Raw genomic sequence first — 72089 nt, 5'->3', positions numbered from 1 at the left:
GCCTGTACATCATTCATGTATTTTTTATTTTGTCATTCCATCAATTTCACTCTGGTTATTTATATTTTGGAAATACAATTTGAGGTCCACTCTTATTTGTGTGCGATTTTGTCTGACTATAGGCCACTTTGACTTTGTATGTGTGACTGTGAATGTAAGTTTTAACTTCTTTTGATGTGCATTATAGTGTAGCCTACTTAGACTATTTACTTTTAACTAATATAATCCACAATGACGGCACTATATTTTCAAATGTGTTAGTAGCCTTAGGCTAAATTGTGTGTGTGTGTGTGTGTGTGTGTGTGTGTGTGTGTGTGTGTGTGTGTGTGTGTGTGTGTGTGTGTGTGTGTGTGTGCGCGCGCGCGTGTATGTTTATTCGGTTATATATGTTTATTCTGTTTAGTTTTATATTCTATAATATACCACTCACTCAATACACAAGTGACAAGGAATATTTTCCAACTTTTACGTGGCTGTTTCACCTTTATCTAACCCAGTGGCGTAGCCAGAAAGCTGGCAGCAGCTGGGCATGGGGATTTGTGGGTGGGCACTCATCAGCGCGCGTGCATGAGTGCCATGCGCGCGCGCGATTTTTTTCGGTTATTATCGGTTAAAATCTTACTTTTTTGCGCAATTTGCGGGTCTTTTGCGGGTTTATTATGTTATCAATCACTTCCACCCGCCTCCATTATAAATCTCGGAACTTTTAAAGGAGTACAATTCTAAAGCTATGCAACATTTCAAAGATTCCTTTTCAGGCAAACATGTCCATATTAGGATGAACATTTTAAAGTTTGAATGGGGTTTCCATTCTATATATGACATTTTGAATCATTACAGTCAGTTCACCTTCTTTTGGGTCTTGAGTCGAACCAATTACTCCCGCGGAGACATCAAATTTCTCTTTTGGGCCTTGAGTCCCAAGACTCAAGGCCCAAAAGAGAAATTTGATGTCTCCGCGGGAGACATCAAATTAATTTGCCTTCATTTTCATGAAAATATTGACAGGTCGCAAATAATGCCCCGTTGTCCGCCTCCTCCGCGCGTCCGCAGTCCGCCTCCACTCACAGAGCACAGGCACAGTTCAATTTTTTTTTCTTCTTTTTTTTTTTGGGTGGGCACAACAGCCAGGTGGGTGGGCCCAGGCCTACCTATGCCCACCCGTGGCTACGCCCCTGATCTAACCTTTTAATGAAGAACATGCAAGTGAACAGAATTAGGATGAATTACAGTGGTGCAGTGATTGAGATACAGGGCTTATAACCAGAAGGTTGCTGGTTCAAATCCAACAAGGACATTTTTTGAACTTTTACCTGACTCCTGCACCTTTATCTAATCTTTTATTGAAAAACATGCAAGTGGACAAAGTCAGTAAGAATTGCTGTGGTGCAGTGGTTAAGATACAGGGCTCACAACCGGAAGGTTCCCAGTTCAAATCCAACTTTGACATTTTTCCAACTTTTACCTGACTCTTGCACCTTCAAATCCCACACATGCTGATTTGCCATTTCCAGGATTTGATTTCCAGGATTTGAGTCTTGAGTCCCAAGACTCAAGACCCAAAAGAGTCTTGAGTGGAACCAATTACTCCCGCGGAGACATCAAATTTCTCTTTTGGGCCTTGAGTCCCAAGACTCAAGGCCCAAAAGAGAAATTTGATGTCTCCGCGGGAGTAATTGGTTCGACTCAAGACCCAAAAGAAGGTGAACTGACTGTAATGATTCAAAATGTCATATATAGAATGGAAACCCCATTCAAACTTTAAAATGTTCATCCTAATATGGACATGTTTGCCTGAAAAGGAATCTTTGAAATGTTGCATAGCTTTAGAATTGTACTCCTTTAAAAGTTCCGAGATTTATAATGGAGGCGGGTGGAAGGTTTTGGGACCTCAAAAAAAACACTTTCACCTAGAAACTCCATTCACAGTTCAAAAATTCCACCTTTTACCAAGTCCAGAGCTCGATGAATGTTAGGGACGAAAAAAATAGTCACTACATACTCCTAACAGGTTTTTGGGGGGACAATTTACCGAAACTTTCGTTTCGGTAAAAAGAAAATTTACTAAGTCCAGAGCTCGATGAATGTTAGGGACGGAAAAAAAAGTTACTACAAAGTACTACCAATCAACTCTAAATTGCCTGAAACGTACTCCTAACAGGTTTTTGGGGGGACGATTTACCGAAACTTTCGTTTCGGTAAAAAGAAAATCGTTTCGGTAAAAAGAAAATTTACTAAGTCCAGAGCTCGATGAATGTTAGGGACGGAAAAAAAGTCACTACAAAGTACTACCAATCAACTCTAAATTGCCTGAAACGTACTCCTAACAGGTTTTTGGGGGGACGATTTACCGAAACTTTCGTTTCGGTAAAAAGAAAATCGTTTCGGTAAAAAGAAAATTTACTAAGTCCAGAGCTCGATGAATGTTAGGGACGGAAAAAAAAGTCACTACAAAGTACTACCATTAAACTCTAAATTGCCTGAAACGTACTCCTAACAGGTTTTTGGGGGGACAATTTACTGAAACGTTCGTTTCGGTAAAAAGAAAATCGTTTCGGTAAAAAGAAAATTTACTAAGTCCAGAGCTCGATGAATGTTAGGGACGAAAAAAAAAGTCACTACAAAGTACTACCATTCAACTCTAAATTGCCTGAAACATACTCCTAACAGGTTTTTGGGGGGACAATTTACCAAGAAAATCGTTTCGGTAAAAAGAAAATTTACTAAGTCCAGAGCTCGATGAATGTTAGGGACGGAAAAAAAGTCACTACAAAGTACTACCAATCAACTCTAAATTGCCTGAAACGTACTCCTAACAGGTTTTTGGGGGGACGATTTACCGAAACGTTCGTTTTGGTAAAAAGAAAATCGTTTCGGTAAAAAGAAAATTGACTAAGTCCAGAGCTCGATGAATGTTAGGGACGGAAAAAAAAGGCACTACAAAGTACTACCATTTAACTCTAAATTGCCTGAAATGTATTCCTAACAGGTCCTGTATGAGAGATATTTAACTTTAAGCGCCCCATGCATTGTCAATGCGGCAATGGATATTTAAAGGCAAGCTTACAACTACATACTTACACCTAGTAGCCTCATTCATACTTTAAAATGTTCATCTTACTGTGGACATGTTTGCCTGAAAAGGAATCTTTGAAATGTTGCATAGTTTTAGAATTGTACTCCTTTAAAAGTTCAGAGATTTATAATGGAGGTGGATGGAAGGTTTTGGGACCTCAAAAAAACAGTTTAACCTAGAAACTCCATTCACAGTTCAAAAATTCCACCTTACTGTGGACATGCATGCTTGAGTTTTTTTTTAATAAATCATTTGTAGTTTTGGAGATATTTAACTTTAAGCGCCCCATGCATTGTCGATGCGGCAATGGATATTTAAAGGCAGGCTTACAACTGCATACTTGCGCCTAGTAGCCTCATTCATACTTTAAAATGTTCATCTTACTGTGGACATGTTTGCCTGAAAAGGAATCTTTGAAATGTTGCATAGTTTTAGAATTGTACTCCTTTAAAAGTTCAGAGATTTATAATGGAGGCGGATGGAAGGTTTCGGGACCTCAAAAAAACAGTTTCACCTAGAAACTCCATTCACAGTTCAAAAATTCCACCTTACTGTGGACATGCATGCTTGAGTTTTTTTTTTATAAATCATTTGTAGTTTTGGAGATATTTAACTTTAAGCGTCCCATGCATTGTCGATGCGGCAATGGATATTTAAAGGCAGGCTTACAACTACATACTTGCGCCTAGTAGCCTCATTCATACTTTAAAATGTTCATCTTACTGTGGACATGTTTGCCTGAAAAGGAATCTTTGAAATGTTGCATAGTTTTAGAATTGTACTCCTTTAAAAGTTCAGAGATTTATAATGGAGGTGGATGGAAGGTTTTGGGACCTCAAAAAAACACTTTCACCTAGAAACTCCATTCACAGTTCAAAAATTCCACCTTACTGTGGACATGCATGCTTGAGTTTTTTTTTAATAAATCATTTGTAGTTTTGGAGATATTTAACTTTAAGCGCCCCATGCATTGTCGATGCGGCAATGGATATTTAAAGGCAGGCTTACAACTACATACTTGCGCCTAGTAGCCTCATTCATACTTTAAAATGTTCATCTTACTGTGGACATGTTTGCCTGAAAAGGAATCTTTGAAATGTTGCATAGTTTTAGAATTGTACTCCTTTAAAAGTTCAGAGATTTATAATGGAGGCGGATGGAAGGTTTTGGGACCTCAAAAAAACAGTTTCACCTAGAAACTCCATTCACAGTTCAAAAATTCCACCTTACTGTGGACATGCATGCTTGAGTTTTTTTTTTATAAATCATTTGTAGTTTTGGAGATATTTAACTTTAAGCGCCCCATGCATTGTCGATGCGGCAATGGATATTTAAAGGCAGGCTTACAACTACATACTTGCGCCTAGTAGCCTCATTCATACTTTAAAATGTTCATCTTACTGTGGACATGTTTGCCTGAAAAGGAATCTTTGAAATGTTGCATAGTTTTAGAATTGTACTCCTTTAAAAGTTCAGAGATTTATAATGGAGGCGGATGGAAGGTTTTGGGACCTCAAAAAAACACTTTCACCTAGAAACTCCATTCACAGTTCAAAAAGTCCACCTTACTGTGGACATGCATGCTTGAGTTTTTTTTTTTTTTTTATCATTTGTAGTTTTGGAGATATTTAACTTTAAGCGCCCCATGCATTGTCAATGCGGCAATGGATATTTAAAGGCAAGCTTACAACTACATACTTACGCCTAGTAGCCTCATTCATACTTTAAAATGTTCATCTTACTGTGGACATGTTTGCCTGAAAAGGAATCTTCGAAAGGTTGCATAGTTTTAGAATTGTACTCCTTTAAAAGTTCAGAGATTTATAATGGAGGGGGATGGAAGGTTTTGGGACCTCAAAAAAACAGTTTAACCTAGAAACTCCATTCACAGTTCAAAAATTCCACCTTACTGTGGACATGCATGCTTGAGTTTTTTTTTTTTTTAATCATTTGTAGTTTTGGAGATATTTAACTTTAAGCGCCCCATGCATTGTCGATGCGGCAATGGATATTTAAAGGCAGGCTTACAACTACATACTTACGCCTAGTAGCCTCATTCATACTTTACAAGTAAGACGCGCGAACGCTGGAAGAGAACGCAGCTCGAAAATATTGTGTATTTACGAACTGTGTGTGTGTGTGTGTGTGTGTGTGTGTGTGTGTGTGTGTGTGTGTGTGTGTGTGTGTGTGTGTGTGTGTGTGTGAGAGTGTTTTGACTGTAGCTGCACTCTGGCGCACTCTGTCGGTTGCACACAGGCAGTGCAGGCAGTGCACACATACTGCACACACACAGACAGAGCCACAAGCCGAGCAGAGTTTCATAGTAGGCTCCACTTGGGCGGAGGCGCCTCCATCCGCGTTCGCAAAAATGTTCATCTTACTGTGGACATGTTTGCCTGAAAAGGAATCTTTGAAATGTTGCATAGTTTTAGAATTGTACTCCTTTAAAGGTTCAGAGATTTATGATGGAGGCGGATGGAAGTTTTTGGGACCTCAAAAAAACACTTTCACCTAGAAACTCCATTCACAGTTCAAAAATTCCCCCTTACTGTGGACATGCATCCTTGAGATGTTTTACTTCGAAATGATTTGTAGTTTTTGAAATATTTAACTTTAAGCGCCTAATGCATTGTCAATGGCAATGGATATTTATAGGGTAAAGGGTACAAAATTTGCCAGGCTAAGTCAACAGAACAGTGAAGGACCTCTGTGGTGCAGTGGTTCAGATACAGGACTTGTAACCAGAAGGTTCCTGGTTCAAATCCAACTGGCATACTTTTTTTTTTCTTTCCCAAGACTCAAGACGCAAAAGAGTCTTGAGTCGAACCAATTACTCCCGCGGAGACATCAAATTTCTCTTTTGGGCCAAGACTCAAGGCCCAAAAGAGAAATTTGATGTCTCCGCGGGAGTAATTGGTTCGACTCAAGACCCAAAAGAAGGTGAACTGACTGTAAAGATTCAAAATGTCATATATAGAATAGAAACCCCATTCAAACTTTAAAATGTTTATCCTAATATGGACATGTTTGCCTGAAAAGGAATCTTTAAAATGTTGCATAGCTTTAGAATTGTACTCCTTTACAAGTTCAGAGATTTATAATGGAGGCGGATGGAAGGTTTTGGGACCTAAAAAAAACTCTTTCACCTAGAAACTCCATTCACAGTTAAAAAAATCCACCTTACTGTGGACATGCATGCTTGAGATTTTTTTTTTTTAATCATTTGTAGTTTTGGAGATATTTAACTTTAAGCGTCCCATGCATTGTCGATGCGGCAATGGATATTTAAAGGCAGGCTTACAACCACATACTTACGCCTAGTAGCCTCATTCATACTTTAAAATGTTCATCTTACTGTGGACATGTTTGCCTGAAAAGGAATCTTTGAAATGTTGCATAGTTTTAGAATTGTACTCCTTTAAAAGTTCAGAGATTTATAATGGAGGCGGATGGAAGGTTTTGGGACCTAAAAAAAACAGTTTCACCTAGAAACTCCATTCACAGTTCAAAAATTCCACCTTACTGTGGACATGCATGCTTGAGTTTTTTTTTTTTTTAATCATTTGTAGTTTTGGAGATATTTAACTTTAAGCGCCCCATGCATTGTCGATGCGGCAATGGATATTTAAAGGCAGGCTTACAACTACATACTTACGCCTAGTAGCCTCATTCATACTTTAAAATGTTCATCTTACTGTGGACATGTTTGCCTGAAAAGGAATCTTTGAAATGTTTTATAGTTTTAGAATTGTACTCCTTTAAAAGTTCAGAGATTTATAATGGAGGCGGATGGAAGGTTTTGGGACCTCTAAAAAACACTTTCACCTAGAAACTCCATTTACAGTTCAATAATTCCCCCTTACTGTGGACATGCATCCTTGAGATGTTTTACTTTGAAATGATTTGTAGTTTTTGAAATATTTAACTTTAAGCGCCTAATGCATTGGCAATGGCAATGGATATTTATAGGGAAAAGGGTACAAACTTTCCCAGGCTACGTCAACAGAACAGGTAAGGATCTCTGTGGTGCAGTGGTTCAGATACAGGACTTGTAAACAGAAGGTTCCGGTTCTAATCCAACTGGTGCACTTTTTTTTTTCTTTCCCAAGACTCAAGACCCAAAAGAGTCTTGAGTCGAACCAATTACTCTTTGGAGACATCAAATTTCTCTTTTGGGCCATGAGTCCCAAGACTCAAGGCCCAAAAGAGAAATTTGATGTCTCCAAGGGAGTAATTGGTTCGACTCAAGACCCAAAAGAAGGTGAACTGACTGTAAAGATTCAAAATGTCATATATAGAATAGAAACCCCATTCAAACTTTAAAATGTTCATCCTAATATGGACATGTTTGCCTGAAAAGGAATCTTTGAAATGTTGCATAGCTTTAGAATTGTACTCCTTTAAAAGTTCAGAGATTTATAATGGAGGCGGATGGAAGGTTTTGGGACCTCAAAAAAACACTTTCACCTAGAAACTCCATTCACAGTTCAAAAATTCCATCTTACTGTGGACATGGGTCAGGGGATCTTAGAATAATCTCACATTCTATTCCAATTCACTTTTTAAACAATTATTTTACTGATTTTCCTTTCAGACCCCAAATTAGATATTGCTCAATTTTTCAAATATTCACTTCCAATTTGAAGCTCAGATTATACTAAAATCCCCCGGGCCCTGTGAAGGTATCTTAGTATAATCTGAGATTCAATTCGAATTCACTTCTCAAGTCTATCTTACTGATTTTCGTTTCAGAACCTAAATAAAACATTGCTTGTTTCTGTCTGCTTCTGTGATGTATGTCCTGTAATGTACTTTGTGTAATGTATTGTGTATGTCCTGCCTGTATCTTGAACGGTGACGTCATGGACACAAAGCAAATTTTGGTGAAAGCTGACAATAAAGTTGTATCGTATCGTATCGTATCGTATTGCTTCATTTTTTCAATTTTCTATCCCACCAAAAAATCAAGAAAATGCTCCATTTTTCTGATATTCTGCTTAGTATTTTGGCTTCTTTTGATTTGGGACTGACACTGAGAAAAGCTCAAAATAGTTTTTTTTCCAAATCTTTCGTCCCAGAATAAAAATCAAAGAATGTCTTTGCCATTTTTCCAATTTTCTAGCCTACCCAAAAAAATCAGTAAAATGTTTTGTTTCGGTAAAATTTATTTTACCGAAACGAAAGTTAAATCCAAAAAAATCACTAAGTGTGGAGGCCAAAATCGTACCCCCAAAAACCTGTTAGGAGTACGTTTCAGGCAAGTTAGAGTTGATTGGTAATTTTCGTTTCGGTAAAATTTATTTTACCGAAACGAAAGTTAAATCCGAAAAAATCACTGTGTGGAGGCCAAAATCGTCCCCCCAAAAACCTGTTAGGAGTACGTTTCAGGCAATTTAGAGTTGATTGGTAAATTTATTTTACCGAAACGAAAGTTAAATCCGAAAAAATCACTAAGAGTGGAGGCCAAAATCGTCCCCCCAAAAACCGTTAGGAGTACGTTTCAGGCAATTTAGAGCTGATTGGTAATTAAACGAAAGTTAAATCCGAAAAAATCACTTAGTGTGCAGGCCAAAATCGTCCCCCCAAAAACCTGTTAGGAGTACGTTTTAGGCAATTTAGAGTTGATTGGTAGTACTTTGTAGTGACTTTTTTTGGTCCCTAACAGTCATCGAGCTCTGGACTTAGTAAATTTATTTTTTCACCATTGTGTCACTACCGAAACGAAAGTTTGTCACTACCGAAACGAAAGTTAAAGTTAAATAAAATCACTAAGTGTGGAGGCCAAAATCGTCCCCCCAAAAACCTGTTAGGAGTACGTTTCAGACAATTTAGAGTTGATTGGTAATTTTCGTTTCGGTAAAATACATTTTAAACTTTCGTTTTTCGTTTTTTAAATTTAACTTTAACGTTTCGGTAGTGACAAACTTTCGTTTCGGTAGTGACACAATGGTGAAAAAATAAATGTATTTGTCTTGTTTGTTGTTCAAGTCAAACCACCAGGAAGGCTGTATTTCTTGGCCAACAGTTAGCTCAATGGGTTGAGACGCAGTATTCATGATCCAGAGGCCATGAGTTCAAATCCCACTGGTGTCTTTACTGTGATGCTTCCCTTTAAAGACTAACTTCTAGAAAAACAAGTTAAAACCACCAGGAAACCTGTAACTCTCAGCTAACAGCTTAGCTCAACTGGTAGAGCGTCTGTCCAATAACATGATTTGACTTGAGTGGGTTCGATTCCCACTCGAGTCAAGTGTCCCCGGTAACGGATAAATTGACTGATATCCTTAGTGATGCTTCCCTTTGCAGACTAACTTCTAGAAAAAAAGTTAAAACCATCAGGAAACCTGTAGCTCTCAGCCAACAGCTTAGCTCAACTGGTAGAGCATCTGTCCAATAACATGACATGACTTGACTTGACTTGAGTGGGTTCGATTCCCACTCGAGTCAAGTGTCCCCGGTAACTTGGGGCAACGGATAAATTGACTGATATCCTTAGTGATGCTTCCCTTTGCAGACTAACTTCTAGAAAAACAAGTTAAAACCAACAGGAAACCTGTAACTCTCAGCCAACAGCATAGCTCAACTGGTAGAGCGTCTGTCCAATAACATGACTTGACTTGAGTGGGTTTGATTCCCACTCGAGTCAAGTGTCCCCGCTAACTTGGGGCCACGGATAAATTGACTGATATCCTTAGTGATGCTTTCTTTGCAGACTAACTTCTAGAAAAACAAGTTAAAACCACCAGGAAACCTGTAACTCTCAGCCAACAGCATGGGAATCGAAGTGGGAAGTGAGTGGGAATCGAACCCACTCAAGTCAAGTCAAGTCAAGTCAAGTTATTGGACAGACGCTCTACCAGTTGAGCTAAGCTGTTGGCTGAGAGTTACAGGTTTCCTGATGGTTTTAACTTTTTTTTTCTAGAAGTTAGTCTGCAAAAGGAAGCATCACTAAGGATATCAGTCAATTTATCCGTTGCCCCAAGTTACCGGGGACACTTGACTCGAGTGGGAATCGAACCCACTCAAGTCAAGTCAAGTCATGTTATTGGACAGACGCTCTACCAGTTGAGCTATGCTGTTGGCTGAGAGTTACAGGTTTCCTGGTGGTTTTAACTTTTTTTTCTAGAAGTTAGTCTGCAAAGGGAAGCATCACTAAGGATATCAGTCAATTTATCCGTTGCCCCAAGTTACCGGGGACACTTGACTCGAGTGGGAATAGAACCCACTCAAGTCAAGTCATGTTATTGGACAGACGCTCTACCAGTTGAGCTAAGCTGTTGGCTGAGAGTTACAGGTTTCCTGGTGGTTTTAACTTGTTTTTCTATAAGTTAGTCTGCAAAGGGAAGCATCACAGTAAAGACACCAGTGGGATTTGAACTCATGGCCTCTGGATCATGAATACTGCGTCTCAACCCATTGAGCTAACTGTTGGCCAAGAAATACAGCCTTCCTGGTGCTTTGACTTGAACAACAAACAAGACAAATACATTTATTTTTTCACCATTGTGTCACTACCGAAACGAAGGTTTGTCACTACCGAAACGAAAGTTAAATCCGAAAAAATCACTAAGTGTGGAGGCCAAAATCGTCCCCCCAAAAACCTGTTAGGAGTACGTTTCAGGCAATTTAGAGTTGATTGGTAATTTTCGTTTCGGTAAAATAAATGTACTAAGTCCAGAGCTCGATGACTGTTAGGGACCAAAAAAAGTCACAACAAAGTACTACCAATCAACTCTAAATTGCCTGAAACGTACTCCTAACAGGTTTTTGGGGGGACGATTTTGGCCTCCACACTCAGTGATTTTTTCGGATTTAACTTTCGTTTCGGTAAAATAAATTTTACCGAAACGAAAATCACCAATCAACTCTAAATTGCCTGAAACGTACTCCTAACAGGTTTTTGGGGGGACGATTTTGGCCTCCACACTTAGTGATTTTTTCGGATTTAACTTTCGTTTTGGTAAAATACATTTTACCGAAACGAAACATTTTCCTGATTTTTTTGGGTAGGCTAGAAAATTGGAAAAATGGCAAAGACATTCTTTGATTTTTATTCTGGGATGAAAGATTTGAAAACTATTTTGAGCTTTTCTCAGTGTCAGTCCCAAATCAAAAGAAGCCAAAATACTAAGCAGAATATCAGAAAAATGGAGCATTTTCCTGATTTTTTGGTGAAGTGAATTGGAATAGAATGTGAGATTATACTAAGATCCCCTGACCGACATGCATGCTTGAGATCTTTTTTTTTTTTCATCATTTGCAGTTTTGGAGATATTTAACTTTAAGCGACCCATGCATTGTCGATGCGGCAATGGATATTTAAAGGCAGGCTTACAACCACATACTTACGCCTAGTAGCCTCATTCATACTTTAAAATGATCATCCTACTGTGGACATGTTTGCCTGAAAAGGAATCTTTGAAATGTTGCATAGTTTTAGAATTGTACTCCTTTAAAAGTTCAGAGATTTATAATGGAGGCGGATGGAAGGTTTTGGGACCTAAAAAAAACACTTTCACCTAGAAACTCCATTCACAGTTCAAAAATTCCACCTTACTGTGGACATGCATGCTTGAGATCTTTTTTTTTATTTTTTATCATTTGTAGTTTTGGAGATATTTAACTTTAAGCGCCCCATGCATTGTCGATGCGGCAATGGATATTTAAAGGCAGGCTTACAACCATATGGCCGATATTCCGGCCATATTCTACATCCTACTAGTTTTTGACAATAGAATAATCCTTACACAATATAGATTGCATGCACGCACTAAAGAGGGAAATAAGTACAGAGCCAACTCAGGACATGCTGCATCAGTGGACACTAGACTAATTTATTTATGTCATATAGATCATATTTAATAACAAAGTAGAATCCATAATCAGAATCCCAATCAGGTACAGATAAGCACATACATCCCTCAGAGAGAAAACACAACAATTACTGCAATCTGTAGCAGTTTTTCGGCTGCTTAAGCTTGGATAAACTTTCACCTGAACAAACTGCTCTCAGCTTCTGTGGTGAGTGTCTCATTCACAGAAAAATCTCAATTTCTAATTAAACACAAGTCTACAAATGGAATGGTCCATGTTTCCATTTGTACAAACTTGAGAGTTGAATTAACACTAGGGGATTGTACTGTTACCAGTGATTCCTACAATGTTTGCCTTTTTGCTGGCAATCATTTAGTGGTAATCTAATTCCTCCAAAATGTAGTTTTTACATCCATATGATTGTTAACAACATTAGTAACACTATTTGTATAATACAATCAAGCGAGTGCATAGAAAGTTAAAGCGAGAAGCCTGGATCCCAAATAATTACATGAATCTCCTTTAGGTTCATAAAAGCCCATTGTTAAATATCAATTCAGAGTATACATATAAATATACAGTATTTATAGGTAGTAACATGTCTTTTCTCTATCTTGGTGCCTCTGTCTTCCCATCAACAAATTAGTTCTGAATTATACAAGCATGACAGTATTTTTATTATACAGTGACACTCATATTCTAAACAAGCCATCAGATAAATGTATGTGCTCAGTATTGGCAAAAATTAAGAACTAAACAGGGACCCCTCACCAAAAAGTATGTCCTCAAATTCTGTTCACTATTTAAAACAAAAGAAAAGGTAACTAGTAGCAGAGTGGCAGTGAAGTGTAAAAAGTGACACAACCATCATAAAGATTTTTCCTACATCTGAGCTTTGACTCAATTATGTTTGAATGAAATGGATCACAAAAAAAACATTCTGGAGACCGAGACAGAATGATCATCCTCTAAACAGCGTCTAGCACACAGGGTTGACGGGCACGCCTCTCTTGGGTACATAAGGCGTTGTCCTGGTTACCATCTTGATGCAGTCTATGATTGGACAGACGCTGAAGCAGAGCGTACAGCCAGTGCAGCTGTCAGTCACAAAAGGCATGTGGGTCTCTGGATCAAATCTTATAGCCTTGAGAGTGAGAGAGAGACATTTGAGTAACATTAGATGCCTGAGAAGTATCTCTGTTTTCAGAGAGAAACACATATGGAGACAGTAGTTGAAAAAGAGACAGCAAAAGTGAGGCAGAAAGACCATTTTGTTCTCTGGATAACAATAAGAAAACATAGCATAGAGGGACCCATATAGAGAATTGATCCATTAGAATGTGGAAACATTGATCAAGAACATTGATCCACGCTTAAAGGGATAGTTCACCCAAAAAATACTTACTTTTTTTCTATCGATTAGTTTTTTGTTTTTGTCGCATTCCTAAGCCAATAATTTGACGACCAGCGGACTGGTAAGCAGCGGTTCCCATAGGAGACACAAAGGAGACTCTTTGTGTCTCCTACCGGAACCGTTGCGGGTCAAAAACAAAATAATATCCATGGATTCAAGTCTCCATGGGGTGACTAATCGATAGAAAAAGTCATTTTGGGGGTGAACTATCCCTTTAACTATCCCTTTAACTAAGGTCATTTTAAAAAAATCAAAAGCTACTGAAAGGGATACAGTATTAGTGCACTAAAAAGCGAAATTGATGGGTTTTCTTTGTTAGATATTTTAACAAAAATAATCTTATTCAGCCAAAGTCATGTTCTTGTAAAGTTTTAAGGTACACCAAAGCCTTCCCTTAGGGCCGGATGTACACACAGGCATTCTAGACATATGCCTAGTAGGAACCGCTTGCCATAAGGGGCCGTAGACAGAGGGTGAAAAACCAGGAACTGCCTACAATACATATTATTTCATACCGTGTTTTGAAATGAGTGGGACTCGCCGTAGTCGTAGAACTAACTTAGATCAATTAGTTCTGTTTCTTAGCCTGTTTGCTTTTCGTGGAAGAGAGAGACAGAGCTGCAAGATGCAAATACAGCTATTGCCATTCTAATTTAGCTGTCCACAATCCTCAGATGGCTACAAAGTAGAAAGCCATGACTACATGTTATTATACTTTTAGGTATGGACACAGAGGCAGACAGACAGAAGTACCTGGTATCCAGAGTCATTACAGGTCATGTAACATTTCCCACAGTTGATGCACATGTCCTCATCTATCAGAGCCAGGACCTGCAAACACAGAGATGGTTACATTAATGTATTCATGGGATTGTATCTTAAAGCTGCAATATTCTTTGATGACTGGTTGATGCCTGGTTTCCCATGCAGGAGATCCGGGTTGAAATCTCGGGTGTTACAGTTGCAATTATCTCTCTCCATCGGAATAGGACATAAAACTTACGGTATCTATCTATCTATTGTAGCTTTACAGACCTATTGTGTTTGCATTGTAATGCAATATCTAATGGTATCTTAGATGTACTTAGGTACAATATTTATTTGATATACTGTATATCAATATATTTTATCTTTGACCTTGATCATTTGGGATTGGCTTGGTACTGAAAATAACCCATATCATTCCACTCCCACATTCTACTCATGTGGTAGATAGCGTCAGCTGGTAAGATTGGAGATAATAGGACAGTGACTGTAAATATTAAAATTCTTTCAGCAGTACGTAGGATTCAAACCCATGATCTTGCCATCATAGGACAGCCTCTCTCTCCTTGCGGCTTCCCTGCCCCAAGAACAATAACGAAAATTATGAATAAAACACATTTGTACCTGCTCTTGGTTGTCGAGTTCCTGGTACGCACCAATGTGACGTAGTGCTCTGGCTATCACATCCTATCAAGCACACACACGCAAGTGCACACACACACACAAACACACACACACACACACACACACACACACACACACACACACACACACACACACACACACACACACACACACACACACACACACACACACACACACACACACACACACACACACACACACACAATTATAGATACACCACGTTAAAGCATTGAGTTAGCAAGATCTGTGTTTGTGTCCATGTATTAGTGGGTATACAGTATGTGTAATGTATGTGTGTCTGTGTCCATGTATTAGTGTGTACATGTGTTTAGCATGCTCATAACTGCAGTTATGGCTGTTTAAACCCCAGCCAATAGGAACACAGTCACAGAGGGGGCAGAGCAATGGTGTGGTCCCACTCCCTGGTGTGATATTGTGATGGACGAGTGTTGGTGCCAAGTTCGGTGCGGATCGGAGCAACAGTGCGCCTTCCTGGTCCGCATGTTACGTTTGTGATGCCCAACCACCCACCCGCCTGCCCACCCTCTAGGCAATTGTAATATAGGATACAGTATGAGTATATGCTTGTGTGTGTGTGAGGCACACCTTGACTGCAGGCACAGGTTTCTTAGGCAGGTTGACACGGGCCACGTTGGTTTCAGTGACTTCATTGTCATTGCTGTCTCTCAGTCGTTTCTTGTACTCAGCGATCGCTTCCGTCTTCTCATGCAGATACTGACCGAAGCTAGGCAGGCTCTATGCACATGCACGCACGCACGCACGCGCACACACACACACACACACACACACACACACACACACACACACACACACACACACACACACACACACACACACACACACACACACACACACACACACACACACACACACACACACACACACACACACACACACACACATACACACTTAAAACCATTATTAAAGTATTTTACCTTTCAAACTGAAGTTATCACAAATGTTAACTTCAGACAGTTATATTATGTTGTAGTTAAATGCTTTGTTATTATTATTATCATCATCATCATCATCATCATCATCATCATCATCATCAGTAGTAGTAGTAGTAGTAGTAGTAGTAGTAGTAGTAGTAGTAGTAGTAGTATAGATGTAGAATAATAAATGGTACAGCTAGTATTATCATTGGTGGCAGTAGTAGTTATATCAGTAGTAGTAGTAGTAGTAGTAGGCCTAGCAGGAGTATAGACTTACCTTTCCCACCAGCTCTTCCACTCTGGGGACTGGTTTGCCTTTCTGGTGTTTCAGTGTAGGAGGGGACTGTCCATCCCAGTCTCTCAACTCCTCCAGACTCTTTAAATACAACAAGGTCTTCAGACCTGGACACACACATGATTATAATTACATTATTACCCATTTCTATCCACAGCAATACTCCCCTGTGTGTTTTAAACATGGTTCCTCAATCCGTCAGGAAGAAATGTAGGTTGATAGATAGGTAGGTAAATACATAGGCAGGGAAGTAGGTAGTTATGTAGTTGGGTAAGTAAGAAAGGAAGGTAGGTACAGTAAGAAGCGGAAAGAAGTAGGTGGGTAGTGATTGATTATTTGGTAGGTAGGAAGTTGGGGGAACAATCCCACTCTGAGAAAACCTTCAAGTTGTGGTTAAACAGGCTCGTTTAGGGGAAACATACAGTATATGTATAGAGTAGTTTAATAATAATTTAGTACTGTTCCCTTGAGGGCCTTACACTAGTGTACCCCAACAGTTATCAGACATGTCAACATACTGTACAGGATGCTAGGGGTAAAAGCATTAATCAATTGACAGAAATATGAATCAAATATCATATATATCATATAGAGTATTAACACAGATATAAGTGAGCTTGTTCATTAAAGAGACATGACCAGGGTAATAAAGACATGCATCCTGTAGTTATTGATACCACAGGCTGATACTACTCACCCGTACAGTAGTCCTCAATCACTGTGAAGTCCTGGTTCTGAACTGCACTACACACCTGGATGGACGGATAGATAGACAGACAGACAGACAGACAGACAGACAGACAGACAGGAAGAATAGGTGAGTTTGTCAGTCAATGCTGTCGCTGAGTAGAGTAATGACAAACACAAAAGATTTTAATATCCAAGTAATCCAACTGCTTGTGTGTGAAATGAATATAAATAATTCAAACATAATCCCAGCCTTTTCATTCCAGTGGCTTGTGTTTGTGTGGTGAGGAGCAATGTACAGTACGTGTACACATACACCCCAGACTTAATCTGTATAAAGGACTAGTGGAAGGCGTAGTAACAGTAGCAGTGGTAAGAAAGATGTATAAATATACCTGTAGTACTGAGGACCTAGTGTGGCAGAATTAGCAGTATAGTATTACTAGAATAGCAGTAGTAATAGTACATGTAGTACGGAGGCAGTAGTACTGGGGTTACAGTGTGGTAGTATCAGCATAGCAGTACTAGTAGTAGTACTTGTTAGTACCTGTAGTACTGAGGCTCCAGCATGAAGGAACTGCAGTCCGGAATCTGCTGAGTCGATGCCTCCAGTGGCCAGAATTGGAAAACCAGGCAGCGCTCTGCCAATAGCTGACACTGCTCTCAGAGCTATAGGTCTGATAGCATTACCTGGATGAATGAATGAATGAATGAATACTCTGTTCTCAAAGCTATGGGTCTGATAGCATGACCTGGATGAGTGAACAAATTAATCAACTTAACAGTTTCCAACCCAAGCTTGTGTCAATCGTGCGGCCAAGTGTGTGTGTGTGTGTGTGTGTGTGTGTGTGTGTGTGTGTGTGTGTGTGTGTGTGTGTGTGTGTGTGTGTGTGTGTATGTGTGTGTGTGTGTGTGTGTGTGTGTGTGTGCACTGACCAGACACTCCTCCATACGTGGTGCGTTTTCCCTTTCCAATGCCAGGCCAAGGGGACCCATCCGCCTTCAATCCCATCATGCCAGAGACAGTGTTGGTGGCTGTGACTCCATCTGCACCACCTACAAAGCGAGACAACAAAAATTAAATATATGTGGAAAGATGATGGGAGAGATGGTGTATAGTCATTGATGACGGTCTACCTTCATGGGCGGCTTTGGCGATGTCAACAATGTTGGTGACATTGGGTGTCAGTTTGGCAAAAAATGGGATGGTAGTGGCTGCACGTACCCAGCGACAAATGTTACGCACCAACTCTGTGTCCTAAATGTACACACACACACACACACACACACACACACACACACACACACACACACACACACACACACACACACACACACACACACACACACACACCAAGTACATAATACATAAAGTAAGAAACGATAACAAGAAACGATGACTTTAGACGCTTGCCTCCATCTCCAGGAGAGACAAGACCTTCAAATGGAAAGGTCCATTTAGGCTAATTCTTACATTGTCTGGAGTGAAATGAACACTGAGTTTGTGTGTGTTGAGACTGGAAGGAACTGGAGACAGAGACAAGCACATCTACCCCTCCTCTCCACCCTCTGGAGTTGACTCTCACATTGCTGGACCTCAATGCCTTCAGAAGTGTGTGTGTGTGTGTGTGTGTGTGTGTGTGTGTGTGTGTGTGTGTGTGTGTGTGTGTGTGTGTGTGTGTGTGTGTGTGTGTGTGTGTGTGTGTGTGTGTGTGTGTGTGTGTGTGTGTGTGTATGTGTGTGTACCTGTCCACAGGCCAGTCCCATTCCCTTCTCTCCCATCCCATGAGGACAAGACAGATTGAGCTCCAAAGCATCTGCGCCTGATGCCTGCACACACACACACACACACACACACACACACACACACACACACACACACACACACACACACACACACACACACACACACACACACACACACACACACACACACACACACAAATAGTAGCCATCATTACATTTTCATGTTAAGCTCATTTTAGGGAAGGTGCTACCCAAAAATAAACCTATTGTTAGGCCTACTCAGGGAAAATAAATATTCTAATTTCTGCGTCCCGCCTGATTAATCATTTGACTGATCAATGCTTGTTCTGAAGCTGTAATTAATTGTTAGGATTACAACAACATATTCTCACCTCAGCCATCTTTGCCAGAACAGTCCAATCAGATTTGTTGTAACTACACATTATACTTGAAATCACCACCTGACAGAGACAGACAGACAGACAGGAGATAGAGAGAGAAGTAGAAGCATTGATATTCACTTTATGTCACCCCACAAATGATACATATTGCTGAGTTAACTCAGCTGACAGAGCCCAAACAAAAGCAAAAACAGAACAGAACAGGTGAAGAAGTTACCTTTTCAGGGAAGTCTCTCTTGAGTTCAGTTACACCCTGACACCAATAGGCTGCTGTCTTCTCACTGATGAGCTCAATGTTGAGGAAGGAGCCCTGCCCGGGCCCAAAAATATGACCCGATGTTGTACCACGCACGATACGAGGAGACACGTTGGTCACCAGGTCCTGGAAGACAGGCAAGACAGAAAGGCAGAGAGACACATCAGGGTCAGAGAGACATAAAGAGGCAAAGGAGGACTTTACTAAACATGAATGCTACACAAATAATACTACCAAAGCACACCATCGAAACCATCAAATAAAACTGGAAGAATAATACATTAAAATAATTCTACAGTGAATCCCACCGCTCGCAATTCCGGCCTCCCATTATTCCGACGCCCCTAATAAACACCCGACAAACGTTAGGTTAGTGTGAGGTTTGGGGTGTGTGTGTGGTGTAGAGGTGAATATTCATGTTTTTATGAGGGTCTACCTTGTCCAGTCCAAATGTCTTGGTCAGAGCAAAGCCCCACCCTTGTTCAAACGCCCTCCTGATCATAGCGGTGCTGGTGGTGGGGGGTGCCGAGGCCAGGCCAAAAGGGTTGGGAAACTTTATCCCACACACGTCCACACTGATGTCCACAGCGTCTATGGCACTGTAGAACAGAGGCAGCCTGGGGACAGAGTCTACGGTATGCCCGTACAGAGACTGGAGAGGAGAGGAGTACAGTATGGATTTGTATGCAGTACGTATTTGTGGATACTTGTTTTACACTATACAGTATATGTGGCTATAAACATACATATTTAACTGCATATATTTGTGAATACAAAATATTTACCTATACAGTATAGAGGATATGCGCATGCTTAAAGTGAATGGCACATCGAGTGGCAAATCGAGTGGCAAAGAAACATGCAAAATTAGTTTAACATTGTTTAATGTTGTTTAATGCAATCAGATATGACTTTTCTGTTTGGTTGCATGGGCTGTCAAGGCCAGAAAGTATTTTTTTGACACTCAGTAGGCATTCCTGCATAACTTCCGCGTTTGATGATGATGTCACACGCATATCCTCTATATGTTAAAATACCATATTTGCTTAATCCATTAAGACCGGTAAGATCTGTCGTTGTAAGATTTCTTTAGCTATTCCAAAAATAGCATTCTTATTTTTTTATTGTGGACAATTTCTGAAAATCTTTGAATATATACTGTATATATGTTTTAAAGTGAACATTTTTAACTCCGATCTGTGCTTCTGGGAGTCTCTGGAACAAAATATTTTGAGATGAGGGTCCGCGGCCAAATACATTTTGGGGGTCCTTGACATGGAAAAGTTGGAGCACCACTGATATAGCAACATACTGTTGATATATCAAAAAATGTTTTTTGATATGTATTTGGCTGCAGACCCCCCATCTCAAATGTTTTTGTTCCAGGGACCCCCCAGAAGCAAAGATTTGAGTTACAAATGTTCGCTTTAAAAATACAATACATATTCAAAGATTTGCACAAATTTGGTAGATTTTTCAAAAATAGCAGATCTTACAAGCTCATGAGCTTGTGTATCTGCTATTTTTGAATAGCCAAAGAAATCTAAAATGACACAGATGCGTTCCCGGATTAAATCGTTAAATATGAAATATTTACCTGAATATATTTGTGAACGTGCCAGGAGGCCTGTTTGCCGTCATTAACTGACTCTACACTGGTGTTGGCCAGACCAGCAATGTCTCCTCCTGCAAACACCCAGGGTTCACTGCTCTGCATGGTGTCTGGGTCCAACTCCGGGGTTCCCCAGCGATTCAGCTTTATGGGAGCCATGGCTTCAGCCACTAGGGATTTATACACAGGTAAAATATAGGTTCATTTAGAGTAGGATATAGTGAATCTAGAATCTAGTTTCATAGTTACAATTTACAACATAACGTTGCTGTCGGGCAGGAACCTCTTATCTCCATATTCTAACTTTTTGTGTTTTAGTATCAAAAGTAGCGGATCTACAAGCTTCGAACACATTCAAGGTGATGTGTTCTATTACGCATTGAATCACTTCTCAAGTTCAAGCTTCTCCTCCCAACAATCTTTTGAAGGTCCAGATTGCGTGTCTGGCCTGTGACCCGTTGGTATCTTTTGCCCAGCAGAGCACCCAGCATTAAACAATGAACTGCCACTTCTGGGGGCATAATGAGCTGGGCATTATCTCCATATCTAGAGAGTTAGTGTGATTGCTCAATGTGTTTGATGTCCACAGGCTGCAGAGTCTATAAATTAGACCCTATTAGGCCTACCTTTTTTTAAATATTAATAAATACCCCCCTGTACAGGACCTACACTATACTGATGTTGACATAGGATTCACACCCAGATGTAGCACCATGCCAATATGGTGCAACAGGCATTCATTCTACTATATTATGTCTAGTTAGGGCTGCCAACCGTCCCGTATTAGACGGGACGCCCCGTATTTGAGCCAAAAGGGGCGTGTCCCGTACGGAACTTTGTTTGTCCCGGACTCCGGTGTAAAGGGAAAAATAAAAAATATATTTCTGTTTGCGCACACTGCAGTGTGTCTGGCTGCGTGTTTGTGTGCTGTATGCGAAGGGCGCTAGGACCACTCAGTTGACAGGGCAGGCACAGTGCTCGCACGCGTGTGTGTGAGATTTTCTTCGGTGGGCGCGCCATCATTGTTTGTGTGGCATGTCAGCCTGTTCCCAACCCTAACCCTAACCCTAAAACCGAAATAAAGTAACAAAAAAAGTAACTTCATCCGCGGGAAACCCGAAAAAAATCAAGGGACACATGCACGCGCGCTGTGTGCATGTGTCCCGTTTCTCCAGTTCTGGATGTTGGCAACCCTATGTCTAGTATTACAGCCAGGGTATGCCCAGCAGGTGGAGCCAGCCCCACAGCTGTTTCTCTAGATCATTTATGTAATGTCCTTGTTAATACCCTGAGGGGACAGTGTCACAGTAACAACTGTTGTTACGGTGTAGAAGTCAGAAGATATATTAGGACTGAGAGGGGATTTGTTCTTTTCAAATGCCAATAACCTGTTTGGCATTAGAATGTTGTCATAGTGCTAAGAAACAGTTTAGGAAAAGTAAACGCTGTCATTGGCAAATAGTCGCTGTCTGTCTATTTCTTCATAAATGTATGCCCTTTTTTAGTGACACTAGTGACAATAGCCAACATGTTGCAAAATGTTGTGAGCTTAGCTTGTAGATCTGATATTTGCACAATTGTTGAGATGAAGACATTTTAATTCATAGGGATGCCAGATTGAAAGTGCTTAAGTCTGTCTGTGCGTTTTACAAGCATTTAACCAATGAAAAGTATTAACAAGAGCTTGTGACTAAATAATAACTACATTGGATCCGTTGGAACATTTCCTGAAAAGTAACTGTTTTGGACTTACAAAGTTTCTGCCTGACAGCAACAAAGTAGAGTTATTTTGAATTTAAATTCAAACTCAAACACCCAAATCCCCAAAGCTGATTTTACCAGTACTAAATTGATGGGGTTAGCTACCTTGCGAGTCACTGAGCATGGAGCCGAAGGCGCTGATGATGTAATCAGCCTTCAGCTTGACAATCTGGTCCTCGTCCTCGATCCAATCTCCATCCTCCGTCTGCTCCGTGCGGCAGAACTGGAGCCCAGAGACCTGGCCGTTCTTCATGGTGACCTCGCGTGGAGACAGGAAGGGCAAGAACTCACACTTCTCCTCCTTGGCCAGCTCCATCTGGGAGAGGAGCAGAGAGGAGAGGAGAGGAGAGGAGAGGAGAGCGGCAAGGATTAGAAAATATGAAAAAAGAGGAATGATAAGAGGATCCATTCATCCATCCACCCATCCATCCTTCCCTCGTCCCTTCCTACCTCCTCGGGTACAGCTCTGATGTTGGTGAATCCCTTTCGGAAGCAGACAAATACTCTCTTGGCTCCACATCGAAGGGCGGAGGTGGCACAGTCAAACGCTGTGTCTCCAGCACCTAACACGATGACCACTCCACGAAGCTCTGGCAGGGACGCACGACAGCTACACATCCCTACACACACACACACACACACACACACACACACACACACACACACACACACACACACACACACACAATGGTTATTTTCTTGTATACATTCGGTTTAGCTTTTGTTAACACATCGGGTGCCGATCACGGTCTGAACCGTGTTTTCACATAGTAGCGCTCTGGTGCCGTTCACGGTCTGAACCGTGTTTTCAGTCTTTTTTTTTCTTTTTCGTTTTTCTCCACACGGGCGGGGCTAGAGCAGCTCTGGGAGTACCCATTGTGATTCTGAGAAGGAAGGGCCAGATAGATCACCGTAAACAAAAACATGGCTTCCATCCGCTTCCTGTCTATTTCCTTCTTTAAAACGCCTATATCTCCGAATCTGTTTCAGGTGTGGAAAACCGGTCATGCGCGGTGCGCGATCCGTCCCCGTTGTAACTTGCGAGTGAAATGTTATCGATCCAGGATGTAGCCAGGGTCATCGCTCAACATGAACGGATGCTTTTTTTTACGTGGATTTGCTCGTCGCGGAGTCTAAAGCTTTAAACAGCAAAGCGCAGTCAATGGGGAGAATGCTGGCACCCACGGTAAGTTGTTATGAAAAAATGCTGGCACCCGATGTGTTAATAGTGTATTGCTCAATGACACGTGTGTGTGTGTGTGTGTGTGTGTGTGTGTGTGTGTGTGTGTGTGTGTGTGTGTGTGTGTGTGTGTGTGTGTGTGTGTGTGTGTGTGTGTGTTACCTGTTTTGCTGGCTGCAGCCACCATGGGCAGAAAGTCTTTGGAGGTGAAGAAGCCTTGCTCCATGGTGAGACCTTGAAAGATCCTTGCTCTGTTGGCCTGAGGGAGACCTACAACACAAATGAATCCAGCATGTAACAATTTGATTTATGTTATATGATGACAGAACTAAACAACAGCCCTTTCGGCACACAATATCTCATTACAGGCCGCTTATTTGTCCTTGGCTGCTTATGGTACTACGGATAGAAATATTTAGTTGACAATGAGGTACTGACCAATTCCAATGAAGACAGCTTTGTATCCTTCCTCTTTCAGCGATGTCAGAGTCATCCCGTTAACGCCAAGCCCCTTCTCACACACCACCTGGATACAAACATAATTTGCTTCTAATGCTGTCTGGCTGTGAGCGGGTTGTGTGCGTGCGTGGGTGTATGCGTGGGTGTATGTGTGCGTGCGTGCGTGCGTGTGTGCGTGTGTGTGTTACCTTGACGCCCAGGTCTTTCATGAGGTCAATTTCAAACTGGACGACCTCGTAGGGCAAACGGAACTGAGGGATCTCAGCCGTGCTGCAAGGAAACCAAAGAACGCACAGTTACAAATAGCACCTGCAGTGATGACTGCAGATCCTCTCAATATCCCCTCACAAATAAATAATATCTCTTGAGCTACAGTACTGGGCAGCAGCAATGTTCATCCGTGGTCCCCATTTGCCATTAACTATTCTCTCTCTCTTTATTCACCTTTTCATCTTAATAAAGATAATAAGACTAAGAAAAATGTTTTTGTAATTAGATGTTGAACAGAGTGAGCAGGAATGCTTAAGACACTGGCCTCTGGTTTGAGGTCAGAAAACTGGCATACTTGGCCGATAACTACACAGTGCAGCGAGTTCCAAAATATCTCTTCAAAGCCTAGAGTCTAGATTCCTAAGTATAGTATTGTAGCCTTCATCGCTGTGAATGTGCATTCTTGATGTGCGTGTGTCAGTAGTATTCCACTGACAATGTACAAGTTTGACTAATGACAGTTTAATCACCTTTATTTGGAGAACTATGTAGACTTGACTAAGTTCATTAAATAAAATGCCATAAATGCCAGTGTTCTTGTGGTGTTCTTGTAGTGGGTCATCCCTTTTCATTAGGCCCACCTTTTTAGTCCATTACCAACTTGGGTCTTATACATTGAACTATCAATAAGCCCCAGAATGTCCAGTCTGTTAATGTCACTACTCTGAAAGTAGCGAGACGCCTTAACTGGATCAGTTGACAGCATTGTTTTTCCCAGAAACATCTAACCCCTGTACAGACACATGACAGACACATGACAGACATTACCTCAAGCCACCAGTGTACTTCTGCTTCTCAAAGACGGTGATGTTATCATATCCAAGGCGGGCCAGGAAGGAACCGCAGCTGATTGACGCAGGGCCACAGCCAATCAGCGCAATGGGGGAATGGTAAGACTCTGGCATCTCATTGGCCGGTGGGAGGTTAGGGTTCCTGATTTGAGGGATACCCATTTTACCGAAGATCTGAGAAACACACCCATACATACACAGGCAAAACACAAAAGGATGGAGTAGAGTTGAGCGATATTGACTGCTTCTGTGTCATAAATGTAGGCTTGGTAGAGTTAGGATTTTCTACACAAACAGTGTTTGGACCAATGCAAAGCAAGTTTATTTGTATAGCACATTTCAAACACAAATAATATGTATATATGTATTTTTTTTAAATGTATATATATATTTTTTTATGTATTGTATACAATACATAAAAATGCTTTACATAAGGCATAAAAAGACTTAAAGAAGTTTAACTACAGGCAGATAGACAATGTACCTCTGTGGCAAACTGCTGTAGCCCCCCTATATTGATGGGTCCTTCCTCTGAGGCGAAGAGGTTGCAGCCTCCCACACACAGCTCTGAAGTCGGACAGACCATTCCACATGTTAGACCCAGGGGGTTGTCAGAGAAGATGGCCTTCGCTGAACCATAGTAGTTCTGATTAACACACACACACACACACACACACACACACACACACACACACACACACACACACACACACACACACACACACACACACACACACACACACACACACACACACACACAGTTGCATTACAGAGTAGCATATAATCTCTGCATCGCACTTTTAATATGATGTCATGAGTAATATAATGTAGCACTCTGCACGCATGTATGCAAACGTTCATACAGTACCTTATTGGAGATGCTTGTGATAAAGGACTTGACGTCCAGGTTGGTGGGACAGCTCTTCTGACAGGGGGCATCTGCACATTTTAGACACCTAGACACACACACACACACACACACACACACACACACACACACACACACACACACACACACACACACACACACACACACACACACACACACACACAGATGTATTGTCATTTCATCTTTTCATTTAAGACAAAAAATGCATCACAAACATATTACAATATACTACACAACAATGGAAGTGAGCTAAATCACAATTTAAATCACAATAACTGAATGAAAAGAAAAATGAAAAGACAACTAGACTAGAGTCTAGTTGAGACAACATACATGACAAAACTCAACGTGATCAACAGGAATGCAATTCACTCAGTGTGTGTGTGTGTGTGTGTGTGTGTGTGTGTGTGTGTGTGTGTGTGTGTGTGTGTGTGTGTGTGTGTGTGTGTGTGTGTGTGTGTGTGTGTGTGTGTGTGTGTGTGTATGTGACTGACTGTCTTTGTCTGTCTGTCTGTGTAGCCAACAGGCAAAGGCACGTGGAATATAGTTTCCGCTCAGGATAAGGGACAAGGGAAGGTTGTTAACCCCAGTTCTGTACAAATCCTTGTTTGCAGAAGGGGAGTTTGTGGAGTTTGCGTCACGGAAGAGCAATATCACTGCAAAACAATCAAGGACCAAGCCTAAAGCGACCTTATTGGCTCAAACAATGACTCTCTATATAATCTATACCTCTGTGGGGATGTTGAGGTATGAGGTGGGGAACCATCTCCTAACAAAGCAGAAAGGAGAAACCAAGAAATGCACAAGGACGCTTGTTAGCAGCATTAGCACAAAAAGGAAGATATAAACCTGACCATGGTACTCAAATATTGAACCACCATGGTACTCAAATATTGTGTAAAAGTACATTTGAACAGGCCTGGGCCGCGGCGTGGCGGTCCAGGCACCCTAAGCTGCAATGCAGGTCGTCGGGCCGATCCCGACGACCTTTTCTGCATGTCACTCCCCATCTCTCTCCCTATTTCCTATCAGTCTACTGTCCTATCATTAAAGGCATAAAAGGGACTGGTGTAGCGCTGGTGTAGGGCTGGTGTAGCGCCCAGGATCACTTAGGAAATTGGCACCGGGTGAAAAAAGATGGGTTACAAAAATCGCGGGATAAAAACAAAAAAATAAATAAAAAAGGGCATAAAAGCCCCCCCAGTGAACAGATGTTAAAAAAAATGCCTTCACCCATTGACCTCAAACACACCAAAACCATAGACTCTGTTTTAAACCATGGAGTCACCTGCATTTATATCCAGTGAGAATTAATTCAGCTTCATATAGCTTTTTTTGTCTCCCTCCAAAATGTATTGATTATACTTGCAACTCTGAAATATTGGTGTACGTGTACGTGTACGTGTACGTGTACGTGTACGTGTACGCATGTGTGTCTGTGTGTATTAAAAAGAAGTGTCTTGAAGTTTGGATGGACTTGTCTCACCTTATTGAGGAAACCAATGCCAGTATGTAGTGGGCATTTTGCCGTGCACTGAAGTCATCAGCGTAGTACACATGCAGTGATGATATGCAAGAATACCCAGCAAGTAGTTGGATCATAAAATACCCATAATGCATCGTGCATTCTCTCTCACCTCAGTGCCTCACGAAGCGCTCCCCGTTCACTCAGCGTCGTGTGTTTGATGTCATCAAAGTTGTTCTCCAACTTCACACAGGCCTAAAGGAGAGAGAGGACAAGCATTCAGGAGAACATGAAATCAAAACAGAGAGAAGTAAATGAGATTGAGAGAGAGAGACCAGTCAAAGATTGTACCCAGTAAAGATTTAGTGCTACGTTCATTTGCCTTTGAGTTACAAATGGGTAAATACACTGAGGATGTGTTTCACGAGTGAGTGAGTGAGTGAGTGAGTGAGTGAGTGAGTGAGTGAGTGAGTGAGTGAGTGTGTGTATGTGAGTGTGTTATGTCTCACATCAGCGCACTTCTCAATATTCCTCTTCCAGTGTTTCTTTTCTCTCTTCTTGGTTGTCGTGGAGAAGGTCTGGGCATGAGTCTTCACCCGGGGATTCAGAGACAGAATGCTCTGTGACAACACATAAGAACAACAATCAAAATCAAATAATGACCTCTGCAACAGAGAACACAGTCTTGTATAAAGTTTGACCCAAATTGACGATACACATTTTTATGTTAAATTAACACAAAGGAGGATTATTCACATTAAGAGCAATTCCAACCAACCCTAAGCTGTTCTTCTAATTTATAACTGTTGGAGAGATTAGTGTTGTTATGAATCTCAAGATAAAATAAATTGTAATAATACAGTCTATGTTATGGGCATGACACTGATGTACCTCTACCTCTATTACAGTCTGTTTGAATATTTGAGATAGAATTAAGAAAGTGAAATTTCAGTTGTTGTTTTTTTATGAAAGACTACTGGTTTAAAGTCCCTGTACCAGTTGAAAATTCCAGGGTTATGGGCATGTGAATGAGCTTTGATTTCTCAAGAAGTGCACATGAGCACGGCAAACATAACCTCAGTTACTCCTGTGGGGCTAATCAGTGACTGTGGTCGCTCTAGGCAGCTCACACGTGTGTCTGCAATGTCAGATATAACGAGTTTTAAAAAAACATGTGTCATCCTCAAAACGTTAACCTTATGAAATTACAAAGAAATACAAATTGCTAGTGATTGAGTAACTTGTACCTATCTCTTGCCTTATCTCTCGATAACACTTTCACACACATACAGTACACACGCACGCAGGCACGCAGGCACGCACACACACTCACAAACACAGCGCGCGCACACACACACACACACACACACGGTTCTGCTGGCAAAAGGTGAAAGAACACTCCAGGAATGTTATTGGTTAAAGTGGAGAGGATAAGATAATGATTTAGCTGACAGGTCATTGAGCCAGGGTTATATGATTTATTTACAAAGTATTACTAGAATCCTTTTTCCCCTTCTTCCCTTACTCCCCTATTGACTCCCGCCGGTACCAGAGATTTTTGTTATTACTATTACGTATATATTTTAGTTTTTCATGCTTATCACCCAAATGCAAATGGAAATATAGTTGTAAAAGAGATCCATGCATTGTTAGACTTTTGCACTAGGTGGGGTTGGAGTTTTGACATGGAAGCATATTCCACTGTAAGATGTTTTATATGAATTAGTGTAGGAGCTAATGTAAGGGTATATGTTGATCAAGGTTGGGTTCAATTCAATTTCAACTCAATCCAACCCAGAAGGCTTGCAGGACACGTTCATTGCATTTTGCATTGACTATGACAAATGTAATTTAACCTTTTAGCTTTTTAGTTGCAAAACTCTGTGTATTTCATCAAACGTCAAAATGTAAATATAATATAAAGCAAGACATCCTGTGTATAGGCAGCAGAAATGCAAGTTGTAATGGCAGAGCTTCTTTCATGATCTTTTATACTGAAAAATATAGATTTCTGATGCGAGTACAAGACTTTTCAATTACACGCATTTAATCTAGAGCAACTATAGTAAGTAAGACAGTAAGAGACACCCTAAAGTGGTCAACCAACAACATGTCAAGTATAGTGCCAAGAAAACTATTAAAGTGCTATGTCAACGACAAATAACAATATGGTGTTTCAAGATGTTTTGGATTCACACACACACACACACACACACACACACACACACACACACAAGCACACCTGTCACATAAAATAGTGTGTAAACAGCTAAACCAACCTATGTCATATAACATGTTTTGGTTATTTGATCTACAAATACGGACTGACAGTACAGGACATTGTCCATCGCGCTCCCTCAAAATACAGTAGACTTGACAACAAGGACTTCATTTGGTCTGAACTTCTACCCCAGTTTCACAACCAAACCAAAACGTGGGCTGTCAGAGGGTCATGGGTGATGAATAACAACCGGCTGTTATTTGATGCAGTTTATAGTTGAGATTTTTATAGTTATAGTTTATAGATAATAAAGTTTAGAGCTGCTAATGTGGTGTTAATTGTGTGTATCCAGCACTTGTTTTTGTCATAAAACTATGGTGTGTTAATGAGATTAAAAAAAAGATACAATAAATGATTGAGCCGCTACTCCTTCGCTTGGAAAGGAGCCAGCTTAGGTGGTTCGGGCATCTAGTACGGATGCCTCCCGAGCATCTCCCTTGGGAGGTCCTCGCTGCATGTCCCACTGGGAAGAGACCCCGGGGGCAGACCAAGGACCAGATGGGGGGATTACATCTCTATACTGGCCTGGGAAGGCTAATGTTGCTCAGGAGAGGGAAGGCTGGAGCTCTCTGCTGGAACTGTTGCCGAATCCGACTCCGGATAAGCGGTTGAAGATGGATGGATGGACAATACATTTTTTTTTAAATTCAACAAAACACGAAACACACGAAACAAACAAAACTTTGGTATTTATCAAATACAGTCCACAAGCATCTTGTTAACAAGAGCATTAATATTTTCCCCACACCTGGGCATCAAAGGATAAACAAATTGCATATGCCTTTCAAAAGTATGTACTGGAAATACAGTGACTACTAACACTATGTAATCACTTACATTACATGTACCTGCTAACAGCCATGAAGCTGGGTGAAGCTGAAACTGCCATGGGATTAACAAAGATCCCCCCCCCCGCCCCTCCCCTCCACAAATGATGGGATATCATGTTATATAACGACACTATTTTTACTGATGACATATCCACCTTTACCTTAGCTGGACTACAGCTCTAAAAAAAAAGTCAGTCCAATAAAATAAATAATGTTGCTTAAACCATCGACCAGGAGTCATCAAGTAAGTTTGGCCTTGGGCCTGATGTGCCTGTCATTCACTCTCAACTCTCAACCCCTCCCACTCACTCAGATCAGCTAACGCAGGGAAGCTGTGCTTAGCTGTCAGAACCTTCCCTAAAACAACGCTCCACACGTCCCTGACTCTTCTCCCTTCTGGATCCCAAACAGTGGAATGAACTCCCTATTGCAGTTAGAACTGCAGACTCACTCCCAATCTTTCGCCTTAGTAAGAAAACACCTCTTCAGACTGAATCTTAGACTGTAGCACTTGCCGTACCACTTGCCCTAGCCTTGACGACCTTGCAGTCTTATGCAAAGGCTAAAATGTAACTTAGATAGCATGTTATGTAGACAGATGCCAGGTCATTTGTAGACCTGGCATCCTATAGTGTATAGTTTCAATGTACAGATTATAGATTTTTTTGATATTATACTGTTTAAACTGGTGATAGGTTCTTAGTTTACCTATGATCCTAGATTACAATTTCTATGCCTTTGATGTATTACCTCGTGTTTTCCTTGCTTACTGTAAATCGCTCTGGATTAAGAGCGTCTGCTAAATGCCTAAATTGTAAATTATAAATTTGGGACAAAAGTATAATAATCATTCTTCAGGGTAGATTAACTATTTGGACTTAATTGGATTTTATTTTGTGGTATACTAGTCTAGGCTAAAATGCGGTCTGTCAGATTATTATTTACAAAATAATTTGCCATGCCAGATATTATCACAGGGCCAATTAATGGAAGCACTTTGATTAATTTGGCCACCTCACTTTTCACCTGTTGCAATCTTTAATACTGTGCCAATGGCACATAAGTGAAACTTTTAACACAGATTATTTTTTTTTTTACTACATTTTGCTGTTAGGAATGTGTTGGTAGCACCTTTATATTGGTCAAAATGTCGAAATCCCCCTTTAGACATCGCCTAGAGCAGTGGCTAATATTTCCACTTCAATGGAGCAACATAACATGAATAGCAATTAGCTGGTAGAATAGAGAAGTGGCACAGGGGCACTAGTCTAGAGCAGGGGTTTTCAACAGGTGGTCTGTGGACCACTGGTAGTCCGTGAAATGATTGCATGTGGTCCCTGACCACGCATTTAGCAATGTAGGGTTTTTTTCATTTTCTTTCCACTAGTTGAGAAACAGTGAATTGAATGACCTGGTGAGTGGCCATTTACTGGGAAGTTCAAGAAATTCCACAGAAAAAGGGAGTTAGAATCTCAAGAAGGGGAAGTGCACCGAATTGTCAGGTTGAGTCGTCATTATCAGGCAGATCTGTGTCTGCCCACCCATACATAAGATACAAATCAGTATATCAGCTAACATGAGTTTAATAGAAGGCTGGATAAAGTAAGAGAACACCATAAGGAATATATCAGTAGTTCTCAACCTTTTTTTAAAGCTCTGGACCACTCGTATATATCTCAGTTAAATAATGACTGTTCAGGGCTTGATATACTTTGTTGTGCGTAGTGTGCGTGTGCGTAGTATCATGTAACAAATGAATTCAAACCCTTAACTAATAATTTAATTTCAAGCTTTTTCTCCCACAGCATGCCTATTAATTGAAATATTTTCTTACATTTGATGGACTTATGAAACATTATTTAAACATATTTTAATTAATTTAACAAAGGTATTTTATTCATGTATTTACATTAAAACCTAAAACCCTGAGGAAGACCATTGTCAAAACGTTGGTTGCCTGTACCTTTTAAATACATTTTATCTAGTTGTGCAGCCTCCTCCTTCTCAACATGTATTTACACTTTAAAACATTTCCCCATGGACCACCTGCAGGCCTAATTATGCCATGAACCGCTAGTAGTCTTTTGGTCCTTTTGGTTGAGAAACAGTGAAATGCACAAACATGGGATGCATAACAAGTGTAACCAAAGCACGAATCTTAGCCCATATCCACACCCAACATAACAGTGGTCCGCAGGTTGATCTTAGTCAGGGTGGTGGTCCCTCATTCACAGTTGAAACCCCCTGGTCTAGATAGCTAGATGTATATCCATGAATCAGTTCATGTTATCATCCAGGAGCTGTCCCTGGTGCTGGAAACACTCACTGGCTGCTCTCCAAAAATGTAAATAATGTTTTGACCCTTGATTGACCTTCATCAATCCACAAAGTGGGTAATGGATGATGGAAAAGGACTGAGCCCCAATTCAGCACAAAACAGTCCATTTTAAATTTGGTAATCTGTAATCTGGTAAACTGTGCTGTAGCCTACATATACAACTCACATCAAGCAAATAGTAAATGTTATGCCAAATCGTATTATGTTTCCATGGTAGCAAAATGTCAGAGTAGCAGCTTAAAGCGATGTTGAACATTGGTGGAAACGTGGGTTGTAGCCATAGTTATAATAAATCGGTTTTAGACTATAGCTACCTCGTCAAATGAATATAGTCTAGCCTACGTGACGTCAACATATTATTTATTATCTTTATCTATTGCATGGGTCTGTGCTGTGATCAAGGAATCGGGTTGACTTACAGTTAACTTACTTTCGTAGATCTATCATAGATGTATTTTATTGAATCTGACTTTTACTTTCGTATCTATCATGTACTTCATCGAGTCTGCCTTTTACTTTCGTATCTATCATAGATCATGTATTTAATCGAGTCTGACTTTTACTTTCGTACAGTATCTATCATAGATCATGTATTTAATCGAGTCTGACTTTTACTTTCGTATCTATCATAGAAAATAGATCATGTATTTTATCGAGTCTGACTTTTAGCCTACTTTCGTATCTATCATAGATCATGTATTTTATGGAGTCTGACTTTTACTTTCGTATCGATCATAGAAAATAGATCATGTATTTTATCGAGTCTGACTTTTACTCCAAGGCTAAAGGCACTGATGAGCAGATGCATGCCACATTTTTGTATAGCCATCTTTAATTAAGTGTTATTGCTGTGCACACTTTATTAAACTACAGCCTATATAGGCATCGATCAGTATTATTTGAAAAAATTACCTCGATGTCAGGAAGGTCTTTACTCAGCATGGTGGTGGTCGTTTCTGACTGGAGTAAAGAGTTGTGAAAAGTTCCAAAGGACAGTCAGCCTTAGTGGCGCAGATAAGATTGTGGATTAGAGGTCCGAATCACTGTCCGGGACTCCTCTGTTCCAGGAAGGGCAAAGGACCAGTCCTTATTAAGCCTCTCCGACGTTTAGTAACTGTTCTCGCACGATGCAAGACCCCAGGAAAAAAGTTCACATGCATGCAGAAGCGGTCAGATCAGACCGAGCTGATAAGAGCGTTAACGGGTCGAAGTTCTCTTGGTGGCGTGGGGCGAGCACAGGCACATTCCACGTGTGGTGGAAGAAAACAAGCAGTGGTGTAAAGTAACTAAGTACATTTACTCAAGTACAACTTTGAGGTATTGTTTTACTTTACTGAAGTATTTCTAATTTTCTGTACTACTTCTACTCTACTACATCTCAGTGGAAAATATTGTAGGCTACTTTTACTCCACTACAATTATATGAAAACTTTGGTTACTAGTTACTTTGTAGATTTTGATAATTACAAAACACACTAACCTGCCCTATATATATTTCGGCCATTTGTAAAATAGCAGATGTACACGCTCACTGAGCTTGTACATCGGCTATTTTCAAAAATATTTTCTATACATTTTGAACTTGTGAAATGGGACATTCTGCACAATGAGTAGGCCTACTTTAACTTTTGGTACTTTAAGTACATTTTGATGCCAATACTTTTGTACTTTTACTCAAGTACATTTTGAATTCCGGACTTGCAACAGTATTTCTACTTTTACTTAAGTAAAGAATGTTAGTACTTTTACCACCACTGGTGGTAGACTCTTGTAAACAGGTCACGGGTGACCTAATCATGGGATATAGAGTGCAAACAAATTCAGGGGCGTATAGCTATAGGGTTTACATTTTGGCCTGCATGCAAAGTATCGGGCGGTCAGGCTAAGCCAATGTCTATTGAGAGCTAGCCTATTGCAACATAAAATATAATATGAAACTATTATCATTGTATGTTTTTTATAGCCTACACAATGACAACAGGTAGGCATATAGCTTTTTTGTGCAACATATCAGGCAATCAACCAGCAGATACATCAACATGAAAGACATGGACAATACAGAAAAAACTATAAACCAATACAATTAACTAGATAGTAAATTAAAAAATGTTCTTATTGTTTACAAAGATTAGGAGGAGCATTTGACTTTGACATTTATTCCAAATTAAAGTGGGCAAAGTTAGGTAACATTTTTGAGAATCTTTGTTTGTGAATATTACTGAGGCAGTATTGTAGGCAGACACATGCGAACATAATGTCCTGCACAATATACCAATTTGATCCAATCAGGAGAGAGAACTCATACAGGATACAGGATAAACAAGTGAAATTGGAAGTGATGACACAAAGAAATGAGCAGACAACATTGGAGCTGATAAATGGGTACTCTCTCCTGATTGGTTGAAAATGTGCAACCCACCCACCCACCACATGTGCAAGCCCCCTGTTATTGAACACACACTCTATAGCAATGAATGCTATCAGAATATAGTGCTTTAACCTTTTTTAACAAATAACTTTTGGTTTTGTCCAAAATATATCGCTTACTCTACCTTTAACAAAGTTGACAAACAATATGGCTTACAGTACTTTTAACATACAAACAATACCAAAACACATGTAAGAGACACATCATTTATAACATCAACTCAAGGTTCAGGACCAAATCATAGAAACAACTTGTGATGCATTGTGCATGTGATACACATTAGCCTGCCCTATGCACATTCCTTTCCTTGGTGCCGAGCCAAACTGCAAAGCAGGCTACAAAGTCTAATTCAAAAAGGGGGGCACCGAAATTACTTAATTAACGTAACAACGATTTGAGTCTTCCTCTTCGTCATGTGATCGAACCTTGTTATATGTTATATCAGGGGTCTTCAATGTTCAGGCCAAGGACCTCTTAGCTGAGAGAGAGATGAAGCAGGGACCTCCACTGCATATTGTATAAAATAGTATTGCAGATTAAACTATTTCATAGATAGCTTCATAGATTTGTTTGCCACACTAGATCAGTGTTGTCTAAATTCATGTGTTTCCGTTTGTTTACACAATATCTTTAATGTTAAAGGGATTGTAGGGAACATTAAGCCTAAATTTAAAAAATATTTATATATATATATATTGCATTTTCTCCCCTCTATCAGCCACTATATAATGATGCTGGGGTGTTTTCCTGCATTGAAACACAGTACTCTTTCTGAAATCCGTATTTTCCCTACTGTTTATGCTCATGTTGTTTATGTCCGGTACGTAAATTAACGCACGCATGTGCGTGTCCGTGCGCGTCCGTGCCCGTATCAACTTTTTACTTTCGGTTTTAAAACGCTCTCAAACTTCGTTTTTGAGGCACAGAATTTACTTTTAAGATAGCGTGTGGATAGAATTTAGTTGTTTAACTTCATATATGTGGTCAATTTATCATGAAAGAGCCTATTTAAAAATAAAAATTGAGAGAACCGTAGGGGCGGGCAGTTCCGCGAATTGTATCCGCATAAGGCAACCTATTTTGGGCATGGCTCATTTAGATGTCCCGCCCTGCGTCACCCCCTGGTGGTCGGGGAAACGAACTGCTGGAGTGGCGGTGTTTGACAACCGTTTTTTTCTTTGATTATGTCTGAACTCGTCTACAATCCCTTTAAAGTGTATTTTCAGGCACTAAATCACTAAAACCCTCAAAACTTGACCCGTGGATCTGTACTGGGTCTGCTCTGTTTTCCCTCTACACCAAATATCTTTACCTGACAATGTGTCACGCTGACTGACAGTCATGTCAGGCTGTTGTCAGTTAGTGATGACAGGATCTGTTGCTGGACATCAGGCATGTTGAGTTCCTGGAAGACTGCTGCCAACTCTGACAATGCCTGGTAGTCCTTCACTATGAAACCTGATGGACTGACAGAGAGGCAGAGAAAGATACATTAAAAACCCCAGTATTGTTGTATCGTGATTCTGATTTAGGATTATATGGTATTTGGAGGTGGCGATTTTCAGCTCTGATTAAAGAGTTTCAGAATATGAACTGTATCACAGCCAGAGGAGACAAAATTAAATTTAAAAAAACAATGCACACCCATGTCTACAGGGGGAGAAAGAGGGGCTTTCACAGAGAACCTTCATCATCCTCTCTTTACACTTCTTTCCTGAAGAATCTATATCCACCTTCACTGTCTTCAAGAGGTGGCAAAATTCCTACACAGACATAGCAGGGAAATTGGTGGAATAATTAGATGGATATCAAATATAAAAGTATCGCTGCTGCAGTACAATCAACATTCACAACGGCCACAATGATAGTTTTTTTCTTAGTTTTTCCAGTGCATTCAGGACAAACATGTTTTGACCAAAAGCAATGGCTTCTTCAGGCAAACTAATGTCTGAATAAAGTTTTGAAAGGCACACCAAAGCCTCCTCTCACGAGTAAAACAAAACAAATGCACATCACGTACCAGTAAACAACATATCAGTATGATACATATGAATTAAGTTTAAAAACACAGAAATGACTCAATGCAGTATTTCTTTTAAAAAGTGATAATTTAACCAAAAGTATTTTTTCATGAATTGGCTCATGTACTGTAATTGCATTGCCATTCTAATGTTGCTGTACATGATTCTGCAAACTAATACATATCACCCGTGAACTATTTCCGGTCTCTGACCACAGTTTGTGCACCACTGGTCTAAGGCACACTGAATGCCAGTACCTTGATGTCAGGCCTAGCTCCCTGTAGTATGATAAGTATATGTCGTCCCAGCAGCAACCTCCCAGACAGCTGCAGCTGTTGACTCCAGCGTTCCAGCAGTTTGACGTAGCGTCCTCTAGAGCGCATGTGGTCCAGGGACAATACTGTTGTCCACTCCTCACCTCCTCCCTCCTTTACGCACTCCTCCTCCTCTACACATCCCTTTGTCACCTCCCCAGACTGCTGTAGACGTTTACAAGCAGACCGGATCAGCACACCTTGTTAGAATAATTATCCTCAGAGGCTTTCATGCTAGGACAGTAAAGTGACCAGAAAGAGACGGTAGAGATTTTATGATGATGTCACACAGATCCTGAGCTGGATTTGAAGCCATGATGTCTTATATACGCTTGTGCACATGTACTTACTGGTAGAGCCACCAGGGCGTGCTGCAAGACTATGTTTTTCAATGTATGTTTTTCCAATATGTCAGGAAATAGTTGGCTTGAGTCGTAATAGTCCTTTACATTTGGCATTTTGCACTGTCCCAAATTATTACAAAGCTTTTTAAATCAACGTAATAATAATAATATTCCAGATGAATTCTACAGTGCTTCTTTATCATATTTATTGTTCATCAAATTACTCACAACCACAAATGTTTTTTATTGGAATCGTGTCTTCCTCTTTATACATTTTCACCTTCACTTGAAACCAATTTTATTAAACATTAAAAACTCTTTCAACTTTGTTCAACATGTGCCTGGTTCTACACATGACCATAGTCACAATCTTAACCTTGTTTTTAGCCCCACCCTGACTTTGAACTTGCTTTCTATTTTTCATTTGGTTTCTGACCACAAGTGCATTGTTTTTGACACGTTGCTTTTGCTTCTACACTCTCACTTCCTCAGTGCACACTCTGCAGCTACTTTCTCCTCTTGTTTTTCTGATTCTTAAACCGCCGACCACCTGAGTCCTCCAAGGTTAATGATCTTGTAACCTGGCTTAATGATCAGTGTGCTTCTGTTCTAGATAGAAACCATTGCTCCTAATCAATCTAACCACTCTAGTTATTAATAATTGTACAATAGTAAATTAGTAATCGTTTTTTTCTTCCCCTAGTTGGTTTTATGCTGTTTTTAATGCAATAGTTTTTTACTCTGTAGCACTTTGACATTTGAAATAAAATGTTTTATTATTATTACTACTAATCCATACCATAATTTGGTCATGCCTTGAGAAAAACAATGCAACCAGGCTATCCAAAACCAACCGTAAAAACCCACATCACAATCCACACATCCCTTCAATGGCTCCTCATTAAGTGTAGAATAGATTTCAAGATACTGCTTAGCGCATAGATATTGCGTGAAAATCTTTGAATACATATATTTTTAAAGCAAACATTTTCAACTCAAATCTTTGCTTCTGGGTGTCCCTGGAACAAAATATTTTGAGATGGGGGGGTCTGCAGCCAAATACATACATTTTGGGGTAAGAAGACATTTGTAGAATCAGCCTCAGGTCTTAATGGGTTAAATGAATGATATATCTTGAAGGGCTGTGACACAAACCACCTTAGTGGGACAATATTGCCAAAGTATAAATCACCTCACTGCATCTGGGCAAGTAGTTAAAGTATAATAAGTTGTTAGTGTAACATTAATGGTAGTAGTTAGTTATTTGCCTGTAACCAGTCAACCAGTTGATGGACCATTGGCTCCTCAGGTAAGGTGGCGGCTTGTTCCAGAAGTTTCTGTCTGATGTGTTGACAGCGCCCCCTGGACAGGAATGGAGAAGACACTGAGATGTCAGGGGGGCAGGAAGGGTAGTGGGGGGGCATGCGGAACACCAGGCTCAACTCCACTTCTCTCTCTGCTCCTCCAACTGTCATATTGATCTGTATCACCAGCCCGTCCTCAGCTAGGAGAATCGAAGCACAACAGTCAATAAAAGTCAATAAGTCCTAACGTCTTCTCAGGCCTCACACCTAGATTTTCAGGCAATGTTGTCTGCTCCTTTTTTGTTTGTTTAATCACTTACAATTTCACTTGTTGTTTATCCTGTATCTTGTATGAGCTCTCTCCCTGGTATTCTGACTGACTTGAAAATATAATTTGTTTACCTAAGAGCTAGAGTGACAGGAAGACCTTACTGAACAAACACTATACTAAGCAATGATTATTGTCCGGATATAGAGCTATTTAACATTTACAATAATACATTTAAAAAAATAAATAACTATCACTTATGCCCCTTTAATCAACAAATATGTAAGGTTGACGTTGAGCTATGCTGATCGCCTTTACTGAAAATGTATAAATGATGTTACTGGTATGATTATTTACATTAAGGGTATGAATATTATTTGTTTTGGGGCATTTGCTTTTCATCTTAAATTGTTTAAATTATACTGCAATTTTCCTCATGCATGCAGTATAATGAAGCTACCAAGATGCTTCACTTTTATTTTAGCATTTTTAATTAACAGCCTAGTTGCCCATGATTCTGAATATCAATACAGTGCTGAGCTCTAGTGCAGGGGTCTTCAACGGGGGTGCAGGACCCCTAGGCGGTCCTCAGAGTAACTACAGGGGGGCCGCCAAATCTGTGATAGGGACTTTTTTTACATTAACCACTTGAACCCTATCATCCCTATTCTGAGGGGAACATTAGCCGAATATAGCAGATCTACAAGCTCACAACACGCTGCAAGTTGTGAGCCTTTGGTTGTGAGCTTGTAGATCGGCAAAGAGGTTTGGTGTAGAGGGAAAAAGAGCAGACCGAAGTACCGAGCCAAAGGTCAAGTTGACCCCTGCAATAGTGACATTCAGTCGCGGGCTGGTAAACAAACACATCGAAACTGACGTGAAACCTGGCCGTAAGTGGAGGTAGTTTTTAGGTCAATGAGAGAAAGTGGAGTTTAATATTCTAGTTGTCTGTCTGGACTCTGGAGAACTGATGTTATGTTTTTGCACTAAATCTCAGTGTTAACACAAAAACGTTGTGTTTGTGTTAACACAAACTTAAATTGTAAACGTGTGTGTGTGTGTGTTTACATGAGTTTTAGTGTAAACACTGCACCGATGAGCTCACCGGACTGTTGTAAGAGCTGGTACTCCCCCTCTCCGCAGTAAATGGAGGCTAAAACTGAGGCCTCTTCCACGGCAGCTTCTGACATTATGCCTTCATATTAAACTATCCATTATGTAGAATAATAAAAAAAAGTTATATTTATTTCATACGGTTATAACCAACTTAAATATAACGAATTCAAAATCCACCATTTTTACTGGTGCACCGTCTTTCTAGGTCCGATAGCGGACGCGAACGGAAGTATTTGTTCCACTGTCTCACCTCTTCTTGTTGTAGTTTTAGGCGACGGACAACCAACGTTACGTACCATTATCGCCACCTACAGTACGTAGCCCTGAAACATGACTGTCATACCATGACAGGCATGGAACTGTAAGTTCCTGGTTTTCGATTATTTGACATTTACAACTCTGACATTACATAAACGTTCAAATTTTAAATATAAAGTGCTTACTCACGAGCCACAGATGTTACAAGTTGGTCCGACCCACGATAAGTACCTGTATCTCCCGTATTGTTCAATAAAAAGCATTTTAATCCGATCGTCGGCCATTTAATATATTTTTTGTAATGTATCAGAGTGCAATACACCTCCCAACCATTAGTGTCGCATAGTTGAAAGCATCGGAGAAAATTCGGAGAAAATGGCCGGCGCTCGGATTAAAATGCTTTTTATTGAACAATACGGGAGATACGGGTACTTATCATGAGTCGGATCAACTTGTAACATCCGTGGCTCGTAGGTAAGCAGTTTATATTTGAAATCTGAACGTTTATGTATGTGATTGTGAGAGTTGTAAATGTAAAAAAAAAATCGAAAACCAGGAACTTTCGGTTCTATGACGCTTGTGACAGACGAGCGTCATGTGAACCATGGCGTAGCTCCGGAGTATTTTAGTGTACAATAAATTATATATTTCTATTTTATTACTGAACTGTCGCTTCCTCCTGAGAATAATCAGATTTACAACCATAACCTCGGCAACTATGTTCGGCAACTATGTAAAATAAGGGTGTGACGGAATCCCACCTGTGACCTACAAGTGGTATATGTAGCCAATACTACATATAGGTGTTGGAGATCTGTGCAGACAGCAGCCTGTCCATCTAGCCTGGTCCAACATCTTCAAAGATCTTGAGACTGTGACCAGCAGGGTGGGTGTGGGGAACCAGCAGGATGGGTTGTAACATGGAGCAGGTACAGGTTAGGGCAGTGGCCCTTGTCTTTTCAAACCTGGTTGTCAACCAGCTAATGATCTTCTTGTATCAATTCTTGTAGTTGAGTATGTGGGTTGCGCCCTTGAATAAATTGCAAGTCTTCACTGCCAATGCCAAACCGCTTATTCTGCTCGTCCCACAAATGCATGTTCCTTACAAATGGGGCACAATTAAAAAGGGAAATAAATAGGTTTTCCAATGGTATAAAAAGGTATAGCCAAGAAGCATTGTTACAACAGACATATAATTTAGCAAACTTTTTTAGGCAGATGAAGATAACTGACAATTGACAATAATTTAGTGCTTTGACTAGATTATGTCAACGGCTAGATTATGTCAAGTGTTTTGACTTTACTCAAATACTTGGTCCACCCACCAACCCGTGCACACACACACAAAAAAACGAAATAACATCCTTAAAACTATTTCCAGGCAATCTTCCAGGTACTCTTATGAATGAAATATATCAGAGCTCACACCGGAAGTAGTTTCATTTCGCATTATGTATAATTTCAAGATCAAATAGTTTTAAAACAAAACAAAATATGACTTTAGCTTGAATTTAAATTCACCACATTCCCCCTCCCCCCAGCATTTTGACATTAAATCATTTATATTTGGACTTGTATCCTCTGTTATACAAGAATATATTTGTTCCAACCACTTTACAAGATTTCCTGTGTGTTCCTTGCCTGGTTATAAAAGGTCTTCTCACCACTTCTGAAGGCATGTCGAGGCTGTGCTCAGCAGTGAACCAAGGTTTGACATGGCTGTATTTAAAATGGTGGGGATACAAATGCTGTAGTAGTGTCAAATGTACAACACTGCAGTCAGTCCAGGCAAAGCAGGCTTGAAGTTCAACCTTGACCTCTCTGGTACATTTCTTCACTGTGTTGACCAAAGACGTGGTAGACTTTAGTTACTGCGCTTTAGGTTGGGAAAATAAACCACTCAAGACACCAGTGGCATGAAAATAAATATGTCTTAATAGCAGAAATATCATCACAACACTAGCATAATAGCAGCAATGGCAAATTTGTACAGTAATGAACATTCTGAATCTACAAGCAGGTCATCTCTCAACCCGAGTAACCCTAAACTAGAAACTAAAAACCTCCCACATTGAGTGATCTGGAACTATTTGAATCCTACAGTAATTTCAATTAGATTTCTTGGATATACTTTGTGCAAGTAATGCTCACGTATTACCATGGAAACAAAACAAAAAACCTTTTGTTGTCATATTCAACCTATGAAAAATACTAAGAATGAACAAACAGATGAATCACAGATTCTGTTTACATGTGGATTAAATTCATCATGAATACACTTTAGGCCTGGTTAAAGGCTGAGTAGGAATACCACTCAAATGAGAACAGGTCCATGTAGCACTTTCTATTTACATTTTGGAATTGAAAGAGAACTGACCGTTTGACGGTGTTGAGATACAAATCCTCAAGCTGCTCCACTAATGACAAGAAGACAGACTTTGTAGAGATGAAGCAGAAAATAAAAGTTATGGGTGAAGAAATTATGGGCACCTTTTCTGATTTGCAACCGTTCAACCTAAACCATGCCAACCCTGTTAGGGTCTAAGCAAGGGATCAACCAGGGGTCAGGTTTGGGATGAGGGGTTGATAAAAGGATTATTTTTTTCTTCTACCGTTCTTTTCCCAATCAATTTTATAGTTGCTGCCATCGTGCCAATAAATTATGATAGAAATGTTGTCACTTCTTTGAGCGTAAAGCTTCACATACCAGACAGAACAACTAGAAAAATAGGGTTGAAAAAAAAGAAGAAAAAAGACAGACAGAAGTTAAGCATCAATGTGTCCACCTCCACCATGTCACCCTCATACGGTCCCAGACAGCATTGAGGGAGTCCAGGGCGGGCCTGACGTCCAGAATGGTCTTGCCCTTCTGCTGTTGGTCTATGGAGCCGGCGTCGTAATAGTCGATGACGTAGCGCACCTCTGTACCACAGCGATCCACAATCCAGTCATGCCTGTCAAACGGCAGGTCATAGCTACACGCGCACGCACGCACGCACACGCACACACACGCACACACACCAAAAGTACAAAAATGTAAACACAGTTAACACTCCCCTCCATGTCTGTGACATTAAAGTTCAAGAAAGGGTAGAAACAACTCTTATTACATGCATATAAAGTACTGTATATACACACACACACCTAACTACTATCTTCATATAAATGATCCTCATTAATGTTCATTATAAGATGGCACAATTTTATTTGCAGTTTTTTTTAATAGCTTAGAATCCCCATCAATGATGTCATTTGTAGGCAGGATTCTGAACTGTCCATAGCCCTCCAATGAGACGCAGAGAGAGTAGACTTATAATGAGCATCAGTGAGGACCAATGAAGAGACATTTTTTATTTGTTTGTGATTACAGTACATAAAGCTTAGTCTATGACGCGCACACACACAACATTACTGACCCCATGAAGTTTCTGATCCTGGCTCTGGGAGTGAGATCTTTAGCTTTACCTCCAAAACGCACCAGAGAGGGACCACATGGACATTCCCTGCACATGAACACACAGGAAAACAAAATTCTAAATACAGACACATTTTTCAGAAAACTTTTTTTTAAATCGGCCTCAGGTCTAAATGGGTGTCTGATGGGTGGACCGCGAACACTTTTGAGATTTTCAATCCAGAAAAGGTTGAGAACCACTGCACTAATACCTGTGAAGCTGTGGGATTCTCTGATAACTTCCTGCTCCAATCCTCAGGCAGACACCTAAGTTACATTTGCCTCTAGGTTGGGAGCATAAGCATGTTACTCAACATGGTGAAGAAGTGGACTGCGGAGGCCAAGGACAAGCTACTATACAACCCGTTCAAGGTGGGAATGTTGCCCCATCATTCCGCCTCGTTGTTCTGTATAAAAAAGGCACAGAAACAGATTTGGGGGCATTGTTGTGCCGCCTTTGAGCCGGCAGTGGACATAGTCACAGAGCCAAATCGACATCTTTAAATACATTATTTTTGACAACAGCTGAATGGATGTGTATACACCAAGACATCAGTAACTACAGGAGGACATCCCCCATACAATGGAGGTCTGCTGGCTGATTACCAGGATAATAATACCTTAAATTCTCATTCTACTACAGGTTTGAGAAGACCAGAGCCACACCCTCCATCTGCCCCAATCCATACCCTGCACAAATAAAAATGCCTGCCACCTCCACCTGTTCCCATCCACCCCTCAAACACACCCTGACTGCATTCAAGGTCTATGAACAGGATGTCAGGCAAAAGGTCATGGCCCTGTATGTGGTAAACCGTAACCGTTAACAACACCCGGGGGGGGTTCATAGCCTCATAGCCCCCGAGACGTCAAACGTGGCCAAGTAGGTTCTGGTGGCCAGAAATACCTGGTGGGTCAGACCGCTTCGAGGTCGCCGGATTTGCGGGTCCGCCTGTTCCGATCTCGCCAGATTTAACTAGGGCGAGTTGACTTTGGTGGCCAGACATACGTGGGTCCGACCGTTCTGACTTCACCAGATTTGCCCGTGTTTTGGGGCGACCGTTCTTGTCTTGCTTTGCTTTGCGCTTTGCGTCGGATCAAGTCTCCAGGAAAATGTGTAAGGGGTCTTAACTTGACTAACTACGACTATGTTGGGAGATAAGATCATGTGCTGCTGATGGGTGCTGCTGCTGGGTGACATCTCATGTTTAAACGTTGCTCCAAACATACCACACAGACTACAGCTGACGATCAGGTGATGCCGCTGTTCTGCGTCTGCATGAGAGGAAATAACACATACACTGGGCGAATATGTGAATGAATAACGTTATACCTAGAGATGGGGATCGTTCAATTTTATAGATTTCGATCGCCTATCAACCCTTTTCTATTATTGGTAGTTGTTAGCAAAGTGGTGCAAATCTGGGGTACTCTATCACTTTCATTCCATTTCTGCAGACAAGCAAAGTTGGCTTCAACTGATGCGCAACATTGAAGCAATATGAGCATGCAAGCCAAATGCAGTTTTTTTTTGCAATGGTAATGCCTGTCTAGCTAACGGTTTGGGACACACCACACAAATTACGACCGATTGTCGGACACGGACACTCCTTGATGGCCCGATTGCCCAAGAAAAATTGGTGTGTACAGGCCTTTACAGCCAATAATATTGTAACCCTACTTTGTTTGCATTTGTTTGTATGTCTGCGGGTGTATTTACGTACTGTTTGTGCAGAGATTCCCAATTCAATATTTCCTGCCAGGCAGCCTCATTGTTGTGGTTATGGATTCGGATGATGTTGTTCATGTCTTTCTCATTCAGGTCTCCCTCATTCCACCGCCACCTAAATGCGCGCGCGCGCGCACACACACACACACACACACACACACACACACACACACACACACACACACACACACACACACACACACACACACACACACACACACACACACACACACACACACACACACACACACACACACACACACACACACACACACACACAGTTATGACAGATGTTCATTTGACATCTGGGCTGATACCGAAGATAGGAGAAAAGACAAGATTATGTATATCAACAGCTGTCATGGGAATGTGTTTGTATGCATTGTCTTGCTTTCCTCAACTGTCTTTGGCTGATACCCAATCCTTTCATCAGCACAAAGTACTGCAACAGATAACATGGAGAGATACACATTTCAATAGACAAGACAGATGCATACAGTACATAGGTAGACAGAGACAGTTCCCATTTCCTTGAGCGACACATATAACCTGTGGTCTACCTTCCTTAGAAATTGTCTCCATACTTTGGTATGAGTAAAGCAGTCAGACAGACAGTTATGTTGTCTTCCTCACCCTTTCTTCAACATGGCATTCCAGAACATCTGTTCAGAGGGATAGACCCATTTCTGTCCGGAGCCAGCTCTTGGTATCCCAGACTCCTCTCTGCCTTGTGACAGGGAGAAGGGTTGGCCAGCAGACGGCTGCTGATTGGGAGGAGGCATCTGGAGTAACAGAACAATAACAATTAGCCAATGGCTGTGTGTGTTACGTTAGTATCTATTAACTCTGTCTCTCTCTGTGTCTCTCTGTGTGTCTCTGTGTGTGTGTGTGTGTGTGTGTGTGTGTGTGTGTGTGTGTGTGTGTGTGTGTGTGTGTGTGTGTGTGTGTGTGTGTGTGTGTGTGTGTGTGTGTGTGTGTGTACCATATTGGCAGGGTTGATGTCTGTTGGGATGTATTTGTCTCCGTTGGCAGCCTTCATGGGACATGATGATTCAACAAATTCATAAGCTCTCTCCTGGTGAGCGGGGACTGATGGGGTCTAGAATCAAGTCAAAATATTATAGTAAAAGACGTCAGACTGAAGTACAGTAATTTCCAATTAAAGAAACAGACATGGCCACAATGAATATGTGAAGTAAGGCAGGCAAGAGTCTGAAAAAATACAATATGATTGTACGTGGAGTTAAACAGTGCTAAGCAATTGTGTGAAACCAAATGCCTGGAGAAACGTCTAAAGTGAAAATGAAAGATTCATGGTCTATGGAACCAGAAAATTGTTTGATAACTGTCCTTTGAACATGAAGGAACTACAACAGACAGAATATAGTACAGTTATCAATCAGTTTAATCACTGTGTTCTTTGTCTGTGTCCTGAGGAGACACAAAGGTTGAGAAACACTAAGTACTGTAGGTTACGGACAAACACCAACGTAAACAATGGAATATTATCAATTTAGTGGGTGCTGCTGAGTATGAGATGAAAACAAAATTTGGGTACCAGTGCAAAACTAGTTCAGAAAATACTGTTCAAGTGCTTGTCTCAACCTTCTTCGACATAAAGAGCTTGACAACACTTACAGAGGGGGGAGGTGTCGACTGGTGCATGGAGCATTCCGTTGCCCCACTTTGGCATGGGCATGCCTTTGCTTTAGATTGATGCATAGGGCATTCAGAAGGAGGAGTGCCTGGCAGGTAAAAAAACAAACAAAAAACAGGTGAGATCAGTGGAACTTTCTTAAGCCTGATCTATAATATATGCACTGTGTTTTTCGCCTGTAAAGCAGTTGTTTTCATTGTGTAGCAACACATTAATTTGCCTTTACACATAGCAGATCTTTACACTGATGCCTAGCAGAGGAAGCAACTTGGCCAGTCCTTTGGGCTTGCAGCCATCAAGCTCAACTACTATTAACAGCAATTAATCATTTAGCAGATGCTCTTATCCAAAGTGTCGAAAGCGACTTACAGGTGCAAGATCAGAGTAAATGGCATTAACCCGATCTCGCACTTGTAAGTCACTCTGGAGAGCATCTGCTAAATGCCTACATTTTTTTGGTAAAATGTAAATAGAGTGCAAATAAAAACAATTTCGTGCAACAAAGCTTACCGTCTGTCTAAACCATTATACATACAATTTATATAGTGCTTTATAATTTATAAAGTCGCTTTACAAAACAGCAACAAGATAAATACAACTTTATTAGGAAAAACAAGTTAAAAGGTTAAAAGCATATAAGTAAATGTAAAAAAGGGGGGGGGGATTAGGATTAGAAACAACATGTTATCTAAAAATAACATTAGCAAATTGCATTTGTGGAAAAGCAAACGTATACGTAAAAGTATATGTCTAAATAAAATAACATATATGTAAACAAGTAACCAACAACTGCATAGTATAACTGAATTTATCAAAGAAACGATGATTACAAGGAGTGAGGAGTGCTACAAGGAGAGGTGGAAATCTGCAAGACCTCAGGTGGAGTCAGAACCCAATTGCAGATATTTAGTGCCAGAATCTAAGCTTTCTTTATTTATTATTTTTTTCTGTCTTTCAATCTTGGTTTGTTTGAACCTTACAATTACCTGTGTGCCTCGCCTGTGTTTCTATCTTGCTGCTGTTATGACATCCTGAAATTTCCTTCAAGGATTAATGATGTTTTATCTAATGTTGTCTTTTTGGAGAAGTGACAATTTTTTATTGAAATGAGTTTGAAATCTTGATACTTTAGAAAATAAACAAGCAAACAAGAGATAATATACAAGAAAGAGGAGAAGAGGAGATTTGCCATACTGGTGGTGCGTTTGGGCTCCTGGTGTATGATGGGACATCCCTGAGTAGGAGTCATGAGGCTCTCAGCTGCTACGGTGGAGTGAACTGAGGTTGCCATGCTGCCTGGGGAAAACACATAATATAGAAGAAAGCTGTGGTCATTCAAATGTATACAGGACGACACGATCATGACATTTTACTTGACGATTAATTGTCATACAAATAATTGTGATTAATGATTTAATTGGGTCTTTGACATTGAATATGAATAAAATGTTCATTTCTATTTGGCTTTTAGGCTTCGTAAACAATTATGACAGGCCTAGCTGTGGTCATTCAAAATGAATGTATACAAGATTGGAGAGGAGGGCTGATAGATAGGCCTGTCACAATTATAACATAATCGCAATTATTTGAGATAATCACAATTATTTTGGGGGGTCTCCAGATGATTGGCTTAATGTCAACCATTGTTTTCTCACTCAACAGTAAACAAACCAACATACGGTATAAGTGATAGGGTATCTGCACATTTCTAAAGTTACAATTGAATGACTTTTAAGACCTTTTTAATACCAAATTGGCCAAATTGTTAAATATTACATAAGAGGCAAACATAATGAAAATGCAGATCTACAAGCTGAATACTACTGAACTTGTAGTTCGGCTATTTTCACAATATTTATCTACGTTCCATCACTAAATCCACTACAGACAACACGACCCACCCACATCTGCTGATGCGTGCCCTTGAGCACTGACTGTGAATCAGGGTGTTGCTGGAAAAGTGACCTAGTCAACCCAACCTGCCATGATGAGTAATTAAGAACAAAATATACAGTATATAAATGAAATGCAGAGTGCTCAGTTTTAGGCAATGAGCTAAGAGACAATCTAAGAGACTTAATGACTGCTCAACAAGAACCTGAACCTTTGACTGTAGTACTGTATAAAGAAGACTACACATAATGTCTGTTGACAACAGTTGACATGATATTCTGTATGAAACTTATCCTTACAGAGCCAGTCTGTCTGAAATAATAATAATAATAAACTTTATTTGTATAGCACCTTTCATGACATGAAATGCAGCGCAAAGTGCTTTACAGAGCAAGAATACAAATACAGTTACAACCAATTTAACAATAAGGCAAAAAAAATAAAATAAACTAAGATAAAAGCAAAAGCATAAAACAACATTAAAATAGGCAATACTATTACTAGGCAATATTATTTTTGCATTACAAAAATAATTGTAATGCTCATTTCACTTGAGCTCATTTCACAGTGCTTGAGGCAGAAAGCTAATACGGGCTCCAAGTCTTTATTAAAATTAGTAGCTATTTATGAGTATCTATAAAAACCACATGGGATTCTGAGGTGGAGTGTTGTCATTTCGGGTCGAGAAGGGGGGGGGGGTCAGCTTCCATTGACATTCATGCGACACTGACCAATACTACATAGATTTTAACTACTTACCATCACTCAGTATCAGCTATTCTATGGACAATTCTGTATTTGTTATGTTGACAGCATATATTTTTAAGTAGTAATGTTGCCAGTCTTACCCGCTATATCTGCAGTCTGCACTCCAATGTCGAGCTGTTAGGAAACACCACTTACCCACAATTCACTGCGAACTGTGACGTCAGCTATGGGTGCATGGCAAAAAAAAGAAAAAGAAGGGAGGAATCATAGAGGAATACGAATAAAAAAAGGAAAATAACACCGATAGGCTACCCGAGGCACGAGGAGCGGACACCTTTCATGTCTGTGGTGTAAAAATAAATAAATCACAGTTATATGTATATAAAAAAAAAGAAAGAAAATAAAGAAATACATCAAACTCGTCTCCACTAGGGGTCAGTAAATGGAACATAATACATACCGGTAGTATTTTTTCTGGACTGGTTCCCATAGGAATGAATGCTCTTCCGGTTGACGTGTGCCAGTGTTGCCATGTCGGCTTACTATAAGCGAATTTGGGCTTTTGTTTTTCTGTAGTAAAGTTGCTTGTAAATATTAGTAGTTGCGGGTTGCGTTTTTTTGGGCTTGTTTCTAAAGTGTAATTGCTTATTTAGGCTTGCTTCCAAATGTTTGAAATTATTTTTTCAACCAGTGGTTCTCAAATATTTTCATAAATGTTTTGTGCCAGGGGGCATTTGTGTTGTTGGAATGTTTAAAAAAAAAAAAATCATCCGCATTTTATTGCAAGTTTTTGAAAATAGCAGATCTCTTGTAGATCGGCTATTGTTTGGCCGATGCATATGATTAAAGTGCTCATGTGGCCTTCTTTTCGGCTTGTTTTAATACACCACGTTGCTTATTTCTCTCGCAAAATCTGGCAACACTGGTCACACGGACTCGAGTCTGAGTTGTAAAACAAGGCAAGAGAAACTAAACAAGGCTTGTTTAGTGACAGCCTGTCAGGTAGATACAGCTAACCTAGCGTCCAACTTTGCACACCTGCCGTCTTTATCGACCAAACATAACATTCTTTGTGTATTACACGCAACTTATCGTGCGTTGCAAGATGGCTCTCACGGCGGAGATGCTGGGCATAACGCGTCCGACCGAGGAGGAGGAGACCAACAAAGAGAACCAGGACGACGTCGCGTGTGGCGACGAGGACCCCGTGTCGCGGCTGAAGAAGAAAGCCAAGATTAAAGTGACTCTGGAGGCCAAGTGCGGCTGCACTATCACCGTCAGCCTCACAGTGGACTCGGGTTCGGGGGCCTCCATTCTCCCCATGGGCATGTACAAGAGACACTTCAGTCACGTGACGCTCGATACACCCAACGTGAACCTGTACACCTACACCAGGATCCCCATAGACGTGCTGGGCTGCTTGGAACTGAAGGTGATCTTTAACTCAAACCATGCCACCAAGCACATTCACATCGTGCCAGTGGGACCAGCCATCCTGGGTTTGGATCTCCTCAAAGCCCTGCGTCTGGAGGTCAGTGATGGTGAACTCGTTGCCCCTAAACCCTCCAGGGTGGCGTCTCTGTTAAAGCAGCTCATTGTGGAGAAACCGATGATGACGAAGAAGGGCACGGCCGGTTGTTTTGTCCACAGGGTCGAACTGAGACCAGAGGTGATTCCCGTGCGGCAAGGCATGTGCCGCTTTCACGCAAGTCTTCGTTCTGCGGTCTCCCGGGAACTACGGAAACTAGAGAGTGATGGCATCATTGAACGCATTGTTTCGTCAACGTGGGTTTCACCCATGTTTGCTGTGCGACACAAGACGGGCCGGGTTAGGCTGCGTGCAGACCTGAGAGAACCCAACAAGTCTGTGATAGTAAACCCTGCCCCACTGCCAAGTGTTGAGGAAGTTTTCCAGGAGCTCAGAGGAGCAGGGTGGTTCTCTACTATAGACCTCCAGAACCTCTACCTCCAGGTACCACTGCATCCGGAGAGCAGAAACCTTACTGCTTTCATCACTCACGATGGCCTCTTCCGGTACACCAAGGTCCCCTATGGTCTCGCCTCAGCACCAGCTGCATTCCAGACAATAGTGGCACAGGCGATGGCCAGTCTGGACGGGGTGCTGTGTTACCTGAATTATATTGTTGTGCATTCAGACAACTTTGATCTCCATCTGACACGCCTTGATTCCGTGCTGCGCCGCCTGGGTGACTGTGGTCTGAAGTTGAGCACAGGAACGTGCCAGTTAGTGAGGAAGCAGATCACCTTCCTGGGCCATGTGTTTTCGGCGGCAGGTGTCCGCCCGGACCCCGAAGACACCGCTGCCATCTCAGAGGCTGCTCCCCCCCGCAATGCTGCGGCTCTGCAATCATTCTTGGATCTCGCAGGGATGTACTCAAAATACATCCCCAACTACACTTCTACCATTGAACCGCTCTCTGCGCTGCTGAAGAAAAACAACAATTTTCAGTGGAATGATGCTGCACAAGAGGCCTTTAGTTGGGTTAAAGAACTGATCGCTTCATGCCCAGATCTTTCCATTTTTGACCCTACTCTCCCGACCTTTGTCACTACAGACACTTGTGAGTATGGCATAGGCGCAGTACTGACACAGCTGCATGGAGACACAGAGAAGCCTGTCGCATTTGCGTCCTGCACCTTGAACGCAAATGAGAAAAAGTTCACCAAGACAGAAAGCCATGTCTTTGCCTGTGTGTTGGCGACTGAGAGATGGTACGATAACCTGTGGAGTATACACTTCACCCTGCGCACAAACCACAAGCCACTCACAACAATGCTTTCCACTACCGAAGGTCTTGCCAGAGGAGGCATCATTGCAATGTGGTCTACATGTCTCATGTGCCATCACTATACTATGGAGTACAAACCAGGCCCTTCCAGTGTGATAGCAGAATGTCTCGCACGCGTACCCTTACCCTTCACTGGCTCTCTCACCAGGACATGAGAGATGAGGAGAGGAGAGCATCATTGTCACTTGATCTCCCCACTGTTATGGCTGATCAGATTTACACCTTCCTGTGTTGCAACAAGTTAATGAACCTTCAGAAGAAAGACTGGCCCCGTTCCCCCTTTCCCCACACACACAGCCTGAACTGACCAGTTTTGTATTTTTCATTAGTTTTTGTTTAGTGTCTGACTTTTGTTCAGTTAAGCATTCGTTTCCAGAGTGGCATGTCTCATTTCAGTTTAGTTGTTTTAGTTTATTTTGTATTAATTTCATTATTATTATTACTACCGTATATGGAGGAGCAAGATATTTGACGGGAGTAAGATTTAAGAATGTCAGAATAATGCCACTGCCTCCTCGTGCTGGTTGTGTTGACAAATTTGACCAAATGCAGACTAAAACTAAGACATTTTCAGTATTTTTTATTTTAACCCATTAAGAAGACCTGAGGCCGATTTCTGCAAATTAATGCAGTCTAAATCAGTAGTTCTTAAACTTTTTTGTAATTTAAAATTATTCCAGATTTTTCAAACACTTTCCAGATTTTTCAAAAATGTTCAAAAATAGCTGATGTACAAGCTCGAGCTTGTATAACTACTATTTCTGAATAGCCAACGCTAAAATCTAAAATGACAAAGATGCTTTCCTGGTGTGGGTTAAGTAGGCTATACTATATTGTAAGTTTTCTTTTTTTCTGACATGTAGTTTGTTTTTTTGTTTCCTTTTGTCCAACACCTAGTTTTTTTTTGTTAGTTTAGTCATTGTTAACTGACCTAGCATTTGAACCTGGTTGTTCTCATCATGTGATTCCCACAGATCTTTAGCAAAAACTGGTTCCCCTGCAGCCCTGGCCCATAGCACACCAGGGTAATTGTCAGGACCAAAGACTCGGAGAACTCTTGGTTGGTGGTGTAACTACTTGGAGACTTGGAGAAGAAGGTAAAACATCGGCACACTGGTTTAAAGCTCCCTAAACCTTTTTTATTGCACTCTTGCCTTGATGTCCAGCACTTGGCCTACATGCAGGTACAAGATGTGCACACAATCTCCTCTGTGCATCGACGTTACTGTGGGGGCCTCGGGACATAAGACCCCACCCGAAATGATTCGGGCGGGGCCAGTGGGGGTCGAGTTGAGCCCCCATGGCCGCGCACATAAATCGGCTTCTCTGTGAACTGTAACTATGAGACTTGCCTAACACGAAGGACAGAGGATAGAGTTTATGGACCAGTAAAAGTTAGATGGGTCGATGCAATGTTCAAAGAGTGCTGTTTAGATGTATGACTGTATGATTAAGTCTAAAATGGTAATCCTGATTATTTTACTGACTATTGTACTCAATTATTGTTGATGATGATTTTTGGTGAAAATACATTTATTTTATAATATTTGTAATGCCTTTGTTGCTCATTGTGCTTGCTTATTATTGTCATGTCTTTGATCAAAGAGTGTCAATGTCTTTGTGGTTTTAATGTTCCTCTGGGAGACTGGATGGAGAGATGGGTTCAGGTTGTACATGGTTCTGGTTAATTAATCCTTGTGTAATGGTGAGGGCAAGGTGCAACCGCTGACAAAATAAGATGTTTTGATTAATTGCCATGTTTCCAGATGATATCATTGTGAAACCTAAAACCACAATCTTTACTTTTGATTAATTGTGCAGCTCTATTTGGAGGTGCTAGAAAACATACAGTATAGTATTTGGCGAGTATGCACAACTTGTGTTGCTGTCAAATGTATGTTTGACCAAAAATTTTGACCTTGCCTATACTTTTGCTGTATTTTCTATTCATTCTCGAGTGTACTTTCTTAAAGGCCTAATCAGTGACACATATTTTAATTTGATAAAGTGCCTGTGTGTTATATATTGACACGCCATTTTTGTATTCCTTCCTTAATGTGCCGGATGAACTTTGCACTGCTTAAAACTTTAATAAATGTTTTGCTGCATTCCAGGAGCTTTTGTTACATATTTATTTTCCTTTTGAACTAGCAGCAGTGGAGACATTTTTATTCTAGGCCGGGTGATTATTGATTATGATTAACTCAACTCTTCATAGAAAGTAATTAACATACATTTATGCACAAACTGTATTTGAGGAGAATATTCCAGATTGCATATGAAGTGATAATATATGTTGTCAAAATGGCATAATGTGGTACTATATGATGTAAATTCACACTGCTTACTTGCAGATTCCTGTAGGTGGCAGTATAGCATTAACTGAAGTGAAGGAAGGCCTAGAATTGACTCATCTATGGATGAAATAAGTGACCCCCCCCCCTAATACTACAGGCTCTACACAATACTGAGTGCCTGTCATTTTTATTTCCTACATACATAAAGTCCCCAAAGGGCATTTCACCTACCAGTTTGAATCTGCCTAGTTTTGGCCCAAAGTCTAATAAGATTTTCTTCAACATCCGTCCCTAAATTGTTACCAAGCCACCACAGAATGCAACTGTTTAAACAGAGTGGTACCGTGGATGGAACGTAATAGTTGAGATTAGTGTACAAAGGTGGCTTGTGTGATTCACATATATACACTGTAGAATTTTAGATTTTAGCGTTCTACAACGAATATTCAGTGATTTAGTACAGTGGTTCTCAAAGTGGGGTCTGGAGACCCCCAGGGGTCCTTGAGGGGGATCCAGGGGTCCCCAGCTAAATGATTGATAGTTAGGAACCAAGTGGACCCTTACAGGACTGCAACTCTTATGGGTCCATTTGTACACTTTCTGAGTTATGGGAGTCAGTGGCCTAATGCCGGGGAAAACTGGGGGTCCTTGAAATTTAAAAGTTTGAGAACCAGTGAGTGATTTAGTAGAATGGTTGCTAACTTTATGGCCAAAGGAGAATTCTGGTCCCACTGTCTAACCCCTCTTTTAAGTAATGCAACAACATGTTGGTTTATTGCATGTGTAGCAGATGGATCGGGTGTCATACGCTTCCTCCTATCCTGCTAACAGTCTGAGGAGGGGAAGGTAAACATTGGACCACATTATGTTACGTACTTGGAGCATATGGGGTGTTTGGCTTGGAACTGAGAAAGGGTTACTGGAGCATGAAGCTGTCGTAAACATCCTGAGTGCCTGTGGAGCTAGTTATTCTGCAGTTAACTCCCCCTAAGCCTTACAAGTTCACTGCAAAACAACCAGCTCCACTTTAGGACCTAAGGTAACACAGCAAAAAAATATGTACAGGCTAACAGGTCCACGTCTTCAGTCTGTAACTTAAATTCCATGAATCTTGAAAATTAGAAAAATCGTTTCCAAATGTGTTTTATTAAGGCTTTAGTTTTTAGTCACTTCCACTGTACTGAAAGATGGAACTGAAACAGGTCCTGAAAAAGATTTTAATCTGGATGGATTACAATCTTGACCTGTAGGCTACCCACCTCCCACCATGGTGCCTAACAGCCTGAGACAATGTTTTGTTGTGTCTAAACAGATTTATGGGATGTGTATCTCCAGTTGAAAGTTTTGCGACGCTTTATATATATATAACCGTTATTTAACAACTCATTTTAAATTAGTCATTTAAGTCTTCTTGCCTGGAGCAGCACTGGAATATTCTCTGCGTATCTGGGTGCACCATGCTTTATAAACAAGTCCCAAGGTTCCCTCTTGTGGCAGTCGTTTGTTACTACATGCCCCCTTTCTCCCATAAGCACTATACTCTCCCGTAAACCTTTTTCATTTAAGTAATGTTTATATTAATTAATGTGGATGTATTAACAAAATAAATTTCCCATTGCTGAAACAGTACAGTATAGAAATACTCATTACTTAGAACAGGGCAAGATCCAGTCCAGACCTAGAAACAACATGGAAGTGTGAAACATATGTAATCTACAACATTACAAAAACATATATATATATATATATATATATATATATATATATATATATATATATATATCCCCCACGATTTTGTAACCCATTTTTTCATGTAATCCTGGGCACTACTCTCCCTCTGCCAGCCTGGGGAGAGCCCAGAACTGAGCTCATGCCTCCTTCAATGCATGAGGAGCTAGCAAGCCTGCTTATCACCTGACAGGGGGAAGTTTCCCTGGTAGGACGTAGCGCGTGGAAGGAACACGTTTTTCCAACCAGTTCCTTTCCCCTCCATCAGGCACTCTGGCTGACCAGGGGGAGGCAGTATATAGAGACCAGGATTACTGCATGTTTTTTGTGGGGGTACCTAACTACCTACCCTAGGGGACACAGGGAGAACATGCAAACTACACACAACATTTAATGTAGTAGACTGAGACTTCTAACTTGGCTTTAATTACAAATGTTCCATAATACTAATTGTGTTTGTACACAGGTCAAACAGAATTATCCTTTTTTATCATCTTTCTTTTTTGAACAGGTCCTTTTCGACCATCTGTCTGTGTGTAGCGTCAGCAGAGCAGAGGAGACACTGAGACAGGATGCAACTGAATGCCATATTAGAATGAAAACACAATACTGTATGTTTGTTTATGTGTAGGCGGCAACCTAAGTATAAGCGGTTACTGACAATCCCTCTGGACAACAGCACCAGCTAACTCTCCAGTCTGTGTAAATTGTAGTTAAGACGCATTGGAACGGAATGTAATCAATTCATGTTGGCCTAACGGGAAAAGGGACTCTCAGCCAGAAGAAGGTTGTTGATTCTGGAGCCGTTGTGGTTAGATTGCAACAGTTTTTGGGTGGCTTGTGTTTTTAGTTAATTCTTGAATGCAGAGTGATGGGTATAATAACAATGCAGCTAATTTTAGGCCTACAACAGGGGCTTTCAACTGATTGTGAACCAGGGATCACCACCCTGACTAATCAACCTGGGGACCACTGTTGTGATATGGGTTAAGATTCTTTTTTTTTCTTGAGTTCCATAGTCTGTCTACTTGGACAAGGACAAAGTCTCTTGTCATTTTCTGGTTCCAACCTAGCCCTGTACTTGTTCTTCAGGTATGTCAGGGGAAAAAAAACTCTCACAGAGATACAGTACATAGTTACAAAAGGTAGTTAACACTTTGCTTTTACTGTTAGCTCTGGGAATTCTGCCTGACCATTCATTCAGGGACTGTTTCATTCATGTGCCCCTTGACATAGTAGACTAAGTGGACACTTTAATGAGCTGATCCTCTTCTGTCATAGTTAAAGGAGTAGGTCACCCAAAACATGACGTATTTTCTATCAATTACACACCCCATGAAGCCTTGAATTCATGGAGATTTTTTTTTACGGTAGGCCCAAAGAGTCTCCTACTGAGTCTCCTACTGACCGATGACCCGGTCATCAAATTATTGGCTTAGGAATGCGACAAAAACAAAATCGAATGAGAAATGAGAAATGAGAAATGAAATTAATTCAAGGCTTTGTGGGGTGTGTAATTGATAGAAAATAAGATTTATTTTGGGTGAACTACTCCTTTTGAGTTTGAAGTACTTTAGCAATTGAAGCACAAGCCTCTTCAAATGATCACTGACAATTATAATGTATTTAATGCCACTGTCCTCATATCACACACTGTGTGGTCTAAGTTTCTCCAAAAGAAAAAAAGGGGAAATGACCTGAATGCATGGTGTCAGGGCCTACATGCAATTATTTGTATTTATTTTATTTTTGTATGCCTTTATGCCTTTATTGATAGGATTGTAGGTTGACAGGAAATGGGGAGTGAGATGCAGCAAACAAAGGCCATCAGTACTCGAACCCGCTGTCAGGCTACTTTGGAGCCTGGGTGCCCGGACCGCTACGCCAGCAGTGCAACTTATCTTAACAGACCACCAGTGGTCCAGGCACCACCAGTTGAAAACTCCTGGTCTACAACATAGTTCGATGACATTCCCATAAACACAGATTACATTCTCACATATGCCTTACAGGATTTATCAATATGACCTATATGTTCCTGTATGAAAATGTTTGAAAGTAGTGCACATACAGTACAGATGAATAAAACACCAAAACTTTGCTTGTGGAAATGTACAGCTTTTGAATGAATAATTGCCCCCATCAGATTGCTCAGTTGAAAATACCTACCCAGTGTATAAATTGCATTTGGGAGATAAGGTTATTACAACCAGTTAATATATGGAGGATTAGTGCAATGGGACATGTTTCTCCTGCAATGAACCCTAGGGGCAAATAAAGTTAGGGGTATGGAAAACACATGCTGAACACGTGTTTATTTTGGGGTTGGGATAGGCCTATGTAGCACTGTTTTATCAGGAAGGAAATTCAGCCTAATGGTCCAGAGGGAGAATAATGATGAGAATATTGGGAGTCTGTCTGTCTGGGGTCAATATCAGGGTTGTATGATTCAGACGGTTTGGGTGGTGTCATTTTCGTACGACTTAGGAATTAGGATTCAGACCTGGATAAAGAAAGGTCGAAGAAACTAAATGCTCTGCATTTCTATTGCACTTTACACTTTGTGCTTTACAATGTGTGTTACATTCTCAAATACACATGCAGGTAACCATGCAAAGTTGATGAATTGAATACATAGAACCACAATGGAAACAAGTCCCCAGGACCTTTTTGTGTTATCCTTTTAGCTTTAATGTCTCACTGTACCACGTGCTGTTTACATTTCTGACTAATAATAATCAATCAAAAAGGAACCACCCTCATCGGGAACAGTTAGGGTTTCAGTGTCTTGCTCATGGGAACCGGAAGCCGAAAGCTACAGCTTCCCGGCTAAGATGTACTGTAGGCCTACTGGATCAGAGCCAGCTAGAATGATGAGCCTGCTTGTAGTTTTGGTCTGGGTTACATACAGGTTAGTGACTGAATGCCCAGGATAATGTGAAGAATGTTAAGTGAACTGTATGGGCCACAATGAGTAATTTGTAGGGAGTCAGTGTGTCTGCTTCGTTCCAAATACAACAGTTCTATTCTATCTTATAGCAGCCCAGTCACACAGTGTCAAATTCTCTGACAACACCCTAAGGAGAGATAGAGACAGAACGCTGGAGCCGGTGAGGGAGAGTACAGGCACGCATGAGTGAAGTCATATCAGCTTGATAGTGTCATGAGATGGTTTCTAATTTTTCTCTCTCGCTCTTTCCTCTCACACTCTTTCCTTCTTATTCACTCAGAACACAACTGAGTAGAAAACAACAGAATGCACTAGAATCGATCAATAGATTAACAAAATCGAATGAATGTGATAAAACAAACATTTTAGACGTGTTTGTTTCTAACTAGACATCATGTTCAGAGAGACTGGGAAGTCAGTCACACATGATGTAATCTATGGCAGATGCTCATTTCCAAATTAAACATCTATTGCTTTAGTTGCAGCAGCTTCAGAAGCTTTGTTGGGGTGGGAGGCAAGTGTGAGAGGGCGTATTTTTGAGAGAGAGAGTGAAGGAGAATAGGTATATTAACATCTCACAGTTTGTGTGTGTGTGTGTGTGTGTTTGTGTGTGTGTGTGTGTTAGAGAACGTATGAGGAACAAACAGGTGAAGAAAGAGGGGGAATGGAGTGGAGAACGAGTGGAGAAGATGGAGGAAGCGATAGGAGAGGTGATGATACTGATGGTAGGTGGTTTATTCTTCCTATCCTTGGCTTGCCATTATTGATTAGCGTTGGATGTACTCAGTCCATCTGTGTGTCATCATAACCTTTATTTCAACTCGGAGTACAGTTGAGGGGCAAGCCCTAATTTTCAATGTAGCCGAGATGTGCGTGTGTGTGTGTGTGTGTGTGTGTGTGTGTGTGTGTGTGTGTGTGTGTGTGTGTGTGTGTGTGTGTGTGTGTGTGTGTGTGTGTGTGTGTGTGTGTGTGTGTGTGTGTGTGTCATTGAAGGAAAAGTCAGGACCCTGAGTGTCAGATTGAAAGTCTGTTTCCGTGATAGTGGTTGTCATGGATGTCACAGGCCTGTCACTTCCTATTAGTGTACTGTCCTTGGAGGTCTAGACGGGACCCCGGCTGGCTAACAACATGCCTGACGGGAGCTTTCAACACTACAGGAAAAGGTACAAATCAGGTCAGTCTGCTGATTTACTAATTTACTCAGTCTATTAGAGTGTGGGTGTGTGGAGTATATGAAGTCACAGAGACATTGGAGGGTGGAGGAGAAATAGATTACACATGATGACACTGCAACAACTGTAATTCTGTTCCATTAACATATAAAGCCTTACAGAAAATCCCTTGAGTAAACAAGTACTGAAACATAATTAAAAAACGTCTGACTCCTTTATGAAATATGTGTGAAGGGCAAAAGGCATCAAGCGTTTGGGTGGGGTGGTTACTTGACTTTCAGCTAACAGTTGGGTCATTTAATAAGCCACATCCTTTTGGACAAGAAATGAGTCTGTCCTAGTATACCACACTGAAAAAAGGGGTCTGAGGAAGAGCTTTGAGCTCGAAATGTCAGTGGTGGAAAAAGTACTCTTAAGTAAAAGTATCAATACTGCAATGTAGAAACACTCTGTTACAAGTAAAAGTCCAGTGTTAAAAATGTACTTGAGTAAAAGTAACAAAAGTATTGGCATCAAAATATACTTAAAGTACCAAAAGTAAGGGCCAAATAGGGCTGAAGTAGTTAATGTATGTTTTGTAATAATAATCAAAATCAACAAAGTAACTAGTAACTAAAGTACAATATTTGTCTGTGAGATGTAGTGGAGTAGAAGTAAAAGTATAGAACATTGGAAAGACTCCAGTAAAGTAAAAGTACCTCAAAATTGTACTTAAGTACATTACTTGAGTACATGTACTTACATTACTTACGTACTACACCACTGCGAAATATCACAGCTTGTTTTTGTGGTGCTAAAAACTAAAGCTTCTGTCGCATTGGAGCCCTCAGTGTGCGAGCGTTTATTTATTTTTCTCTGCCCAGTATACCACACTCCCAGGAAGGAATCTAACATTCCTAACATAAATAGCGATATACTTTTCGGCACCTCAAGATAAAGGGAGCCTTTCGGGTGAAATATGTTAATAATTATTCAAGTCACGTCTGAGTTTCTCCAGGCTCTCTCTCTCTCACGCTTCCTGGAATTTAACCATCCATTACATAACAGTCCCAGCTGAGGCAACAGGGGCCCTGTGGTCACACACTCTTTGTTCCAATCCCACTGAGTAGTGATGCTTCCACTTAGCACAGCATCAGTAAGTGGCGCAACTTTAGGTATCCTAAACAGTTTAGTCTGTTTTTCTTTACCGTTTCCTCACGGTTTACATTTCTACAAGATGTTTCCAAACAAAGAGTTAACTATACGACCACTACCATACCTATTGCTCCATATGCAATTTTACAGTATTCTTTCTGTATAGTTTGAATAGTGTGTCTGTTGTGAGTATATATGGCATATTATGCCTGGCTGCAATTAAATTAGGGATTAAAACATACCTACATTTAAGCAGTTTCTAAACTAAGTGTAGCGCTGTTACTCCTGCTTGTTCTGATACAAATTACAACATAACATTTTGTTCCAATCTAGAACTCTATTCCAAATAAGAGTGAAGGCAGTGATGTTCCTTGTAGGTACCACAGTAGCCTACAGACTCACAGGTATTTATAATATTACCAAATGCTATATTGCGGTTGTTAACAATATAACTACCATGCTATTATTAGTACTACAGCAGCGGATAGGCTACAATTATACTGTTGCTGACCTGACTTTTACCATTGCCAGTTCTACATGTTAGTACTACTACATAGTTTGGAATGTTTTCCCAATACATATAGACAATATCACAGTTATCCAATTGGAACTACCAAGTCCTCAATACCTCCTAATGCTATAATCTAATATGATTATTATGGCTTTAACAAGCAAAAACTAAAACTAGACTACATTAAAGAACTCTCTGTCTATGGAACCACAGGCGTGACTAGAATTCCAGGGGTCACATACTATCATGCATCACAGTTTGGTCTGCATTTGACTTTTAACCTATACTGTAGGTCTTCTCTTTCAACGCAACCCAACAGCATTTACTGATCCCTTGTCGGTGTTCAGCCCAAACAACTTGGTTACAAACATGACGTCCACCACTGTTTCTTACTGTGAGGTTAATTAAAAACATGTTGTTGTCTTAATGGGCTCCCCCTCTAACGCTCCTATCCTTTGAGCATTTATCCCCACCCTGCCTGGCCTGCATTAGCTATGTATACGTGCACACAGTATCGGGAACAATTACTAAGGGGGGGGGGGGGGGGGTTAAGGCATTTATAGGCACAGTGCATAAGTGCTTGAGTATGCTTCGCATGCTTAGAAGTAATAACAACGCATTTTCAAACATTTTCTCATCTTACAAAACAATGGATACTCACGCAGTGAACTTGCACACATTTGTAAATGAGTGTTGTCTTCCTTGTTGTTGGTATCTGGGAATGGGGATGATTTGTTTTATGCTCTTTTTGAATACCATACTATTTTATTGTGTGTGCACAGTGTGTCATGTATTTTACTGTGTTAAAGCCCTGCCAGATATAAAAAATCTAAAAAAATCTCTAACTGGCAGGGCCTTAAGTGGCTTGTATTTTCCTGCGCAGGCACAGGTGGAACATAGCAATTTGCTAAAACCTGGTACTTAACATCTCTCCTTGTTTTTATACTATCTTTGCACATTGTCCCTGTTCAAATAAAGAAATTCTAATTAATATCAGCTGGTTTGCATGAAAACGTATTGTTGTTGAAACTTGAAAAGATTGAGAGAAGAGTGAGTGAGAACAGTAGGCAACACTGAAGGGAATTTGCCATACAACCTCAAGAATAATTGCACTGTACAATAGTCTGAAGATAGTACTGCATAATCGTGATTTAAGAAAAGAAAGATAGATTTTGGTGCTGAGGGCAAAGTTTTCCTTCTCCCTTGATGCCTTTTGATAATATAATACTTTATGTAACAGTGTGCAGAGTTTTGATAGCAACACAATGGAGAACAGTTTTATAACAGCTGTGAGATTCCTTGCTGGTCCCAAACAGCTGTTAGCATTTAATGTACTGTAAGTCACAAAACAAGCAGCTTTTGGATACAGTGTAGAAGATGGTACATTTTCCAGTTGTAAATACCAACAGGAATGTTAATGTACACAGTGAGCTCAGCGCTCAACTACACCCTACAGTATTTTGTTTCAGCTTGAGAGTCCTAATATTTAGAAAAAAAACACACAATGACTTTCAGGTCCAAGTACAAATTGTAAAAATCGGGAATTTACCACAATTCTTGGCTTACATTCAGTATATCAGAGAACTACTAACTAAACAAGGCACTGAATTATCAATCATGCTGCTGATTTTTACACTGTCATCAGTGTCTCTCTCTCATGTAGGCAGCGTCACTGGCAAACTTTACTCCAAATGTTGTTTATAAGCGTGCAGTAAAGTCTGGGTTGGATTCCTCACTGATGTGAAGCAGCTGCCAGTGAGGTTTCGTTATGCTTTGTGTGGGGACACAATGACAATGTAAAATTCCCTTGCATTACTCAAATGATCATGACTTTTTCACTTTGTGAACATGTGGGCCTATATCTACATGATTCTATGTGATTTATCTTTGACTGAGTGATTTTCCCTTTAAGGACATGAAAAGCCAATCGAGCCGTTGGCACAGAACTAGTGTGTGATATCCCTTGTAATTATAGTTAGCTAGTTACAATCCTGCTTAAGTTCTACTGTAGCCTTTTGTAACTTTCACTGGTGCTAACCATACTTGTTGTAAGTAAATAATTCTGCCTAACTCTATAGTTAGGCAGTATTAAAATCTATTGTATTAAAATCTCTGAACTGCATGGTTGCTCTCAGATATTATGTTATATAAGGGCTGAAAGCCCAAGGTCATCTTATTATCTTTCTTAAATGATCCTGAGATGTCCCAGGAGAAATAGCCGGGGCCTAATGGCATGGAACGTGTAGGTAGAGTACAGCTCCCGCCTCCTTTCCTAAAAATATAATGTTTTCTGTGTTGACTATTAAGTTGATGAATTGAATACCTAGGACCCCAATGGAAAGACAAGTGTTTGCCTGTACTCGTGCTGTTTTACATCTCTGTCTAATAAAATATTCGATCAATCAATCAATCTACAGAGACCAGAGACATAGACATGATAAACTCATCATTGGCATTTTAAGTTATTTATTTTTGTTGAACGTTTAAATTGTCCTTTTATGTATCTTCTATGTAGCCATGACCCAAATGGCCAATACAAACCCAGGGCTAGTTTTCTGAATTATTAAAAAAGAAAACTTTGTGGTTATTATATTGAGTTTTTCCCCTGATGGCAGTGAGAATAACTTTCAGCTGGCATAGTTCTCCAATGAGGGAATAGCTGTTCCTTCCTAAATGTATCATTTCAGCAGTGATCTAACCAAGGGAATGAATGTTGCTTTGTTGCGTTCCCATGCCAGTGTGACCTTTTGGCTTTTTCAATATTCTTAAAATCACTTTGTTATGACAGTCAAGCTTTATCCTTATTGATGTTTGACACTCAAAGGGATTAGTTAATGGCACCAAAGAGACTCGAAAGTTGGATGACCACAGCAAAATGTGGTTTATTTATTTAATTAAATCAAATGACTGAATGGACCCCAAAATCAAAGTAACCTTAAATTAAAGATGCTACTTCCAATAAGAGTACAGAACTAATAAAATAGTGTGTATATGGGTGTTTTATATTCACACAATCTTGTGGAAAACCAGAAAAAGTGTTTCCCAATTAACCAGGACTGTTCTTTGGTCCTTAGAGATATAGTAACATGCCTGAATGTTAGTATATGGGTGAGTACTATGTGGAATGTACATCTGAGTGTGTGTGCGTGCGTGCGTGCGTGCGTGCGTGTGTGTGTGTGTGCAAATACAATGTTTGTACAGTATATGTATTTAATGAGTCAAGGTTACTTAAATGCACTCAGATGGTTTATAATTTCTGCCAGAATGTTTTCTGAGATGTTCCCACAGCTCAGCTATGATTGAACCGTTTTCCAAGAATTTAAGAAAGAAAAAAAAACAGATTGACATCTATGGCTGGTATGTTCCTGTGAGAGTTCTGAATGCTTTTTCTGGGATTCCGATAAGTTGTGAAGTTCTACCAGGGAGATTCCTTCTAACCCATTTTTGGCCCCTCTCCCTTCTCCCCATGTCTCTAGGGACAGACAGAGAGCAAAGCTGGTAATGTCATCGTGTTGCAACACACTAGTCCTGGAAAAAGATCATAATGTCCAACTAAATGTTACAACTAAATGTAATGATAATTGAAAATGACTTGCATTTTATAAAAGAGCAATGGTATTTAAAAAAAAAACACCACACAAATACACAGATCCTCCAGTGGTTCCCAAACCTTTTCCTTGGAGCCCCCTCCCCTCTTACTTCAGACAAAAGCACACGTACACACACACACGCAAGGATGGACGGACGGACGGACGGACGGACGGACGGACGGACGGACGGACGGACGGATACACTCACATTTTTAGACATGTTAACCACTTAACCCCTATATATATACTTTTTCACCTCTTTCAGAACTGAAAACAATGTTGACTATGTTTGACAATATAATGACATAAAAGTACATATTTAAACAATGATATTACTGTACTTCACAATGATATACATGTGGGAGTTAGTTACAGTGATTAACCCCCCCCCCTCCCATGATCTTTGGCACACCCTAGGTTGGGAAACACTGCCCTAATGATTAGAATAGAATAGAATATAGAATATAGCTCCATTTGTCATCAATGTGCACAGCAGCTTATCTTCTGACTAAAACCTTTCCCATTATGTTATTAAGATCTTATTTTCTGAAAGGCCTATGTACAGTATATGCAACTATTTCCTATACTATCCTGCTTAAAGTCAACAGATTCAATCTAGTAAACATGTGGATTTAAAATAAATTGGTAAATAAATAATCTAATAACCTTTTGAGTACAATCTTTTCATAATGTTTACTTTATATTATATTGAATATGGGGTTCTATTGACTGCATGACATTTACATAGTGACTGTTATTTATTGTATTTACTTAATAAATAAATTGGGTTCCCAAGCCACAAATAAGAACCCCTACTGTAGGTTCCAGTCAGTTTGTTCACGCGTATTATCTCTAGTTAAAGAATATTGCTCAAATGTCCCCTCTCATCCTTCCAGTAGTTTGAACAAATCATCCATTTATGTTTTATTTTATTTTGATTTACTTGTTGTGAAGTACTTTGCAACTCACTTATGGGGTCTTTATTTAAATCACCATTTACTTACTTAAGTAATCATTTAATTACTTATGTTTTGTTACTTTAAAAAAATAAGAACAACACAAAAAGGAACTCAGTTCAATAGTCTAGTCATTCAGACTTTAAACTCACTTCCAACTAACAAATAATATTTCTGGCTACTTGGCTTGTGCTGCCTGTATCTGTGTTGTCTGTATTATTGGCTGTGTTAAACACATTTCCTAAAGATCTATTTCTATTAGCCTATTATTCTGGCCTATTCTAGCCTATTAGGCCTAGTTTTTGCCATGGCCTTACCATTTTGCTAATATGTGTCATCAGACTGTATCAGACATATTTTAGTAACAGTACGTGACCTTAAGGAACGAGACAGACTTTCATAATCTCAAAAACGTGTGGTATAGCCCACTTCTCATAGCTATTGCTCATGTTTTACTCATTTCAGGTGTTGCCAGCGCATCCATCCGGATGACCATGTATGGAATGGATAACACTATTTCAGCATAATGAAACCTGATTCACTTGATGGGAGGTTTAACTGTTTGTGCTCTCCTTGTTCTCGCTGCAAAAAAAGCAAAACATATTTTTTCTTTCACTCCCTGGTTGGATTCAAACTACGGTATTATAACAGACTAGACTACTATTATTAGGTTTCCACATTCACCAAGTATTAAATACAATAGGCTAGCATGGAATACGTAGAAAATATCAAACCAACTTCACCGCGGTGTGTGCACTAGCTAGTGCGAATGAAATGTGTTGTTCATAGACGTCTGCTGCTGCAAATGGCAGAAAACGCAAGCCGACATTTTAAATAATAAAACTGGTAATTGGAGCTGAGATTCCGGAAAAAAAACATACGAATCACGTCATGGTACAAATAATAAGTTTGGCCAAACGGCAAGCGATCGCAAAAAAATATCACTTTTCATTGCAGTGAAAAGTAGATGCGTTGGCCGGGAATCGAACCCGGGTCAACTGCTTGGAAGGCAGCTATGCTCACCACTATACCACCAACGCTTACACAACGTTTTGTACCGGCACAGATCAGGCATGTCGGTGCAAGAAAAATATAGTTATTGGGTTGATTTGTCTTCGTTTTGTATGATCTGACTGGACCAGTAGGTCAGTCCGAGTACAACGATTGAATGGTTCAAAATGAACAAATCGTTGCACAGTTGTCCTGTGTCCATGATGAACTCGGTAGGCGGGGCGGGGGACCACATGAGGAGAACACTCCCTGGTCCCATGCTCCCATCACCCCACATTCCAGCCGTCTCCTCAGGTTGTAGGACGTTCCACTACTTTCATCTGCTGTAAAATATCTCCGATCTTTCCAGAGAATCCACACTAAACTACAAGACCATCGTGGAAGGAATACTTTTGGAAGAAACAGAATACAAGTTATTTCACCTGCGATTCGAAGTAGGCTACAACGTCTCGATCAGTTTTTCTTTTTCTTTTACTAAGTTGTTTTAGAGCGTAGCTGATATGGATTTCCTAAAGACTGTGATTTATCTTGGAACCTTGATGATGACAACTGCAGGTAGGAATCGGATACATAGGCTACTTTAGTCTACATTAACAATGTGCTATGTGCTATTTTCTGTTTTTATATATTTTGACACTTGCTTTGGCAATGTAAACTCTCATGCCCATAAAGCTAATTTGAATAGAATTGAATGTGCATAATCTGCACTGCAGATAGATAGATAGATAGATAGATAGATAGATAGATAGATAGATAGATAGATAGATAGATAGATAGATAGATAGATAGATAGATAGATAGATAGATAGATAGATAGATAGATAGATAGATAGATAGATAGATAGATAGATAGATAGATAGATAGATAGATAGATAGATAGATAGATAGATAGATAGATAGATAGATAGATAGATAGATAGATAGATAGATAGATAGATACGGAACTGGCCCCTGTAAAAAGTCAGGGTTAGGGTTAGTAAGTCAAAGCTTACTATTGAAATATTTCCCTGTGCTTGTCTTTGCAACTGTTAATACAGTATTCAATCAATCAATCAATCAATCAATCAATCAATCAAGCAAGCAGTATAGATAGTATATAGCAGCAGAAGCAGTTTAGTAACAGCACCATCAAGTTTAAATCTTTTTTTTATTTTTTGCTATAGATTTTATAGGCCTTTTGAAAAACATGTGAAGAAGGAGGATTATATATTAGTGTGTAGATGATTTGATCAGTTTGAAGGTTTTTGAAAGTGGTTTTCATTAACTTGCAGTGACTGTACACATGAGGGCCAAAACGTTTTGATAATAACCAACTAGCCTACTATACTACTAGTGTTATCAGTCTGGCTAGACTGCATGTTGCCCATGCCCAGTGTGAGGTTCATGTAAGGAATGTGCTTTGCCCCCAAAACACCACTTCTGAACACTAAATGCACAATGTGAACCATTCACTGGTGAACTGAAACCCCTACCCACCAAATTAATGAGGCTTTCACTGCTTGGAATTTTGCTAACTAGTCAAGTGCCCTACTTTCAGCTTACTTTCCATGTACTATACCTTTACTGAGAGGCAAGCCTACATGGCCACTTACTTGATACTTATATTTGCTGTATGTTGTACATTTCTTCAAACTCACTACTCTTACATATTTAAAGAAATAGTTCACTGATGTCAATTAGGTTGACCAGAAGATGGATGATGACTTAAACATAATATGGACAGAGACTGATGTATTCCAATAAACATTGCTCTTCCAGTCCAGACTAGAGCTTTTTAAAACGCTTTAGCGAGAAATGTTAGAGCATTTGTCTGGAATCTGAAAACCTTGAGGGTGAAAACAGTCAAATAAATATGGAATTATTATAGATTTGTGGCCTTAGCCTTCCCAGCTTTAAAATGTACTTTGGAAAGATGAGATTTGTTGTACTTGTATGAAGATGATTCTGCCCCCTCTTGGACACAAATAGAAATGCTTGCTCTCAGTGAAGATGTGGGCAGTGACTTAATTCACAAAATGGAATCCCAGGGTAATCACAAGTAAAACCCCTCTTACTATTAATTTTATAAATAGGCTACCTGTGTGTGAAATAGACTTCTCCCAATGATATTTGACACAGATCATAGGTAAACCAAGAGAACCTATTATCAGTCTAACAGTAGAATATAAAAAAAAATATAGCTGCAAGCAGCGATAATACGGGGCCAGTGAATAGAGAGAGAGAGAGAGACATGGAAACGGAATAGATTGAAGAGAGAGAGAGTGACATGGAAACAATAGATTGATGAGAGAGAGAGATGGAAACATAATGGTTTGATTGGACATCTCAACCTACTGCCATTAACAGGATTCGAACTCTTAACCTTCAGACTAATAGGCTGCAACACTACCTATAGTGCTATAGCTTTGTCCAGGCTGATATTGTCTGTTGAAGATCATAAACTCTCGCCTTCTTTCATGAACCAAGCCCCTGTTTCACTAACACTAAGATCACTTGTTCACAAACCATTTACCAATGAAGAAATTGTACATCACCTCAGAACCAAAACTAGTGAAAGTAGCCGATCTACAAGCTCACAAACCATGAAAAGTTGTGAGATTGTAGATCAACTATTTTCAGAATGAAGTATGTCATACGTTGAAAAAACGTACTCTCAAATAAGCATTTCAGGTTATCTTTACCATTTGCACATATATTCATTGATACAGCCATGTTGTTTGCAATTCAACTTTAATTAAGTCTGCATCAAGTGAGGCTTGAACTGGCGACTTCGAGATTGTGAGGCATTCATTTAAGGGAGACGCCATTGGCCCAACAGGCAAGTAACTGTGAAAAAGGAGATCACACAGATGATACAGTTTCACGCAAATAGATGAAAAATCCTGGGTTTAAGTGTTTTTCAAACTGCTCAAAATTGCGGACAATCTAAGGGCGGAGCTTACTGGTCAAAGCGATAGATGTGTTCCTCATGAGTCAAGGCACATGTGTCCAACAGGCGAATATTCTTTTCAGCCCAACCCAGCTGAGGTGGTCATATATAGGACGCAGGGGGGCAATCCCAGGTGAAAAACCTCACCCATTAACATCTCAACCTATTGCCATTGACAGGAATCAAACTCTCGACCTTTGGATTCACAGGCTGAGACACTACCTATAGGGCTATAGCTTTGTCCAGGCTGAGGTCATCTGTTGAAGATGAAAGTGAACCAGTGAAAGCAGCCGATCTACAAGCTCAGAAACATGTTGCTATCTGAAAAGTTTTGAGATTGTAGATCGGTTATTTTCACAATGAAGTTTGTCATACATTAAAAAAACATACTCTCTCCAAGAAGCATTTCATCATTACCTTTAACAGTTGCACATGTATTCAATGATACAGTCATGTTGTTTGCAATTCAATTTAAATTAAGTCTGCATCAAGTGAGGCTTGAACTGGCGACCCTGAGATTGTGAGGCCTTCATTTAAGGGAGACGCCATTGGCCCAACAGATAAGTAACTGTGAA

The 72089-nt window shown here is 40.3% G+C and overlaps 4 protein-coding genes across 6 annotated transcripts in view; 1 reads left to right on the top strand and 3 right to left on the bottom strand.

The window, feature by feature from the left end:
* Positions 1-11982: 11982 nt before the first annotated feature.
* dpydb (dihydropyrimidine dehydrogenase b) lies at positions 11983-34081 on the bottom strand. 2 transcript variants are annotated; one of them, XM_084057891.1, is made up of 25 exons: positions 33844-34081; positions 27992-28102; positions 27655-27737; positions 25997-26084; positions 25613-25774; positions 25106-25302; positions 24256-24337; positions 24047-24134; positions 23771-23878; positions 22879-23048; positions 22534-22744; positions 20653-20837; positions 19492-19707; positions 19017-19181; positions 18791-18859; positions 18399-18482; positions 17790-17910; positions 17589-17708; positions 17200-17342; positions 16663-16717; positions 15948-16072; positions 15321-15470; positions 14694-14756; positions 14058-14135; positions 11983-13034 (listed from the first exon to the last, which is right to left on the bottom strand). In XM_084057891.1, exons 1-25 carry the CDS (start codon positions 33871-33873, stop codon positions 12870-12872), a joined length of 3069 nt encoding a protein of 1022 aa, XP_083914017.1. In that variant the 5' UTR covers positions 33874-34081; the 3' UTR covers positions 11983-12869. The 2 variants fall into 2 exon arrangements, with proteins under 2 accessions (XP_083914017.1, XP_083914018.1); XM_084057892.1 differs by lacking the exon at positions 19492-19707.
* A 2139-nt stretch (positions 34082-36220) lies between these two features.
* rwdd3 (RWD domain containing 3) lies at positions 36221-40930 on the bottom strand. Of its 2 annotated transcripts, none has more exons than XM_084057908.1 (5): positions 40716-40930; positions 39307-39542; positions 37638-37859; positions 37004-37122; positions 36221-36825 (listed from the first exon to the last, which is right to left on the bottom strand). In XM_084057908.1, exons 1-5 carry the CDS (start codon positions 40798-40800, stop codon positions 36699-36701), a joined length of 789 nt encoding a protein of 262 aa, XP_083914034.1. In that variant the 5' UTR covers positions 40801-40930; the 3' UTR covers positions 36221-36698. The 2 variants fall into 2 exon arrangements, with proteins under 2 accessions (XP_083914034.1, XP_083914035.1); XM_084057909.1 differs by having other exon boundaries at positions 36221-36817.
* A 1966-nt stretch (positions 40931-42896) lies between these two features.
* LOC311046326 (holocytochrome c-type synthase-like) lies at positions 42897-50589 on the bottom strand. Its single transcript, XM_084058559.1, has 8 exons — positions 50566-50589; positions 49019-49116; positions 47806-47912; positions 47150-47266; positions 46801-46949; positions 46163-46282; positions 44401-44487; positions 42897-43959 (listed from the first exon to the last, which is right to left on the bottom strand). The coding sequence occupies exons 2-8, from the start codon at positions 49113-49115 to the stop codon at positions 43758-43760; spliced, it is 879 nt and encodes a 292-aa protein (XP_083914685.1). The 5' UTR covers position 49116; positions 50566-50589; the 3' UTR covers positions 42897-43757.
* Positions 50590-68873: 18284 nt separating this feature from the next.
* Positions 68874-72089, top strand: part of LOC311045485 (tissue factor-like) — a 10196-nt gene continuing 6980 nt past the window's right edge. Inside the window, exon 1 of the mRNA XM_084057369.1 lies at positions 68874-69139. Within this exon, the coding sequence (XP_083913495.1) occupies positions 69085-69139 (55 nt within the window). The 5' untranslated portion in view covers positions 68874-69084. The remainder of the gene's footprint in view (positions 69140-72089) is intronic.

Source organism: Gymnoscopelus microlampas, assembly GCF_963454915.1.
Source record: "Gymnoscopelus microlampas genome assembly, chromosome: 5".
Lineage (NCBI taxonomy): Eukaryota > Metazoa > Chordata > Actinopteri > Myctophiformes > Myctophidae > Gymnoscopelus > Gymnoscopelus microlampas.
This window is presented reverse-complemented; position numbering and strand designations above follow the sequence as displayed.

Excerpts from the sequence above, each read along its gene's own strand:
- dpydb (XM_084057891.1), bottom strand. The coding sequence starts at position 33,873 with ATGCTGAGTAAAGACCTTCCTGACATCGAG. Across the intron at positions 24,338-25,105 it reads AAGTACACTGGTGGCTTGAG|CACGGCTGAGATCCCTCAGT; the intron begins GTAATGTCTGTC and ends GTTTCCTTGCAG. Across the intron at positions 24,135-24,255 it reads TGAAAGACCTGGGCGTCAAG|GTGGTGTGTGAGAAGGGGCT; the intron begins GTAACACACACA and ends GTTTGTATCCAG.
- rwdd3 (XM_084057908.1), bottom strand. The coding sequence starts at position 40,800 with ATGTCAGAAGCTGCCGTGGAAGAGGCCTCAGTTTTAGCCTCCATTTAC. Across the intron at positions 37,860-39,306 it reads AACTGGTTGACTGGTTACAG|CAGTCTGGGGAGGTGACAAA; the intron begins GCAAATAACTAA and ends AAACGTCTACAG. Across the intron at positions 36,826-37,003 it reads TTCTCCCCCTGTAGACATGG|TCCATCAGGTTTCATAGTGA; the intron begins GTGTGCATTGTT and ends CCTCTCTGTCAG.
- LOC311046326 (XM_084058559.1), bottom strand. The coding sequence starts at position 49,115 with ATGGCAACCTCAGTTCACTCCACCGTAGCAGCTGAGAGCCTCATGACT. Across the intron at positions 47,267-47,805 it reads AGTCGACACCTCCCCCCTCT|ACCCCATCAGTCCCCGCTCA; the intron begins GTAAGTGTTGTC and ends ACTTGATTCTAG. Across the intron at positions 46,950-47,149 it reads ACATCAACCCTGCCAATATG|ATGCCTCCTCCCAATCAGCA; the intron begins GTACACACACAC and ends CTGTTACTCCAG.